The sequence below is a fragment of the Triticum urartu genome, chromosome 6 (assembly GCF_003073215.2).
Source record: "Triticum urartu cultivar G1812 chromosome 6, Tu2.1, whole genome shotgun sequence".
NCBI lineage: Eukaryota > Viridiplantae > Streptophyta > Magnoliopsida > Poales > Poaceae > Triticum > Triticum urartu.
The window spans coordinates 526,610,329-526,682,417 of NC_053027.1; the positions used below are offsets into that span (position 1 = coordinate 526,610,329).

The 72,089-nt window shown below is 43.8% G+C and overlaps 2 protein-coding genes and 1 long non-coding RNA gene across 5 annotated transcripts; 2 read left to right on the top strand and 1 right to left on the bottom strand.

Moving 5' to 3' along the window:
• The first annotated feature begins 17,035 nt into the window (after nt 1-17,035).
• LOC125516906 lies at nt 17,036-19,185 on the top strand. The gene is made up of 3 exons (XM_048682172.1): nt 17,036-17,151; nt 17,385-17,973; nt 18,626-19,185. Exons 1-3 carry the CDS (start codon nt 17,036-17,038, stop codon nt 18,755-18,757), a joined length of 837 nt encoding a protein of 278 aa, XP_048538129.1. The 3' UTR covers nt 18,758-19,185.
• Nucleotides 19,186-21,683: 2,498 nt separating this feature from the next.
• On the bottom strand, nt 21,684-26,983 carry LOC125512661. Of its 2 annotated transcripts, XR_007285478.1 has the most exons (5): nt 26,396-26,983; nt 26,171-26,231; nt 25,075-25,366; nt 22,442-22,521; nt 21,685-22,095 (listed from the first exon to the last, which is right to left on the bottom strand). XR_007285478.1 is itself a non-coding variant. In XM_048677758.1 (3 exons), the coding sequence occupies exons 1-3, from the start codon at nt 25,321-25,323 to the stop codon at nt 21,828-21,830; spliced, it is 597 nt and encodes a 198-aa protein (XP_048533715.1). In that variant the 5' UTR covers nt 25,324-25,500; the 3' UTR covers nt 21,684-21,827. The 2 variants fall into 2 exon arrangements, 1 of the variants encoding a protein (XP_048533715.1); XM_048677758.1 differs by lacking the exons at nt 26,171-26,231; nt 26,396-26,983 and having other exon boundaries at nt 21,684-22,095; nt 25,075-25,500.
• A 23,159-nt stretch (nt 26,984-50,142) lies between these two features.
• LOC125514884 lies at nt 50,143-54,575 on the top strand. 2 transcript variants are annotated; one of them, XR_007286648.1, is made up of 2 exons: nt 50,143-51,925; nt 52,617-54,575. It is a non-coding gene; the product is annotated as an uncharacterized LOC125514884 (long non-coding RNA). The 2 variants fall into 2 exon arrangements; XR_007286649.1 differs by having other exon boundaries at nt 52,620-54,575.
• The last annotated feature ends 17,514 nt before the right edge of the window (nt 54,576-72,089 follow it).

Genomic DNA, 72,089 nt, shown 5'->3' on the forward strand with positions numbered 1-72,089 from the left:
ACATGCTTAGAGAGAGGGGTGTCGATAAAAACAAAATACGGACATAGAAGCATCATGCATGTTATTATAAGAACAATAAACTTTATCGTAAAAATTTATCACATATATAACTTTTATCATATATCTTCTATCATATAACTTCTCATGATCAAGTAATAATTCATCACAACATTGAAGTATAAAGCATAAACTCTATTGGAAACCAACAAACTATGTTCTTAGTCAACTTGTAACTACAATTCATCATCTTTTCAGGAAGGGTCACCTATCGGAGCCTTTTGGCAAGTCCACATACTCAACCATCATATAGTTTTTCTATGATTGCTAACACTCACTGCATACACATGAGCAAAAAGTTTCAACCGGAAACATGGAAATATAGGGGCTTATAGTTTCACCTCCCAACGTATTCACCTCAAGGGTGATGTCAACAATAATAACTCATGCCCACCCATATCCAACTAGATATATGTGCCTAGATCTTTCCTCACCACGTGATGCTTGCAAAAGAGAAAATAAAAAGGAATGGAAAAGAATACTTTGACTCTTGCATAAATGAAGGAAATATGCCCTAGAGGCAATAATAAAGTTATTATTTATTTCCTTATTTCATGATAAATGTTTATTATTCATGCTAGAATTGTATTAACCGGAAACATAATACATGTGTGAATACATAGACAAACAGAGTGTCACTAGTATGCCTCTACTTGACTAGCTCGTTGATCAAAGATGGTTAAGTTTCCTAACCATAGACATGAGTTGTCATTTGATTAACGGGATCACATCATTAGGAGGATTATGTGATTGACTTGACTGATTCCGTTAGCTTATCACTTGATCATTTAGTTTGTTGCTATTGCTTTCTTCATGACTTATACATGTTCCTATGACTATGAGATTATGCAACTCCCGTTTATCGGAGGAACACTTTGTGTGCCACCAAACGTCACAACGTAACTAGGTGATTGTAAAGGTGCTCTACAGGTGTCTCCAAAGGTACTTGTTGGGTTGCCGTATTTCGAGATTAGGATTTGTCACTCCGATTGTCGGAGAGGTATCTTTGGGCCCACTCGGTAATGCACATCACTATAAGCCTTGCAAGCATTGCAACAAATGAGTTAGTTGTGGGATGATGTATTACGGAACGAGTAAAGAGACTTGCCGGTAATGAGATTGAACTAGGTATTGAGATACCAACAATCGAATATCGGACAAGTAACATACCGATGACAAAGGGAATAACGTATGTTGTTATGCGGTCTGACCGATAAAGATCTTCGTAGAATATGTAGGAGCCAATATGGGCATCCAGGTCCCGCTATTGGTTATTGACCAGAGAGGTGTCTCGATCATGTCTACATAGTTCTCAAACCCGTAGGGTCCGCACGCTTAACGTTCGTTGACGATATAGTACTATATGAGTTATGTATGTTGGTGACCGAATGTTGTTCGGAGTCCGGGATGAGATCACGGACATGACGAGGAACTCCGGAATGGTCCGGAGATAAAGTTTGATATATGGGATAATAGTGTTTGGTCACCGGAAGGGGTTCCGGATGTTTCCCGAAATGTTTGGGTACGAGAACACTTTATTTGGGCCAAAGGGGAAAGCCCACAAGGTTTTTGGAAAGCGCAAAAGGAAGTTTTTTGGAGTCCAGGGGCCAGACGCCAGGGTCCCTGGCGTCTGGGTCTAGACGCCGGGAACCCTAGCGTCTGGCCCTGGAGTCCGAGAAGGACTCTTGCCTTTCGGGTGAAATCGACTTTGTGGAGGCTTTCACTCCAAGTTTCGACCCAAGGCTCAACATATAAATAGAGGGGTACGGCTAGCACCCAAGACACATCAAGAAACACCAAGCCGTGTGCCGGCAACCCCGTCCCCTCTAGTTTATCCTCCATCCTAGATTTCGTAGTGCTTAGGCGAAGCCCTACGGAGATTGTTCTTCACCAAACACCGTCACCACGCCGTCGTGCTGCCGGAACTCATCTACTACTTCGCCCCTCTTGCTGGATCGAGAAGGCGAGGACGTCACCGAGCCGAACATGTGCAGAAATCGGAGGTGCCGTGCTTTCGGTACTTGGATCGGTCGGATCGTGAAGACGTACGACTACATCAACCGCGTTGATATAATGCCTCCGCAAACGGTCTATGAGGGTACGTAGACAACACTCTCCCCTCTCGTTGCTATGCATCACCATGATCTTGCGTGTGCGTAGGAAATTTTTGAAATTACTACGTTCCCCAATAGTGGTATCAGAGCCAGGTTTTATGCGTAGATGTCATATGCACGAGTAGAACACAAGTGAGTTGTGGGCAATATAAGTCATACTGCTTACCGGCATGTCATACTTTGGTTCGACGGTATTGTTGGATGAAGCGGCCCGGACCGACATTACGCGTACGCTTACGCGAGACTGGTTCTACCGACGTGCTTTGCACATAGGTGGCTGGCGGGTGTCAGTTTCTCCAACTTTAGTCGAACCGAGTGTGGCTACGCCCGGTCCTTGCGAAGGTTAAAACAGCACCAACTTGACAAACTATCGTTGTGGTTTTGATGCGTAGGAAAGAACGGTTTTTGCTAAGCCCTTAGCGGCCACGTAAAATTTGCAACAACAAAGTAGAGGACGTCTAACTTGTTTTTGCAGGGCATGTTGTGATGTGATATGGTCAAGACATGATGCTAAATTTTATTGTATGAGATGATCATGTTTTGTAACCGAGTTATCGGCAACTGGCAGGAGCCATATGGTTTTCTCTTTATTATATGCAATGCAATCGCCCTGTAATGCTTTACTTTATCACTAAGCGGTAGCGATAGTCGTGGAAGCATAAGATCGGCGAGACGACAACGATGCTACGATGGAGATCAAGGTGTCGTGTCGGTGACGATGGTGATCATGAAGGTGCTTCGGAGATGGAGATCACAAGCACAAGATGATGATGGCCATATCATATCACTTATATTGATGGCATGTGATGTTTATCTTTTATGCATCTTATCTTGCTTTGCTTGACGGTAGCATTATAAGATGATCCCTCACTAAATTATCGAAGTATAAGTGTTCTCCCTGAGTATGCACCGTTGCGAAAGTTCTTCGTGCTGAGACACCACGTGATGATCGGGTGTGATAGGCTCTATGTTCAAATACAACGGGTGAACAGTTGCATTTGCGGAATACTAGGGTTAAACTTGACGAGCCTAGCATATAACAGATATGGCCTCGGAACACGGAGACCGAAAGGTCGAGCGTGAATCATATAGTAGATATGATCAACATAGTGATGTTCACCGTTGATACTACTCCATCTCACGTGATGATCGGACATGGTTTAGTTGATATGGATCACGTGATCACTTAGAGGATTAGAGGGATGTCTATCTAAGTGGGAGTTCTTAAATAATATGATTAAATTGAACTTAAATTTATCATGAACTTAGTACCTGGTGGTATCTTCCTTGTCTATGTTGATTGTGGATAGATGGCCCATGCTGTTGTTCCGTTGAATTTTAATGCGTTCCTTGTGAAAGCAAAGTTGAAAGATGATGGTAGCAATTACACGGACTGGGTCCGTAACTTGAGGATTATCCTCATTGCTGCATAGAAGAATTACGCCCTGGAAGCACCGCTAAGTGCCACGCGTGCTGCAGGAGCAACACCAGATGTTATGAACGTCTGGCAGAGCAAAGCTGATGACTACTCGATAGTTAGAACCGGGTCTTCAACAACGTTTTGAACGTCATGGAGCATATGAGATGTTCCAGGAGTTGAAGTTAATATTTCAAGCAAATGCCCGGATTGAGAGATATGAAGTCTCTAATAAGTTCTATAGCTGCAAGATGGAGGAGAATAGTTCTGTCAGTGAACATATACTCAAAATGTCTGGGTATCATAATCACTTGACTCAACTGGGAGTTAATCTTCCTGTTGATAGTGTCATTGACAGAGTTCTTCAATCACTGCCACCAAGCTACAAAAGCTTCGTGATGAACTATAATATGCAAGGGATGAATAAGACAATTCCTGAGCTCTTCGCGATGCTAAAGGCCGCGGAGGTAGAAATCAAGAAGGAGCATCAAGTGTTGATGGTCAATAAGACCACCAGTTTCAAGAAAAAGGGCAAAGGGAAGAAGAAGGGGAACTTCAAGAAGAACAGCAAACAAGTTTCTGCTCAGGATAAGAAACCCAAGTCTGGACCTAAGCCTGAGACTGAGTGCTTCTACTGCAAGCAGACTGGTCACTGGAAGCGGAACTGCCCCAAGTATTTGGCGGATAAGAAGGATGGCAAAGTGAACACAGGTATATGTGATATACATGTTATTGATGTGCACCTTACTAATGCTCGCAGTAGCACCTAGGTATTTGATACTGGTTCTGTTGCTAACATTTGCAACTCGAAACAGGGGCTACGGATTAAGCGAAGATTAGCTAAGGACGAGGTGACGATGCGCGTGGGAAATGGTTCCAAAGTCGACGTGATCGCGGTAGGCACGCTACTCTACATCTACCTTCGGGATTAGTATTAGACCTAAATAATTGTTATTTGGTGCTAGCGTTGAGCATGAACATTATATCTGGATCTTGTTTGATGCGAGACGGTTATTCATTTAAATCAGAGAATAATGGTTGTTCTATTTATATGAGTAATATCTTTTATGGTCATGCACCCTTGAAGAGTGGTCTATTTTTACTATATCTCGATAGTGGTGATATACATATTCATAATATTGAAGCCAAAAGATGCAGAGTTGATAATGATAGTGCAACTTATTTGTGGCACTGCCGTTTAGGTCATATCGGAGTAAAGCGCATGAAGAAACTCCATACTGATGGACTTTTGGAACCACTTGATTATGAATCACTTGGTACTTGCGAACCGTGCCTCATGGGCAAGATGACTAAAACGCCGTTCTCCGGAACTATGGAGAGAGCAACAGATTTGTTGGAGATCATACATACAGATGTATGTGGTCCAATGAATGTTGAGGCTCGTGGCAGATATCGTTATTTTCTCACCTTCACAGATGATTTAAGCAGATATGGGTATATCTACTTAATGAAACATAAGTCTGAAACATTTGAAAAGTTCAAAGAATTTCAGAGTGAAGTTGAAAATCATCGTAACAAGAAAATAAAGTATCTACGATCTGATCATGGAGGAGAATATTTGAGTTATGAGTTTGGTCTTCATTTGAAACAATGCGGAATAGTTTCGCAACTCACGCCACCTGGAACACCACAGCGTAATGGTGTGTCCAAACATCGTAATCGTACTTTACTAGATATGGTGCGATCTATGATGTCTCTTACTGATTTACCACTATATATCGTTTTGGGGATATGCTTTAGAGACGGCCGCATTCACCTTAAATAGGGCACCATCGAAATCCGTTGAGACGATGCCTTATGAACTATGGTTTGGTAAGAAACCAAAGTTGTCGTTTCTGAAAGTTTGGGGCTGCGATGCTTATGTGAAAAAGCTTCAACCTGATAAGCTCGAACCCAAATCGGAGAAATGTGTCTTCATAGGATACCCAAAGGAGACTGTTGGGTACACCTTCTATCACAGATCCGAAGGCAAGACTTTTGTTGCTAAATTCGGAGTTTTTCTAGAGAAGGGGTTTCTCTCGAAAGAAGTGAGCGGGAGGAAAGTAGAACTTGATGAGGTAACTGTACCTGCTCCCTTATTGGAAAGTAGTTCATCACAGAAAATGGTTTCTGCGACACCTACACCAATTAGTGAGGAAGTTAATGATGATGATCATGAAACTTTAGATCAAGTTGTTACTGAACCTCGTAGGTCAACCAGAGTAAGATCCGCACCAGAGTGGTACGGTAATACTGTTCTGGAAATTATGTTACTAGACCATGACGAACCTACAAACTATGAAGAAGCGATGGTGAGTCCAGATTCTGCAAAATGGCTTGAGGCCATGAAATCTGAGATGGGATCCATGTATGAGAACAAAGTGTGGACTTTGGTTGACTTTCCCGTTGATCGGCAAGCAATTGAGAATAAATGGATATTCAAGAAGAAGAATGACGATGACGGTAATGTTACTGTCTATAAAGCTCGACTTGTTGCAAAAGGTTTTCGACAAGTTCAAGGGATTGACTACGATGAGACCTTCTCACCCGTAGCGATGCTTAAGTCTGTCCGAATCATGTTAGCAATTGCCGCATTTTATGATTATGAAATTTGGCACATGGATGTCAAAACTGCATTCCTGAATGGATTTTTGGAAGAAGATTTGTATATGATGCAACCAGAAGGTTTTGTCGATCCAAAGGGAGCTAACAAAGTGTGCACGCTCCAGCAATCCATTTATGGACTGGTGCAAGCCTCTCGGAGTTGGAATAAACGCTTTGATAGTGTGATCAAAGCATTTGGTTTTATACAAACTTTTGGAGAAGCCTGTATTTAAAAGAAAGTGAGTGGGAGCTCTGTAGCATTTCTGATATTATATGTGGATGCCATATTGCTGACTGGAAATGATATAGAATTTCTGGATAGCATAGAGGGATACTTGAATAAAAGTTTTTCTATGAAAGACCTCGGTGAAGCTGCTTATATATTGGGCATCAAGATCTATAGAGATAGATCAAGACGCTTAATTGGACTTTCACAAAGCACATACCTTGACAAAGTTTTGAAAAATTTCAAAATGGATCAAGCAAAGAAAGGGTTCTTGCCTGTGTTACAAGGTGTGAAGTTGAGTAAGACTCAATGCCCGACCACTCCAGAAGATAGAGAGAAGATGAAAGATGTTCCCTATGCTTCAGCCATAAGCTCTATCATGTATGCAATGCTGTGTACCAGACCTGATGTGTGCCTTGCTATAAGTCTAGTAGGGAGGTACCAAAGTAATCCAGGAGTGGATCACTGGACAACGGTCAAGAACATCCTGAAATACCTGAAAAGGACTAAGGATATGTTTCTTGTTTATGGAGGTGACAAAGATCTCATCGTAAATGGTTATGTTGACGCAAGCTTTGACACTGATCCGGACGATTCTAAATCGCAAACCGGATACGTGTTTATATTAAACGGTGGAGCTGTTAGTTGGTGCAGTTCTAAACAAAGAGTCGTGGCAGGATCTACGTGTGAAGCGGAGTACATAGCTGCTTCGGAAGCAGCAAATGGAGTCTGGATGAAGGAGTTCATATCCGATCTAGGTGTCATACCTAGTGCATCGGGTCCAATGAAAATCTTTTGTGACAATACTGGTGCAATTGCCTTGGCGAAGGAATCCAGATTTCACAAGAGAACCAAGCACATCAAGAGACGCTTCAATTCCATCCGGGATTTAGTCCAGGTGGGAGACATAGAAATTTGCAAGATACATACGGATCTGAATGTTGCAGACCCGTTGACTAAGCCTCTTCCACGAGCAAAACATGATCAACACCAAGGCTCCATGGGTGTTAGAATCATTACTGTGTAATCTATATTATTGACTCTAGTGCAAGTGGGAGACTGAAGGAAATATGCCCTAGAGGCAATAATAAAGTTATTATTTATTTCCTTATTTCATGATAAATGTTTATTATTCATGCTAGAATTGTATTAACCGGAAACATAATACATGTGTGAATACATAGACAAACAAAGTGTCACTAGTATGCCACTACTTGACTAGCTCATTGATCAAACATGGTTAAGTTTCCTAACCATAGACATGAGTTGTCATTTGATTAACGGGATCACATCATTAGGAGAATTATGTGATTGACTTGACCCATTCCGTTAGCTTAGCACTTGATTGTTTAGTTTGTTGCTATTGCTTTCTTCATGACTTATACATGTTCCTATGACTATGAGATTATGCAACTCCTGTTTACCGGAGGAACACTTTGTGTGCCACCAAACGTCACAACGTAACTGGGTGATTATAAAGATGCTCTACAGGTGTCTGCAAAGGTACTTGTTGGGTTGGCGTATTTCGAGATTAGGATTTGTCACTCCGATTGTCGGAGAGGTATCTCTGGACCCACTCGGTAATGCACATCACTATAAGCCTTGCAAGCATTGCAACTAATGAGTTAGTTGCGAGATGATGTATTACGGAACGAGTAAAGAGACTTGCCAGTAACGAGATTGAACTAGGTATTGAGATACCGATGATCGAATCTCGGGCACGTAACATACCGATGACAAAGGGAACAACATATGTTGTTATGCGGTCTGACGGATAAAGATCTTCGTAGAATATGTAGGAGCCAATATGGGCATCCAGGTCCCGCTATTGGTTATTGACCAGAGAGGTGTCTCGGTCATGTCTACATAGTTCTCGAACCCGTTGGGTCCGCACGCTTAACGTTCGTTGACGATATAGTACTATATGAGTTATGTATGTTGGTGACCGAATGTTGTTCGGAGTCCGGGATGAGATCACGGACATGACGAGGAACTCCGGAATGGTCCCGAGATAAAGTTTGATATATGGGATAATAGTGTTTGGTCACCGGAAGGGTTCCGAAATTCACCGGAAGGGGTTCCGGATGTTTCCCGAAATGTTTGGGTACGAGAACACTTTATTTGGGCCAAAGGGGAAAGCCCACAAAGTTTTTGGAAAGCGCAAAAGGAAGTTTTGCGGAGTCCAGGGGCCAGACGCTAGAGTCCCTGGCGTATGGGTCCAGACGTCGGGAACCCTGGCGTCTGGCCCTAGAGTCCGAGAAGGACTCTTGCCTTTCGGGTGAAACCGACTTTGTGGAGGCTTTTACTCCAAGTTTCGACCCCAAGGCTCAACATATAAATAGAGGGGTAGGGCTAGCACCCAAGACACATCAAGAAACACCAAGCCGTGTGCCGGCAACCCCGTCCCCTCTAGTTTATCCTCCGTCCTAGTTTTCGTAGTGCTTAGGCGAAGCCCTGCGGAGATTGTTCTTCACCAAACACCATCACCACGCCGTCGTGCTGCCGGAACTCATCTACTACTTCGCCCCTCTTGCTGGATCGAGAAGGCGAGGACGTCACCGAGCCGAACATGTGCAGAACTCGGAGGTGCTGTGCTTTCGGTACTTGGATCGGCCGAATCATGAAGACGTACGACTACATCAACCACGTTGATATAACGCTTCCGCGGACGGTCTACGAGGGTACATAGACAACACTCTCCCCTCTCGTTGCTATGCATCACCATGATCTTGTGTGTGCGTAGGAAATTTTTGAAATTACTACGTTCCCCAACAATAAAATTGTATACATGAAAGTAAAAGATAGGCCCTTCGTAGAGGGAAGCAGAGGTTTCCATGCGCTTTTTGGTTCTATGCTCAATCTCTTAGTGCAAAAGAACGTCACATTATATTGCCCCTTATGATAGCAACCTTTATTATGCAGTCTGTCGCTTTTATTATTTTGCCATCACAAGTTCGTATAATGCTCAACTTTCTCTTACACCAAATGATATAACACATTTAGAAGCAATTTTATTGCCTTTTTGCACCGATGACAACTTACTTGAAGGATCTTACTCAATCCATAGGTAGGTATGGTGGACTCTCAAAACAAGATTTGGGTTTAAGGGTTTTGGATGCACAAGTAGTATCTCTACTTAGTGCGGAATTTTTGGCTAGCAAAGATATTGGGCAAGAACCACATGTTAAAGGATCTATGAAAATATAACTTTTATGTGAATATGAACAAGCATAAATCATTACGTTGTCGTCCTTGTCCAGCGTCAACAATTTTGGCATATAATATTTTGATGGGGGCTCGCAATCATAAAAGATGTCCAAGATAGTGTATTTGCATGTTAATCCTCTCTTCCCTTATTAATTCTTTCATGAATTGCATCATTGACCAATGCTATGTTTGTCAATCTCCAATGAATTTTACCACATATACTTTTCCTTATGTGATGTCATTACTCACCATAAGATTAGCATATGATCTTTTTCATTTATTTCTCTTTCTTTTTATTGAAACATAAAAATAAAGAAAGTAATACATAAACTAAGCTTTATTATATATCTTGAACATGATTACATAGATATATCACAAAGCAAGCACTCAAAAGAAAGGACCGAACTAAACATTTTATTGAACTAAATCAAAAGATAACTAAAGATCGAGCTAAAATAGATAAAGGCAAAGATAATGGTGGTGATACGATACCGGTACACCTCCCCTAAGCTTGGCACAAGCCAGGGGGAGTTTCCATACCATGAACTCAAGTATCTTTTGGTGATGAAGAAGGTGGTGGTGATGATGTGGTTGCATGAGTGTTGTTCTTCCTCAGCTTATGCTTGAGGATGGAATTTTCCTCCCTCAATTCAGTGATCTCCTGCTCAAGATTCAGTATCTTTTTGCATAATTCCTGCTTATTTTCCCGCAAGAGATGAAAAGGGACAAATTGGATCTTAGGTTTCTTTGCTTTATTGGGGATACTCGATTTCTTGAATTCCACGTGCATGTCCCCAGGTTGGGGTAATGGAACTTCATCTTCATCTGAGCTTGTCTCTTCTTACCCTTTCGGATCATAGTCTTCTTCTTCCTCCATGGTCCAACCATAATGTTCCACATCTCCGTACACCTTGGGGTTTGCCATATAATCATCAAAATAGCTCTCACCCTTTGAGTCTTGAGATGATATATTTTCAGATCTGCCAGAAAACAGCAAGAAAGAAGAATAGGAGATTTCTCCACGATACGATGGTCAATGCTTTCGGGGGGTATATAAATATTTTTATCTTGGGAAACAAGCAAATAGGAGAAAAACGGAGTCCGGAAAGTTCCCGAGGTGGGCACAACCCACCTGGGCATGCCAGGGGCCTAGGCGTGCCCTGGTGTCTTGTGCCCCCCTCGAGTGCCTTCCTGGTTGTTTCTTATTTTCCTAATTTTTGAAATATTCAAAAACTGACAAAAAATATTTTTGTGGATTTTTTGGAGTCCTTTTACTTACCGTATCACATACCTCTTCTTTTTTTGGTTATTATGGAGTGTTCCGGAAGGTTTCTTTCATGTGATCCTCCGGTGTCATTGTTTGGATAATATTGCTTTCAACATTAATAGGCATACCTAATATATAGTGTTTAATTCTTTGCCCATTGACAACCGTCCGAGTTATTTATTTTGATGGCTACAGAATGATAAACCTCCTCGACGAAATATGGTCGTTCCCATTTAGAGAGGAGCTTTGCTGCAAAGAATCTGAAATGAGAGTTGTACAATAGGACATATTCACCAATTTTAAATTCCTGCATTTGTATTCTTTTGTCATGCCATCTTTTAACTTTTTCTTTAAATAACTTGGCATTAACATAGGCTTGGGTTCTCCATTCATTTAGTGTGCTAATATCAAATAACCTCTTTTCACCCGCAAGTTTGAAATCATAGTTGAGTTCCTTAATTGCGCAATAAGCTTTATGTTCTAACTCAAGAGGCAAATGACAGGCTTTTCCATAAACCATTTTCTAAGGAGACACACCCATAGGATTTTTATATGCTGTTCTATAGGCCCAAAGTGCACCATCCAATTTCTTAGACCAATTCTTTCGGGACCTATTAACAGTTTTTTGTAATATTAATTTTATTTCTCTATTGCTAAGTTCAACTTTACCACTAGGTTGAGGATGATAGGATGATGCAATTCTATGGTTAACATCATATTTAGCAAGCATTTTTCGGAAAGCACCATGAATAAAGTGTGAACCACCATCAGTCATTAAATATGTAGGGACTCCAAACCTTGGGAAAATAACTTCTTTAAGAATTTTAATGGAAGTGTTGTGATCAACACTACTAGTTGGAATAGCTTCTACCCATTTAATAACATAATCAACAGCAACCAAAATAGGTGTCTACCCATTAGAGGAATCACTACTACAGGATGCTACTAACGCGATACTACGATCAGATACCCTTCGACGAAACTGTGTGCGATGCAATAATCTCAAACAGTGGTGTAAAAAATGCGTCAAAAAGGTGCAAAACGTTTGCGATGGAGGATGCATCAAACACGGTTCAGATTTTAGTTGCGTGTGTGATGCAGGGCATACGATTCAGTTCAATGAACTGTTTGCGATGAGGAGGAACAAAAGAAATGGATAGCCAGATGAAGGTGTGTGCGATATACAGCATACGGTTCACTTGGATGAACTGTTTGTGATTCGGCAACACAAAATAAATGGTCAGCCAGATCAAGGTGTGCGTGATATACGGCATGCGGTTCACTCGGATGAACTATTTGTGTTGAGACAAGAGAATAGAAATGGTTCAATATAACAAGATGTGTGTGATACGCGGCAAACAAGTCTATAATCAGAAATGTGTGCGAAGACCTATAATAACACAGACGGTCGCTCCTAATAAGATGTGTGTGTTGTGCGATGGGATTGCATACAGAACAACAACATATATACACACACACTTATAAGGACATGGTTGCATAACCAAATTGAACATCCACTTACATAGGTGGCTACTACAACATGGCATTTGCACACACCAAAGTAAACTATTACATGCATAATTACATAGGTGGCTACTACACACATGACATTTCCACACACCAATAAAGTAAACTATATATTACATGCATGATTAACTAGCATAAACGATCATCTGATCATCATCTACTTCTTGTGACGCTTGCTCTGCTTGTGGCTCGATCCGGGCTCGTCGATTTGGGTAACAAGGCACTTCCACATGTCAACGGTCCGCCTGTGCATCTCATAGCATGTGTACACGATCTTGGCCGCGGAACTGAGGTGAGGTTCATCCAGTTGCCGCATCCAGGCCATGTGCTAGGATACGGGAATTTTTCTCTGGGCATCATGCTTCATCTTTTCGTAGTATGGGTTGATGATGGCCGAGGCAAGTTCAACCAGGGAGTCCTTCTTCATGCTGTCCCAGACCCTGTAGTGCTCACAGATTTCCATAATGTTCTAGCAGGCCAAGCCCATAACCCTGAGCGCTTTTACATCTTTGGTGGTTTCCACCATGGAAAACTTGTAGTCGATGCTGTTGACAAACCTGTTGAAATGGTCGCAAGGCTCTGTGGCCATGCAGTAGTGGTAGGTGAGGACATGATGGCGCATGCACAACTGGGCGACGGCAGCCTTCTGATATATGTCGGGACGGCCGGCGGTGTACTGGAGGTCGATGTCGACCACCTTGTACTTGTCTCGAGCAAGCGACTGCTCAACGCTGTTGATGTAGTCGTCCACCACGGCCGGGTTGATGGTGTACACTACTGAGAGATCTGTCTCCCTCGCGTGGGTCTCCACTTTATGCTTGACGAACTCCATTGGAGCACCGCTAGACATGCCCTCTCGATGTTTCATCGTGGGTGTGCTTGTTGTGTTGTGGGGCGCGATCGAAAGGATGAAGAGACTAAGGTTATAATGGCCGCGGGAATTAAAAGGGAAGCCGGATGGCTAGGAATATCGGCAGACCCTGATGGCAGTTCTAATTTGCAGCGTGTAACTCCATCGTGCCGCACGTAAATGCATCGCGTGGCAACGCGCGCGGTGCAACCGCATGCATATGGGGCCCCTGATGTGATCATGCGCATGCGCAACCGCTGGCAGAGCGCGTGCGGAGGGACGCGAGCAGAGCGCTCCGCGATCGCCTCAACGTCGAGCAACCATATATATATATCCCTAATAATAAAGCACGGATTGAGTCTCCGGGTTCATCGTCGCGCACTGTTTGCAGAAAAGCCCCTGTGATTTTATGCATTGAACCCGCAATCTATCATTAATCTGCGAAGAAAAAACGGTTCGCTGGAAAAAACACCCGTACGCTTCCGCCTCCCCCACGACTCTGGCCTTGCCGAGCCAAATCCCCTAGCCGCCGCGGCTGACCTCAACCCGCCCGCCGCCGCGGCCGCACCTCTACCCGCTCGCCGCTCCTGCCGTGCTCTCGACTGCAGCTTCTGGATCAGGTCAACGCGGCTGCTCGAGAGGCTGGGGACAACGCATCTGCTCGGTGCAGAACGGCGGCGGCGGGATCCAGCGGGCGCGGGAGAATGAGGGATCCGGCGCCGCGGGCGAAGTCCTTGCAGCTGGAGGTGGGCCTCCATGGCTGGCAGGGAGAGCTCCAAGGTCATGGCGGGGCTTTCATTTTTCTGGTAGAAAAGAGAGACAGGGGAGGATCCAGGGAGGAGGAGAGGTAGGAGAAGAAGGAAGGGTGCGACAGGGTGCAGCAGTGTGAGGGCATTGGTCTCCCGCGTCAGGAGCGCCTCTCCTCGGGAGGATCTGGAGGGAGTGAATGAAACTCAAATCCACTTCAGAGCAAGGTACTGTTGTAGAAGTACGAAGAAGCAAGCTAACCAGATGTACAAGTAGTAGCCGGCAACGACGATGAAGCAAGCCAACCAGATGTGCACGAAATGACCATACATCATGCCTGATTGATCCTCTGCTACGTGTTTCATTGGACAATAGCCCATGCTAGCTAGCTAGCAACCATAACCCTGAGCGCTTTTACATCTTTGGTGGTTTCCACCATGGCAAACTTGTAGTCGATGCTGTTGACAAACCTGTTGAAATGGTCGCAAGGCTCTGTGGCCATGCAGTAGTGGTAGGTGAGGACATGATGGCGCATGCACAACTGGGCGACGATAGCCTTCTGATCTATGTCGGGACGGCCGGCGGTGTACTGGAGGTCGATGTCGACCACCTTGTACTTGTCTCGAGCAAGCGACTGCTCAACGCTGTTGATGTAGTCGTCTACCACGACCGGGTTGATGGTGTACACCACTGAGAGATCTGTCTCCCTCGCGTGGGTCTCCACTTTATGCTCGCGAACTCCATTGGAGCACCGCTAGACATGCCCTCTCGATGTTTCATCGTGGGTGTGCTTGTTGTGTTGTGGGGCGCGATCGAAAGGATAAAGAGACTAAGGTTATAATGGCCGCGGGAATTAAAAGAGAAGCCGGACGGCTAGGAATATCGGCAGACCCTGATGGCAGTTCTAATTTGCAGCGCGTAACTCCATCGTGCCGCACGTAAATGCATCGCGTGGCAACGCGCGCGGCGCAACCGCATGCATATGGGGCCCCTGATGTGATCATGTGCATGTGCAACCACTGGCAGAGCGCCTGCGGAGGGACGCGAGCAGAGCGCTCCGCGATCGCCTCAACGTTGAGCAACCATATATATATATATATATATATATATATATATATATCCCTAATAATAAAGCACGGGTTGAGTCTCCGGGTTCACCATCACGCACTATTTGCAGAAAAGCCCTTGTGATTTTGTGCATTGAACCCGCAATCTATCGTTAATCTGCGAAGAAAAAACGATTCACTGGAAAAAAACACCCGTACGCTTCCGCCTCCCCCCACGACCCTGGCCTTACCGAGCCAAATCCCCTGGCCGCTGCGGCCGCACCTCGGCCCGCTCGCCGCTCCTGCCGTGCTCTCGACCACAACTTCTGGATCAGGTCAACGCGGCTGCTCGAGAGGCTGGGGACAACGCATCTGCTCGGTGCAGAACGGCGGCGGCGGGATCCAGCGGGCGCGGGAGAATGAGGGATCCGGCGCCGCGGGCGAAGTCCTTGCAGCTGGAGGTGGGCCTCCATGGCTGGAAGGGAGAGCTCCAAGGTCATGGCGGGGCTTTCATTTTTCTGGTAGAAAAGAGAGACAAGGGAGGATCCAGGGAGGAGGAGAGGTGGGAGAAGAAGGAAGGGTGCGGCAGGGTGCAGCGGTGCGAGGGCACTGGTCTCCCGCGTGAGGAGCGCCTCTCCTCAGGAGGATCTGGAGGGAGTGAATGAAATTCAAATCCACTTTAGAGCAAGGTACTGTTGTAGAAGTACGAAGAAACAAGCTGACCAGATGTACAAGTAGTAGCCGGCAACGACGATGAAGCAAGCCAACCAGATGTGCACGAAACGACCATACATCATGCCTGAATGATCCTCTGGTACGTGTTTCATTGGCCAATAGCCCATGCTAGCTAGCTAGCAACCATGTAAATTTCCCACGCTTGATTTATTCCTTTAGGACTTTATTAATTTTATATGTTCTTCCCATGATTATCTAGATAATACTAACTGTTGATGTTTCTTTCACGCATACATGGCTTTGCTAGGAGTTTTTCCACTGATGAGGTCTGAACTCTGAATACTATGAACTTAAGGATAAATCTTATAGCAGATCAAAATCATGGTCCACGCAAAAAAAGAGAGATCAGAATCATGGTTGTGCTGATTCCATAGGGGCCTCATGATGGTTTGTGTTGTTTTATTGAAATGAAAAAACCAAGATTATTATTGTAACTGTTACAGTTGTACTAGTAGGATTATCCTAGAAGTTGTGCCAATTTTTCATCAATTGATAACACAGTAAGGTAGTGAATCATCTTTGTAGACTTTACCATGCCTAGACTGGTTGACTTGGATCATGTGTATGTCTTAAACTTTTAAAAAATTCTCACTTGTTCAAGTCCAGTTTATGTAACATCTATATAATACCTAATATGATAGTTTGATGTGTAGATTAGAAGAAACCGCACACAATAGATGCAGTTAGTATTTTGAAAATAAAGGTAGAAGTCTTTTGTCATAAGCTTTCAAATGGTACCTATTTTGGTCAATCTGAATTCAATTTTAAAAGTACAGCCAGAACAGGATGTTGTCTGTCAGTTTTAACCATGCGCAGAGTTCTGTTTAGCATCGATATATCTATTTCGAGATAGAAATAATTTGGGGCTCATCATGTTTCCAGTATGAGATGTGGTTGGGCAATAAGTTGCATCCCCTATGCCAAGCCTACCGAGTTCACTAAAGCAACAAGCAGGGGATCACCTTGATGCATATCGCCATCACATTCAGACCCAAAGATCCGGGAGCTGCAGTATGGGCATGATTAACTGGGCAGTGCCAAAATCAAGCTTTTCGGATGGTGGCGACAACAATGGTGGCTGGAGGCGATGGGGCTAGCAGCGTGGCAAACAGTAGCGCGCAACGTTTCACGGTAGGGCGTGTGGCCAGTGCTTGCGGCGGTTGTGGATGATGAAGTACTGGACCTACGATGGACGACCATCCTCAAGATCTACATCATCATCTTTGGGTCAGTTCGCCATGAAGGCCATTCTGCGAACGAGGTTGTTCATGTCCCTCCTCATGTACAGTTGTACTTCTATTCTAGGATTTCAACTCTGCACTCCATTCCGCATCCTGAATATTCAGAGTCTCGAGTTTGCATGAGTCTCGATTTGATTAAATGAACAGGCCAGTAAGATAGATTTTTGGTCGAGGATAAATTTTTGATCGTGTGTGGGATGAGAGGGAATACTTATTGAGTTAGGGTCGTGACATTTTTTCTCCCGTTGCAACGCACGGGCATTTTTGCTAGTAATAATAAAGCATGGATTGACTCCGTAGGTTCACCGTCACAATATGCTTTTTCCCTGTGATTTTACGCTTTCAGTTTGAATCTAACCGAGGTGGTACTAAATTTAATCTGCGACGAAAAACGGTTCGCAGGACAAAAAAATACATGTACACATCCGCCTCCTCGCCTCGACCTGGCCAAGCCGAACCAAATCCCCCTAGCCGCCGCCGACCTCAACCCGCCCGCGGCCACGGCCGCACCTCTGCCCGCTCGCCTCCAGTACGATGGTGTCGGAGGCCTGGTCCGGGGGCGCGCGGCGGATTCCACTTTAGCCGAGGGACAGCAACGCGGCGGCCTCCCCGTCAGTCGCCATCGGCTTTGCCAAATTGAAGGCGTAGGCGTAGGCGCGGGCGGCTGCGTCTCCGCCATCGGCGAGGTCCTATGCCAGCCGTGCCGAGGCGGAGAGCACGGCGACGGCGGTGAGGGAGAAGGAGCTGTGCTGGCAGAGGAGCTAGAGAAGGCGCGGGAGCGGTGGGGCCGGCTGCGGGACGCGAGGCAGGTCACGGAGAGGGTGCTGGCGGAGGCGGACGAGGCGCCGCGGCGGGAGATGCGGGAGTGGGAGTGCAGGGCGGACGAGCAGCGCTGGGTCGTGGCAGAGCTGATGCGCCTCATCGGGATGCCGGAGGTACGGTTCCATTTGTTTCGATTCTGTTTGGTAGATGCTCTGGCGCTTGATTCTCAATGTCTGTGGGGTGCTGATCATGGCGGCGGCTGGTCTATATATGTTCCACTGGAATAGCTGAGTTCCCGGGAGGAAAGAAAGAGGAAACAGGGGACCGCGTCTTCAGATCCTCCGGTAAATGCTCTGCTCATCGGTTTTTGGCCTACAGGTTGGCAAAAATGTGTCTGGATCTCACGTTTTCTTCTCAAATTCATCGAGAAATCTGAACTCTGTACTTTGATTAGTCATTGGACGAAATGCTTGATTTTGATCTGTCCTTCATGTTTCAGGGTCCGGTCACACTGGCTTCAACACTACTAGAGGAAGAAGCTGGAGCATATCTCACCGATAAGGAATCGCTGGCGACACCGACAAGAGAAATCATGGCAGCAGCAATCGAAAGCAGCAGCTCTTGATCCTTTTCTTTGCCACATTGGCATGTTCCACACTTTTAGGCCTACGAATGAAATCTAATGGCTTCTTTGTTACCTGCTTGCGTCCATACATGATATGTGATGGTTTTGAATGTTCGCATAGACAACATATTTGAATCGCCGCGTCTACACATGATTTCCTTTTCTGTTTGGAAGAATTATTGTGTTTCTGCTCGATGCAGAACGGCGCCGGCGAGATCCAGCGGGCGTGGGAGAAGGAGGGATCCGGCGCGGCGACACGAAGGTGGAGGCGGGCCTCTGTGGCTAGCAGGGAGAGCTCCAAGGTCATGGCGGGGCTTCGATTTTTCTGGTAGAAAAGAGAGACAAAGGAGGAGGAGAGGTAGGAGAAGAAGGACGGGAAGAAGGAACGGTGCAACACGGGTGCAGCAGTGCGAGGACACTGGTCTTGCGCGTGAGGAGCTCCTCTCCTCGGGAGGATCGGGAGGGAGCGAGTGGAACTAAATCCACTTCAGAGCAAGGTACTGTTGTAGAACTACGAAGAAGCAAGCTGACGAGATGCACTGCCGTTTTGTCATGCGTTAAACTTCTCAATGGTTGACCATGGAAAATCTGTGTAGTTCTCATTTTCCACATATGTTTCTGGTCTCAAGGAGAATTCTTATTCCTTTTGGAATTACCATCTTTAAACATTGTAGATTCCAATCTCTTGCGTATTTACATCAAAGACTGTTTTTCGAATGCTTATCATGTACATACTAAACTCCCTGCCCCCTCCTTCTTCTGTCACATGTGTTGTTCCCTTGTCATTAGTGAGCTCCAGAAAACACAACTGCAAGGTACAGAATAGTTGCCACTTAGTTTGGATTTTAGTTAAAAGTGTAGACATGTTAGTAACACTATAGAGTTGGACAATAAATGAAGTCGACTACATCCGAACGAACTTATCTTGCTTCCAAGAAGAGTAAAATCATCTTTAATAATTTCCTGGTTTTTGCTTATATTCATGTTTCTTAACATGTTTGGAATGTCGTTTCCTCCAAAATGCAGCATTTACCTACCATTTGGAGTACAAGATGCATTTTTTATCAGTTGCTGACTGAAAAAACACTTTTATGATAAAAACGCTACCCTTCAGTTAGACTTAATTAATTGCCTTCTAGACAAACCTCCAATTATATACAAGTTCTCTGATAAGGTAGTCGTGGGAAGACCATATTTTTGGTTTACATTGTAAATGTTTTCAGGGACCACAAATTTGACTTCCTTTTTTGCTTACTTTGAGCATTTAGGTCCTAAATGAGAAGGTAAGGATGTATTTGAGCAGTATGAGAAGACCCAGTTCCATTATCTCAGAAGCCAGAAGTTTCACATCTAATATCTTTGATTCTAAAATTTGTTTAAGAAAATGGTCATTCTGCTATTAACACCACCATTATTTTATATGTTTGCTTCCTTCGTGGTTCATATTTATTCAAAAACAAAATATTTTCAAGATTGGTACGTTTGAGGATCAAACTTTGAACATGTGAATTGATGTGGCATCAAGCTAAGTCTATTGATACATTGTTATCCTTTTTCGCTTTGCATAATCAATCTTGTAACTGGAGATGTATGTTAATCCTCTAGCTTTGCTCATTTTGGCTTTTGATTTCATCATAGTTGATACAGTACTGCGCCATGCATTCACAAATACATGGTCATGTGGGTGGATTGTTTCTCCCGTTGCAACGCATGGGAATTTTTTGCTATACACACACACACACACACATATATCTGGGCTATTCTGTTACGCGTAACAAATACCCTATTTGAAATGATGAGTTCAGGCGATCGTACTGATGATTTTCATCTCGTTGAACTGTTCGTCTTTTCGTCGAAATGGGGCGTGTAACATATCGTTGGAAAGCTCTTGACGTCTACATTACAAATATATAGAATTTTTTTGCAAAATCATTATAGTTTAAGAGCAGTTTTGAAAAAATCATTTTTTTCAAAATCAAAAACGTGAATCGTATTTTGGACTTAATTTTCAAACTGTTTGTCGAAATTGAGCAAATAAGATGGCGTTGGAAAGCTGGTGAAAATCCGCATCTTCCATATATCTATTATTTTTTCTAATTCTATACGATTTAAAAGTAATTTGGAAAACGGTGAAATTCTGGGCGAAACGTATTTTCGCGATTTTTTGCAAACGGTTTGTCGGATTGATGCAAATGATACGGCATTGGAAAGCTATGGAAAATGCACAACGTTTTCGTATTGGAATGTTTTTCTAATTCCTTACGGTTTAAAAATGAATTCAAATACGGTCAAATTTAATTTTGAACGTGATTTTTTCTAAAAGTTTGTCAAAATGAGGCAAAAAATATACGGTTGGAAAGATATCCAAAATACGAAACTTAATCATGTTGAACGTTTTCTCAAATTTGCAACCGTTGAAGAGTAATTTGGATTACGATGAGACCCATCATGCTGTTTTTCCGTCAGAAAAAACAGAGTACTTGTACTGATCTACGTGTGTGTTTGTACTGATGTATACTTCAGAGAGTAATTTTGAAAGGTTCCGAAAAAAGTACTTGAGCTGATATTTGCATGGGTTTGTACTAAGCGTGTTTTCACTAAATAGACTTTGCTCTGTTTTGGGTAATTTTTTTGCTCGTAAGTTTTCAACGGTTTATTGTATCGTCGTCCCTGTATTTGCATGGTTTGTATCATCAAACTGAATGATAGTTTTTTGAACTAAACATTTTTTACAATGATGTTCCGGACTTCTCTTTTTTTACGACTTGTACTTTTCCCATGTGAATTGCATGGGGTATCTTTTTTGCTTGAACTTTAACAAGTTGAATTTCTGTCATTTCTTTTATTCCGAACGGACCATCATTTTTAACTTGTACTGATCAATATATTTAATTCAAACATTTTTTCCTTTGTAGAATGGACCACCGTTTTTGTTTGTACGGATCAGTTGTAGAACTTGGACGTCAACGTGACCGAATTACACTTTGAACGGATCACCTTCTCCCATCTGGACTGACCACAAAAGTTGCATCAGGAAACTCACAAAAACAAGGATGATTACAACGAGATGGACGAGAATGTATGAACCATACCATTTTAGCTCAATAAATACTATACACGGAACAAGCAGAACTTATTAAACAAGATGTTTTTGAAGTTTCTCACATTAGCACTTTTTATAATACAAAACCGAAGGGCTCACTTTTACCTCCTCTCTTTAAAGTATTACAAACTGACGAACTAAAATAAAATAGTGAGCATGGTGCATTTTTGTATCACAATTGGTAATAGGGGCACAATCCATGTGAATTGAATAAAAGGTAAGTACCGGTAAAAATGGATTGCTGGTGTTTTTATAGAGTTTGTAGTACCATCACAATCAAAGTTCTTACTGACATAAGTTCAGATCATGCTCCGGCCAGAAAAAGATACATAAGTACACTGCGGCCAAAGTATTACAAACTGACAACCATAATCAGCCACCTCGCCAGAAAAGAGCATCTCAGATGCCTCTACTCCTGTTGCTTTTCCTTGTGCAGGAGGTTGTTGACCGATCACGCAGTGATACAGGTGGCCATGGTAGCGACACGGGCAGTGACGCAGGTCTCTGAACTGATGGTCGCGACGAACTCGGCCACCCTGAAGCCACGTGGTTGGACTGAGCATGGCGCTGAAGTTGAGTAGAACATTTAGGAATTAGGATAAATAGGAAACAACAAACTGGTGAAGTAATCGTGAAGTGAAATGAGTTATAGAAGACAGTATGCATTTTTCTCACTAAAACAAACTTCGGTTTGTGTGCAACTTCTGTACTTGCATACATTTGGAGGGAGAAACACAGAAAATACAACCACATGGATCAACACATTTGGAGGGAGAAACTATAGACGTACATCCTGGGGTAGCAAATAGTATGAACTCCAGGCACAACATGTTTTAAACTTTTTTCTGTATCTCGCAAACTGAAAATAAGAAGAAAGCAAATTAGAACACAAAGTAAGAAGAAAGTAGAGCACCAGTGCTTGTGCGGCATGGATCCGTCAACCCTTTTGCATCCTAGTTCCAGCCAGCATGAGCTAGCACCTCCTGGATCGAGCTGTAGTAGTGCAACACAACGCATTAGAGAGATAAAAAGGTGAGTAGCAGCATGTATAGGAAGGGGAGAAAGCAACAATAGCACACGAGCATCCACAGGCAGACAGAGATGCAGCAACTTCTCTCCACTTGAGACTAAACTTATATAATTTTTATTGTTGAACTTTCAGATATCTTTACAAGAATTGCATGGTTTTAGTGTTTTGCTTTTACCTCGTTGCTTCTCTGAACTTACAAAATAAACTTTGTTACATGCGATCATTAACATAACCACACACACCTGTTGTGCTATAGAAATAGCATGGAAACACAAAGGAAACTGGACTTATGATTGGTAAGTAGATGTACTGAAAAGAATTCAAAAGATGAACTAAAAACAATTGAAGCTCTTCAAAAGCATCCAGGAGAGATAACAAAAAACTAAAACGAGCGGGCGACACAGTTACTAGAACCGGGCCATAAGGACTAGAACCAAAACTATCAATATAAGCTGATGTTTTTTTGTAGGTTTTTGGGAATGAGAATACTGTTTTTTTGCAATTATATAAAAGTTTTAAAATGCGTACTACTCCATAACAAATGTTTATACTGCACATGTCCGTAAATATTAGCTTTTTATTTGGCAACAAAGAAACATCAAAAAGGATATTTCATTTCTTGTAAGCATATCAACAAACAGCTTGATAGTAGCAGGAATAGAACTAGTTCTTAGTTCTTACCATTTGTACTGAAGCTTGATAGCAACAGGAATTGAACTGAACGACCCATTTTTCTTGTACTGAAGCTTGTTTTTAGAATTCGTATGAGTGGGTTATTAAACACATGCATCAATATTGAGGAACACTAGAAAAAAGGACACCGCTATACAGGAACTACAGTGGACAGATCCAGAGGAGAAATCCTCAAGCAAAAATCAAGAGAGGTCGCAATCTCCATGGAAGATGCCAACGAATTTGCCATGGAAGGGCCTCCCACTCCCCTGCTCTATCTCCTCCCGCTCCCTGCACACATAAATGCAGACTGGAGAGAGAGGATGAGAGGGAGATGACTGAGACGGATCGAGGGCGGACACGGGGTGGCCTGCACGCAGCTCTTCTCGCGACCGATAGCAGAGTGTGATGTTGTGCTGTCGAGGCAAAGTTCCTTGACCCAGCGGCTCCACCCGCAGCCGTTGAGCGCAGGCCATGGCACGGCAGCCGACGGTGGCGCACGGGAGTGAAGCTGCAGCCGTGGCGCGAGTGAGGGGTGCCGAGGATGGTGTGGGGGGAGTACAATAACTGAATATAGTGCAAATGTTGAACTTGCAGGTTCCATACACAAGCTAGCCATGAACGGGGCGGTGCGTGACCAGAGGCGGTAGTGGAGACACAGCGCAGCGCGCAAAGGCAGACGCGGCATAGGAAGGCGGCCGGTGGTGGCTCGCCGGAGGAAGGCGGCCGACGGTTGCTCGCCGGAGGAAGGCAGACGGCGAAGGCTCGCGCGAGGAAGGCGGCCGGCGGTTGCTCACCGGAGGAAGGTGGCCGGCGGTGGCTCGCGCGAGGACTGCATCTTCACCACCCTTTGGACTGATAATGTAGCAACACAGGAAACAATTCTATAGGTGTCATCACTATCATCCTTGCTGCCGCACAGGTAAACGCCATCTCCCAACGCATTGTTGTTGTTGTTAGGCTTGGGCATCGTCGCCGTTACCCAGGAGATGGAGCACGGAGCCTGCATGGTCATTCACAGCCACCCGGCCATTACGCAGGTCCTGAACGCCCTCTGCTCTAGTCCGGGGCCGTTCACAGCCACCACGCCCAGTTTGTTCAGGCTGCCAACCGAGGCAGTTTAACGAAATGACTGACCAATACTATACAGAGCCATCTTTAAAATCGGTACAAACTACACTGCTGCAAATCGGTATCGACTAGTACTTTCTAAGTTGTACTGATCATTACTGCTACTTTGTTGTACCGATGAGCACTAGTACTGATATAGCTAAAACAGAGAAATTTTCATCTAGTGGACTTTTAACATTATATTAGAAAAAGTGAGCTACAGAATAAACAACTATATTATAATAGAAGCATTGGCTTATATTAGAAACGATGAGCTATGAACTAAACAACCAGATGTGAATTTGTTTCAAGCCAGGTTTGCTATTTTCTGAATTTGATGCATGTTGCACTTATAGAACTGCTACTGGTTTGCATGTTGGACTTAGTACTTTTAAATTGTTTGCATAGTTTACTCCCGAAATCTCCACCACAAAAGAACACATATGCATTACCAATCGCATATAGCCAAACTGAACTTCCTACATCTATTGTTGTTTTTATAGAGTGGGCTTATGTTTTCTTATGTACTTGAATTGAAGATAACTGATGTTGTTTTGCAAGGTGGACTTTGACACTTTCAATTTTTGCATAGTTTATTTCAAACAACCTCAAACAGCACATCTTCATTATAAAATTGGTTAACCAATTGACAGTACGGTACTCATTCTCAAGCATAACCACAAGCAATTGTTTGTGCTACATGAAGATGGAAACACAAAGGAAATCGGACTCACCATTGGGAAGTAGATGTACTGAAAAGCATACAAAAGATGAACTTGTGCATCTTGTTTTTGTGGCAACCTACAAAAATGGTGGGGAGACGCCGCCTCACACCCCGCGCGCCACCATTTCTCAATGTGCGATGTAGGGTTACGCCTGCGGCGGCACGCTGTGGGGAAGCGGGGCGGCGCGCTGGATGGAGGCGGTGCTATGGGGAGGTGGCCACGACACGCTGGAAGGACAATCTTCTGACCTTTTGCCATAGTAAATTGCAGACAACTACAACTATGAATTTTGCCTCGGTACCTACAATTTACAACAGATATATCAGAGAAAGGACTTAAACAAAATTGAAATAATTACAAAGTAATTATACAAAGAGAAACCAAGATAGATATAGGATAGAAGATAGAACACCATCGACATGCCTTTTCCCTTCAGCTCTGGCCGAACGTGTCTTCTGAATCTCAACTTTTTATGTCTTAGTTATGAAGTAGAACGACATTGCAAATTATGTACTACTAGTGGCACTGGCAAATGCAAACGATGACTCACCAGTAACATGGAAAGAAAGGAGCCATGAGTTAAGGGGATCATACCACTGTACGACTAAGAAATTGAAGAACTACAGAACTTAGAACTATGAATGCAAGTCAGAACTCAGAGCTATCCACTCAAATAAAGTGGTTGCCCATCATGAAAGTAGATGGGATGACTTCTTTTCACGACATAATTTCAGCATGAACCAGAACATGCATGAATTCCAAACAGCAACTACACATCACGTGACTGAACAAGTCTGCATTTTTCTTACTATGGAGACTACACATACATTTATATTCATATATAGAAATCTAAAGCGTCGACATGTATGGGAGCAGAAGGCAGCTGCTCCATGCGGCACTTCTGCCTGATGCGGAGCTGAAGCAGGGTGCCGTACTCGAAGTTTCTACACCCATGCTCGCTGCAATTTTTGTAGTTGATGTAGTTACAGTATTCGCTTACAACTCAAGGCTAGCGTCGGCAAGCACCTAAAATGTGATTTTTTTTGGGGATTGATGAGCTTTTGCTGGCCTTCATAAAACTGGGATAGAAGAAATGCTATCTTACCGAGTGTTGTGCGCAGGTCCTGCAATTGTTGTCTACTTGTAGATGGATCAGCATGCAGGCACTGCGTAATAAGAATTTGAACAGAAACTATAACAAGGATTTGGACCGATCTAAATTTATCAATTGAACTGAACTGAAAAATGAATTTAGTATTTTTAGTAATTGAACTGCTGGTCTTCTTTTATGCGCACTGAAGAACTGCTGCAGGGCAGAAAGAAAATATACCAGACAAGCTTTAAAAACCTCCACCCCGCTTCTGTCACCAACGGCCAGCAGGGCCACCACGGCGAGGAGGGCGGCCCAGATCCCTAGCTTGTGGACCGATCGGTTGGGCGGCGGCGACGCAGCCGTGGGGCCTCGGGGAAAGGGGGAGGCGGCCGAACCTCGAGGAGAAAGGCGGATGGAGCGCGGTGACGAAGGCGACCGGACCACAGGAGCAAGGCGAATAGACCGAGGAGTGCGAGGAGGCGGGAGCGCGGGGAGGGAGGACGCTGGAGCGCGGGGAGGGAGGAGGCCGGAGCTCGGGAGAGGGAGGAGGCCGGAGCTCGGGAGAGGGAGGAGGCCGGAGCGCGGGAAGGGAGAGGGCCGGAGTGCTAGGAGAGAGAGGGCCGGAGCGCGGGAGAGAGAAGGCCGGAGCGCTGGGAGAGAGAAGGCCGGAGCGCTGGGAGAGAGAGAAGGCCGTTGTTGCAAGCCGGAGCACGGGGAGAAGGCGGCGGCCGGAGCGGAGGGAGAGGGCGTCGGTGTGCGATTGAGGGATGTGGTGGGGTTCGCGACGGAGGCGCGTGGGTAGGGTGGGGCGGTCGGACGGCAGCAGCAGCGCGTGGGTAGGGTGGGGCGGGCGGACGGCCGGCGGCAGCGTGTGGGTAGGAGGCGGGTTAGGTTGGGGCGGGCTAGGGAGTTTTGTGGTCTGCGCGTCACGACTTTATAGGGACCGATGGTAACAGAATATTATTCTATTGGTAACAGAATAACCCTGTCATATATATATATATATATTGTTGGAAATATGCCCTAGAGGCAATAATAAATTAGTTATTATTATATTTCCTTGTTCATGATAATCGTTTATTATCCATGCTAGAATTGTATTGATAGGAAACTCAGATACATGTGTGGATACATAGACAACACCATGTCCCTAGTAAGCCTCTAGTTGACTAGCTCGTTGATCAATAGATGGTTACGGTTTCCTGACCATGGACATTGGATGTCATTGATAACGGGATCACATCATTAGGAGAATGATGTGATGGACAAAGACCCAATCCTAAGCCTAGCACAAGATCATGTAGTTCGTATGCTAAAGCTTTTCTAATGTCAAGTATCATTTCCTTAGACTATGAGATTGTGCAACTCCCGGATATCGTAGGAGTGCTTTGGGTGTGCCAAACGTCACAACGTAACTGGGTGACTATAAAGGTGCACTACGGGTATCTCCGAAAGTGTCTGTTGGGTTGGCACGAATCGAGACTAGGATTTGTCACTCCGTGTAAACGGAGAGGTATCTTTGGGCCACTCGGTAGGACATCATCATAATGTGCACAATGTGATCAAGGAGTTGATCACGGGATGATGTGTTACGGAACGAGTAAAGAGACTTGCCGGTAACGAGATTGAACAAGGTATCGGGATACCGATGATCGAATCTCGGGCAAGTATCGTACCGATAGACAAAGGGAATTGTATACGGGATTGATTAAGCCCTTGACATCGTGGTTCATCCGATGAGATCATCGTGAAACATGTGGGAGCCAACATGGGTATTCAGATCCCGCTGTTGGTTATTGACCGGAGAGTCATCTCGGTCATGTCTGCATGTCTCCCGAACCCGTAGGGTCTACACACTTAAGGTTCGGTGACGCTAGGGTTATAGAGATATTAGTATGCGGTAACCCGAAAGTTGTTCGGAGTCCCGGATGAGATCCCGGACGTCACGAGGAGTTCCGGAATGGTCCGGAGGTAAAGAATTATATATAGGAAGTGCTATTTCGGTCATCGGGACAAGTTTCGGGGTCACCGGTATTGTACCGGGACCACCGGAAGGGTCCCGGTGGTCCATCGGGTGGGGCCACCTACCTCGGGGGGCCACATGGGCTGTAGGGGTGTGCGCCTTGGCCTGTATGGGCCAAGGGCACCAGCCCCAAGAGGCCCATGCGCCAAGAGATAAGGAAAGGAAGAGTCCTAAAGGGGGAAGACACCTCCGAGGTGCCTTGGGGAGGATGGACTCCTCCCTGGCCGCACCCTTCCTTGAAGGAAGGGCCAAGGCTGCGCCCCCCCCCTCTCCCTTGGCACTATATATAGTGGGGGGAAGGGAGGACAACCATACCTAAGCCCTGGCGCCTCCCTCTCCCTCCCATGACACATCTCCCTCCTCCCGCAGCGCTTGGCGAAGCCCTGTTGGAATCCCGCTACTTCCACCACCACGCCGTCGTGGTGCTGGATCTCCATCAATCTCTCCTCCCCCCTTGCTGGATCAAGAAGGAGGAGACGTCGCTGCTCCGTACGTGTGTTGAACGCGGAGGTGCCGTCCGTTCGGCGCTAGGATCATCGGTGATTTGGATCACGACGAGTACGACTCCATCAACCCCGTTCTCTTGAACGCTTCCGCGCGCGGTCTACAAGGGTATGTAGATCCACTCCTCCCTCGTTGCTAGATGACTCCATAGATAGATCTTGGTGACACGTAGGAAAATTTTGAATTTATGCTACGTTCCCCAACAGTGGCATCATGAGCTAGGTCTATGCGTAGTTTCTATGCACGAGTAGAACACAAAGTAGTTGTGGGCGTTGATTTTGTTCAATATGCTTACCGTTACTAGTCCAATCTTGATTCGGCGGCATTGTGGGATGAAGCGGCCCGGACCGACCTTACACGTACTCTTACGTGAGACTGGTTCCACCGACTGACATGCACTAGTTGCATAAGGTGGCTAGCGGGTGTCTGTCTCTCCCACTTTAGTCGGATCGGATTCGATGAAAAGGGTCCTTATGAAGGGTAAATAGCAATTGGCATATCACGTTGTGGTTTTGCGTAGGTAAGAAACGTTCTTGCTAGAAACCCATAGCAACCACGTAAAACATGCAAACAACAATTAGACGACGTCTAACTTGTTTTTGCAGGGTATGCCTTGTGATGTGATATGGCCAAAAGGATGTGATGAATGATATATGTGATGTATGAGATTGATCATGTTCTTGTAATAGGAATCATGACTTGCATGTCGATGAGTATGACAACCGGCAGGAGCCATAGGAGTTGTCTTAATTTATTTATGACCTGCGTGTCAACATAAACGTCATGTAATTACTTTACTTTATTGCTAACCGTTAGCTGTAGTAGTAGAAGTAATAGTTGGCGAGGCAATTTCAAGAAGACACGATGATGGAGATCATGGTGTCATGCCGGTGACAACGATGATCATGGAGCCCCGAAGATGCAGATCAAAAGGAGCAAAATGATATTGGCCATATCATGTCACTATTTGATTGCATGTGATGTTTATCATGTTTATGCATCCTGTTTACTTAGAACGACGGTAGTAAATAAGATGATCCCTCATAATAATTTCAAGAAAGTGTTCCCCCTAACTGTGCACCGTTGCGACAGTTCGTTGTTTCGAAGCACCACGTGATGATCGGGTGTTAGATTCTAACGTTCACATACAACGGGTGTAAGACAGATTTACACACGCGAAACACTTAGGTTGACTTGACGAGCCTAGCATGTACAGACATAGCCTCGGAACACAAGAGACCGAAAGGTCGAGCATGAGTCGTATGGTAGATACGATCAACATGAAGATGTTCACCGATGATGACTAGTCCGTCTCACGTGATGATCGGACACGGCCTAGTTGACTCGGATCATGTAATCACTTAGATGACTAGAGGGATGTCTATCTGAGTGGGAGTTCACAAGATGAACTTAATTATCCTGAACATAGTCAAAAGGTCTTCGCAAATTATGTCGTAGCTCGCGCTTCAGTTCTATTGTTTAGATATGTTCCTAGAGAAAATTTAGTTGAAAGTTGATAGTAGTAATTATGCGGACTAGGTCCATAAACTAAGGTTTGTCCTCATTGCTTCATAGAAGGCTTATGTCCTTAATGCACCGCTCAGTGTGCTGAACCTCGAACATCTGACATACACGTTTTGATGACTACATGATAGTTCAGTGCGTAATGCTAAATGGTTTAGAATTGAGGCATCAAAGACGTTTTTGAAACATCGCAGAACATATGAGATGTTCCAAGGATTGAAATTGGGATTTCAGGCTCGTGCCCACGTCAAGAGGTATAAGACCTTCGACGATTTTCTTAGCCTACAAACTAAGGGAGAAAAGCTCAATTGTTGAGCTTGTGCTCAGATTATCTGAGTACAACAATCATTTGAATCGAGTGGGAGTTGATCTTCCAGATGAGATAGTGATGTTTCTCCGAAGTCATTACCACCAAGCTGCTAGAGCTTCGTGATGAACTATAATATATCAGGGACATATATGATGATCCTTGAGATATTCGCGATGTTTGACACCACAAAAGTAGAAATCAAGAAGGAGCATCAGTTGTTGATGGTTGGTGAAACCACTAGTTTCAAGAAGGGCAAGGGCAAGAAGGGATACTTCATGAAACGGCAAATCAGCTGCTGCTCTAGTGAAGAAACCCAAGGTTGAACCCAAACCCGAGACTAAGTGCTTCTGTAATAAGGGGAACAGCCACTGGAGCAGAATTACCCTAGATACTTGGTAGATGAGAAGGCTGGCAAGGTCGATAGAAGTATATTGGATATACATTGTGTTAATGTGTACTTTACTAGTACTCCTAGTAGCACCAGGGTATTAGATACCGGTTCGGTTGCTAAGTGTTAGTAACTCGAAATAAAAGCTACGGAATAAACGGAGACTAGCTAAAGGTGAGATGACGATATGTGTTGGAAGTATTTCCAAGGTTGATCAGATATCGTACGCTCCCTCTACCATCGAGATTGGTGTTTGCGTTGAGCATAGACATGATTGGATTATGTCTATCGCAATACGGTTATTCATTTAAGGAGAATAACGGTTACTCTGTTTATTTGAATAATACCTTCAATGGTCTTGCACCTAAAATGAATGGTTCATTGAATTCGATCATAGTGATACACATGTTCATGCCAAAAGATAGTAATGATAGTACCACCTACTTGTGGCACTGCCACGTAAGTCATATCGGTATAAAACGCATGAAGAAGCTCCATGTTGATGGATCTTTGGGCTCACTTGTTTTGAAAGGTTTGAGACATGCGAACCATGTCTATTGGTGTATATGCATGAAGAAACTCCATGCAAATGGACCGTTTGGACTCACTTGATTTTGAATCACTTGAGACATGCAAATAATACCACATGGGCAAGATGACTGAAAGCCTCGTTTTCAGTAAAATGGTACTAGAAAGCAACTTGTTGGAAGTAATACATTTTGATGTGTGCAATCCAATGAGTGCTGAGGCATGTAGTGGATATCATTATGTTCTTACTTCACAGATGATTTGAGTAGATGTTGAGTATATTTACTTGATGAATCACGAGTCTGAATTATTGAAAGGTTCAAGTAATTTCAGGGTGAAGTTGAAAGATCGTCGTGACAGGACGATAAAATATCTATGATATGATCATAGAGATGAATATCTGAATTACGAGTTTGGCACAGAATTAAGACATTGTGGAAATTGTTTCACAACTAATACAGCCTGGAACACCATAGTGTGATGGTGTGTCCGAACATCATAACTGCACCCTATTGGATATGATGCATACCATGATGTCTCTTATCGAATTACCACGATAGTTTATGGGTTAGGCATTAGAGACAACCACATTCACTTTAAATAGGGCACCACGTAATTCCGATGAGATGACACCGTATGAACTATGGTTTAGAGAAACCTAAGCTATCATTTCTTAAAAGTTTGGGGCTGCGACGCTTATGTGAAAAAGTTTCAGGCTGATAAGCTCGAACCCAAAGCGGATAAATGCATCTTCATAGGACACCCAAAACAGTTGGGTATACCTCCTGTCTCAGATCCGAAAGCAATAAGGGATTGTTTCTAGAATCAGGGTCCTTTCTCGAGGAAAAGTTTCTCTCGAAAGAATTGAGTGGGAGGATGGTGGAGACTTGATGAGGTTATTGAACCGTCTCTTCAACTAGTGTGTGGCAGGGCACAGGAGTTGTTCCTGTGGCACCTACACCAATTGAAGTGGAAGCTTATGATGGTGATCATGAAACTTCAGATCAAGTCACTACCAAACCTCGTGGGATGACAAGGATGCGTACTACTTCAAAATGGTACGTAATCCTGTCTTGGAAGTCATGTTGCTAGAAAACAATGAACCTACGAGCTATGGAGAAGCGATGGTGGGCCTGGATTCCAAAATGGCTCGAGGCCATATAATCCGAGAGAGGATCCATATATGAAAACAAAGTGTAGACTTTGGAAGAGCTACTTGATGGTCGTAAGGCTGTTAGGTACATATGGATTTTTAAAAGGAAGACAGACAATGATGGTAGGTATCACCATTAAGAAAGCTCGACTTGTCGTTAAGATGTTCTCTGACAAGTTCAAGGAGTTGACTACGATGAGACTTTCTCACTCGTAGCGATGCTAAGAGTCTGTTGGAATTATATTAGCGATTACTGCATTATTTATGAAATCTTGCAGATAGGATGTCAAAACATTGTTTCCTCGACGATTTTCTTGAGGAAAGGTTGTATGTGATACAACTGGAAGGTTTTGTCAATCCTGAAAGATGCTAATAAGTATGCAAAGCTCCAGCAATCCTTCTAAGGACTGGAGTAAGCATCTCGGAGTTGGAATGTATGCTTTGATAAGATGATCAAAGTTTTGGGTTTATATAAAGTTTATGAGAAACTTGTATTTCCAAAGAAGTGAGTGGGAGCACTATAGAATTTCTGATAAATATATGTTGATATATTGCTGATCAGAAATGACGTAGAATTTCTGGAAAGCATATAGGGTTATTTGGAAAGTGTTTTTCAATGAAAATCTTGGATTAAGCTACTTGAATATTGAGCATCAAGATCTATAAGGATAGATCAAAACGCTTAATGGTGCTTTCAAATGAGCACATACCTTGACATGATCTTGAAGGTGTTCAAGATGGATCAGTCAAAGAAGGAGTTCTTGCCTGAGTTGTAAGGTATGAAGTTAAGACTTAAAGCTCGACCACGGCAGAATAGAGAGAAAGGACGAAGGTCGTCCCCTATGCTTAAGACATAGGCCCTACAGTATGCTATGCTGTGTACCGCACCTGAAATGTGCCTTGCCATGAGTCAGTCAAGGGGTACAAGAGTGATCCAAGAATGGATCACAAGACAGCGGTCAAAGTTATCCTTAGTAACTAGTGGACTAAGGAATTTTCTCGATTATGGAGGTGGTAAAAGAGTTCGTCATAAAGGGTTACGCCGATGCAAACTTTGACACTAATCCAGATTATTCTGAGTAGTAAACTGGATTCGTATAGTAGAACAGTTATTTGGAATAGCTCCAAATGTAGCGTAGTAGTTGCATCTACAAGATGACATAGAAATTTGCGAAGTACATACGGATCTGAAAGATTCAGACCCGTTAACTATAACATCTCTCACAAGCATAACATGATCAAACCCAGAACTCATCGAGTGTTAATCACATGGTAATGTGAACTACATTATTGACTCTAGTAAACTCTTTGGGTGTTAGTCACATGGGGATGTGACCTTGAGTGTTAATCACATATCGATATGAACTAGATTATTGACTCTAGTGCAAGTGGGAGACTGTTGGAAATATGCCCTAGAGGCAATAATAAATTAGTTATTATTATATTTCCTTGTTCATGATAATCGTTTATTATCCATGCTAGAATTATATTGATAGGAAACTCAGATACATGTGTGGATACATAGACACCACCATGTCCCTAGTAAGCCTCTAGTTGACTAGCTCGTTGATCAATAGATGGTTACGATTTCCTGACCATGGACATTGGATGTCATTGATAATGGGATCACATCATTAGGAGAATGATGTGATGGACAAAGACCCAATCCTAAGCCTAGCACAAGATCATGTAGTTCGCATGCTAAAGCTTTTCTAATGTCAAGTATCATTTCCTTAGACCATGAGATTGTGCAACTCCCGGATACCGTAGGAGTGCTTTGGGTGTGCCAAACGTCACAACGTAACTGGGTGACTATAAAGGTGCACTACGGGTATCTCCGAAAGTGTCTGTTGGGTTGGCACGAAACGTAGACTAGGATTTGTCACTCCGTGTAAACGGAGAGGTATCTTTGGGCCCACTCGGTAGGACATCATCATAATGTGCACAATGTGATCAAGGAGTTGATCATGGGATGATGTGTTACGGAACGAGTAAAGAGACTTGCCGGTAACGAGATTGAACAAGGTATCGGGATACCGACGATCGAATCTCGGACAAGTATCGTACCGATAGACAAAGGGAATTGTATACGGGATTGATTAAGTCCTTGACATCGTGGTTCATCCGATGAGATCATCGTGGAACATGTGGGAGCCAACATGGGTATCCAGATCCCGCTGTTGGTTATTGACCGGAGAGTCATCTCGGTCATGTCTGCATGTCTCCTGAACCCGTAGGGTCTACACACTTAAGGTTCGGTGGACGCTATGGTTATAGAGATATTAGTATGCGGTAACCCGAAAGTTGTTCGGAGTCTCGAATGAGATCCCAGACGTCACGAGGAGTTCCGAAATGGTCCGGAGGTAAAGAATTATATATAGAAAGTGCTATTTCGGTCATCGGGACAAGTTTCGGGGTCACCGGTATTGTACCGGGACCACCAGAAGGGTTCCGGTGGTCCACCGGGTGGGGCCACCTACCCCGGGGGGCCACATGGGCTGTAGGGGTGTGCGCCTTGGCCTGTATGGGCCAAGGGCACCAGCCCCAAGAGGCCCATGCGCCAAGAGATAAGGAAAGGAAGAGTCCTAAAGGGGGAAGGCACCTCCGAGGTGCCTTGGGGAGGATGGACTCCTCCCTGGCCGCACCCTTCCTTGGAGGAAGGGCCAAGGCTGCGCCCCCCCTCTCCCTTGGCCCTATATATAGTGGGGGGAAGGGAGGACAACCATACCTAAGCCTTGGCGCCTCCCTCTCCCTCCCATGACACATCTCCCTCCTCCCGCAGCGCTTGGCGAAGCCCTGTTGGAATCCCGCTACTTTCACCACCACGCCGTCGTGGTACTGGATCTCCATCAACCTCTCCTCCCCCCTTGCTGAATCAAGGAGGAGACGTCGCTACTCCGTACGTGTGTTGAACGCGGAGGTGCCGTCCGTTCGACGCTAGGATCATCAGTGATTTGGATCACGACGAGTACGACTCCATCAACCCCGTTCTCTTGAACGCTTCCGCGCGCGATCTACAAGGTATGTAGATCCACTCCTCCCTCGTTGCTAGATGACTTCATAGATAGATCTTGGTGACACGTAGGAAAATTTTAAATTTATGCTACGTTCCCTAATATATATATATATATATATGTATGTATATATATATATAGTAGCACTATTTTAATTCTGGGGTTAGAATAGTTATTTAGATCAGAGCGCCCCTATATAGTATAGAGGCAATCAGACGTTCCTGAGATAAAAACACCCGAATCAGATCCCACCCACTCCTCCCCCAACCTTCACACTTTTATTCCTCTCCACCGATTGAGCCGCTGCCATGAGCTCACCGCGCGCTGCCTCAACCCCTTCCCCGGCCACCGCGCCATGCCGCCCCCGGATCCAGCCGTCGCACCGCCCCCACCCCCGGATCTGTCCGGCACGCCGCGCCGCCTCGCCCCCACCCCATCTTCTGGCCATGCGTGCCACCACCACTAGCGGCGCAGCTCGCCTCCGCGTCCATATCGCACCTCCACCACCGTGCCGGCCATCACCGCCCTTCTACACACGCGCCTCCGCCAGGACCTCTTCTCCCCGGATGCTCCCCGCGCGCCGCCGCGAGGACCTGTCCTCCAGGGTTCCGGCCAACCACGCGCCACCGCTCGCGGATCCGGCCACCCCGGATCCCGCGCGTACGCATCCGGCCGCGGCTCATGGCCGCCATGGATCCTGCGTGCACGCATCCACCCTCTGTTGCCTCACGACCACGTGCCACCGACGAAACATCCCGATCCCACCACCTTCCCACGTCACGTTCGCGCTAGCGCCCGGTGCGGCCGACCTCCACGGCAGCAGCCGTTGTGGCTCCCTTCCTGGCAGCAGTCGTGCGTCTCCCCCGGCAATCCTCTGCACATTCGCTGCCATTGGTCTCCATGCGCCCCTACCTGACCTTCATGGGGTGCCTCCCCGACCTTCATCACGTGCGTTCGACCACAGGCAAAACTGCAGGGGACGACGGAGTGGTGCAGCCATCCGCTCCGTCGAGGTCGGCACCGCCTCCGCCACTCGTGTGCCGCCGCGGTCGCATGCTCCAGCCCACACTATTTTGGCCGCCCAATTTCCCGCTCTCCGACCGTCGTCGTCCATCTACGTGTAGCCACAGAGTCCCTGCACCCAACTAGCTATCGCGCGGCCGTGGTCCTCCGCCGAAGACACCGGCTTGGCCCAGCCCTGTCGTGCCTCTCCTCTTGTCACGGCAAGCTCACTCCACGCTGAAGTTCATGATGTTGTGCTCAAGTCGCTGAAGATCCATCTCCACGGAGGAATTGCAGCAGCACACCAAGAGAACGCAGCTCATCCCTACTCTGAAATGGCGGACACATCAGTTTGAGGGGGACTGAAGTTCAGACAGTATTGGGGTTAAGATTCAGATAGGTTATTCCTTGTTTTTTGGGTGTTGTTGCTACCACACAATGAGTTCAGAGGGGCGCATCGTGCAGGCAAAAGTGAAAGCTAGTGTAAACGACACCAGGAGCAGTACAAATGACAGTCTTCTTCTCCATGGATGTGGCAAGGTCACATGTGATGGTACAACTGGTGCGAGAGGTGCAATCAGCTGCTGATTGTGATGTAACTTGATTATGTTTGGTCTGTCCAAGAAAAAGAACATGCTACATATACACTTGTTTGCCTAGGTTCGTTCTTTCATCCTTACTAGTACCTCAACCTACAACCATCTTGAACTACGAGGCCATCAATTGGCCATATGTGACACAAATGAGAACCTCCTCAATCTCTTATGCTAGTTAGCTGCAGTTTTCCATTGCCGTATACACGTAGTTTATTGTTTTGCCCACCCCCTTATATGTGCATTCATGTTTCCAAGTTTTTGCCCGATTTTATTCTCCTAAGCTTTTGTTTTGGAACAGATGTGCATTTGAACGTGTCAAAGAAGTCTGTACAAAGAAGTTCATGTATTAGTTCCAGGAAGGTTCATGTATTACTAAGTGTGTGCACATATTATTTCTCTCTCCACATATGTGTGTATGTCTATTTGTGTGTGTTCTCCAAGATCAACTTTAGCATTGGCCAAGGTTTCACCAGCAAGGGAAACAACATTTCGGCACATACGATGCTTCACATTGCTATCTCTCCCCATTATTCAGTTAGTTATTTTGTCCTGTATGGCTCGAAAATATAATTGTGTTCATAAAACCAAAAAAACACATATCCAATAATGTTCGTAGGAAAAATTATGACAAGTTCAAATTGTTCAAAATATGGAAGCTAAAAAATATTAAAATAAATCCAAAATTTCCTACTACTTGCCTCCCACCTCTTTTCTAAAATAATAGAACCCCTCTCTTGAAAAGAAAAAGGAATTTCATGAACAAAAGTTATATGGAAAACCTAGATATATAAGAAAAAGAAAAAAAAATACATGTTCAACTTAAGAATAAACTCGCGAAATTCCTTATAGGGAAAACTATATCGGTTTTATTTCCCCCATTTCGAAAAATAAAATAAACAAAAGTTCAAAATAAAAAAGTTGAGAAGTTCATATAAAAATAAGAGAGTAGTTTGATGTTTAAAATAAATCCGAGTTTTTCTATTACTAAAATAATGAAAAGTGAGAAGTTCAAACAAAAAAATAGAGCACTTTAAAATTCATAAAAAAGATTTTCACAATTTTCTAAATAAAAAACTATACAAGTTCAAATATAAATAGTGGGCCGGTTCAAAATTCAATAAAGAAGGATTTTCACCATTTATAAATAAAAACTCTAGAAGTTCAAATTTAAATAACCAAGAAGTTTAGTTCGAAATAACCAAGAAGTTGTACGATGTTTATCACAAAACTAGGATTTTTTTGGTTTACAAATGAATAACAACAAGAAGTCCAAATTGAAAACACCGAGAAGTTCATAAAAAAGATTAAGAAATAAACCAGGAAATCCATATTAAAAAGATGGAGAAGTTCGGTGATTATAGAAAACTCAGGTTTTCCTTGTTATTAAAGACTGGAAACAAGAAGTTCAAAAATTAAATAACAAGAGGTTCAACTTTTAAAATAGAGCGCTTCAAAAATTGATAAAAAAAGATTGAGAAATAAAACCAGGAAGTCCATATTAAAAAGATGGAGAAGTTCGATGATTATAGAAAACTCAGATTTTCTTCATTATTAAAGAATGGAAACACGAATTTCAAAAATAAAATAACAAGAAGTTCAACTTTTAAAAATAGAGCGCTTCAAAATTTCATAAAAAAGGATTAAGAAAATCAGATTAATATTTATAAAAAAACTTAGATATTTTCACGTAACCGAGAGAAGTTCAGGTTGATTACTGCCAGAAGTTCACGTTCTACACGGTGTGCATTTTGTATTAAAAAAAATAAAAATGCAAAGGCTAAATTTGTTGTCGTTATAAGTTCAAGTACTCCGTCGGAGAAAGTTAAAAAAATTATTGTGAGAGAGGTTTGTACAACAAGAATATCATTTGTGTAACCCTAACGAATGGATAAGAAAATTACAAACGAAAATACGTCACAGAAGTTCAACGTAAAAATAGCATGAAGTTCAACTACTACGCTGAATAAATTTCAGATGAAAAACTTTTAAAATCATCGCGAGTATGAAAAAACGATCAACACGGGAAAGTTATGTGCTTACATCAGCTTTCCACTGGTATATAGCTTGCTCAATTCCGGTGAGTGGATGGAGAGTTACGAGCAGTGGATGGAGACCTACGAGCAAAAAAATCACGTGAAAAACAGAGAGAAGTTCAGGTACACGCGTCGAGAAGTTCAGATTCTTCACGCGGTGCATTTTCAAAAAATCTGTTTCGCGATAAAGGCAGAACGCATGATCCCGCCGTTTTCGAAATTACTTGAAAACGGCTAGGAATCAGACAAAACCATCAACATGAAATTTTTTCGTATTTTCCGTAGCTTTTCAGCGGTATATTATTTGCCCCATTCCGATAAAGTTCGTAGAAATTACGGCGAAAATACGTTTTTTGCCATTTTCGAAACTGAGTTAAACCGTAAAGAATTGGGAGAAACAATACATACCAAAAAGTTTCGCATTTGTTCAAGCTTTCCAACGCCATATCATTTCCTGCATCCGGACAAACGGTTAAAAAATTAGTTCGAAAATACGAACTCGGTAGGACTTGGACCATTATCTAAATTACTCTTAAACCATTCAAAATTAGAAAAAAACTTTCAAGATGAAAAAGTAGCGCATTTTCATAAGCTTTCCAACGCCGTATCATATACCTCCATTGAATTAGCCGTTTAGAAATGACATCGAAAAAGCGAACTCAACTGTTCGATTTACGAAATTTTATGTTTTTTCAAATTACTCTTTAACCATAGGGAATTTGAGAAAACTTTCAACATGTGAAAGGAGCGGTTTTGCAGCAGCTTTCCAACGTCATATTATATGCCTTATTCTGATAAACGGTTTAGAAATGCGATCGAAAATACGATTCACGTTTTTTGTACGAAGAAAAAACGGTTTTCAAAACTGCTCTTAAACCGCTTATATTTTGCCAAAAATTTAAGTTGGGTCATGATATTGGTGTCCATAGCTTTCCAACGGTATATCGCAAGCCCCATTAGGACAATGTTGGCGGAAGTTCAACCTAGTTCACACGAAAGTTCAACGTACTAGTAGCGAGGCAGGTCAGGTTGTGATCAGAATATTATTCTGATCCCGTGATCAGAATAGTGTTTATGTATATATAGGAAAAATCCTTCCTACCACATAGTGGTAGTTACCTCTACCTCATCCACAGTACATTATTCCAAGATGCGTGCAGCCTTTAATGGTTTTTCTGGTGCGTTGGAATTAGCGGGTTTAAAATATGAACACGACCTGCAATGGAGAACTACCGTTCCTATATTCTGGGGATATCTATCATTCTTTTCTCGCTTATGGCTAGTCGACTTTCTCTCTCTTGTTTCCTCGATCAGATCAGGAATTTCTCATGTGTCATATCCATAGATTGGATGCGATCTTGACCAAGGGCATCCAAAACTGATTGCCGGCGTCGTGACAGGTGGCACCATCCGTCCTCAATGCATGCGGCGACGTGGTTAGCCGACGGCAGGTTTGTGTGCATCCATAGGCTTATATACATGAAATTTGAACATCAGGTGCATGCTTCCATGATTCGTCCCTTGATCTTTCAACTCTCATCTCTATTGCTTCATGTGGATCAACAGGCTATGAGCACCGCATGGAGTAATGCGTTGAGGCGACGTGACATGCACAAGGTTGATCGATGTTCACCGGTGACCTGTGGGTGACTGTACGCGTGATGGAGACGACAACTAGTCGTGTACTTGAACATGCGACATCACTCACCGCCGTCGACGAGCCAAATCATGCGACGTTGCCGACTGCCGTAGCCGATGACAACCAGCCAAACCATGCAACGTTGTCGATCGCCGTCGACGATGACGACGTCCGCATACCTGACCCATGCTCAGGAACACGATACTCCAAGATCTAATAAAGGCAGTTGTAGCATGCGTGATATTCATTTGTACTTCACAGAAATATACGGTTAATTTCCTAGTAAAGAACAATGTATTTTTGGGTCTCTCATCCACATCCATCTAGGCAACATTTGAGCATCAATCACAGACTGGAGTTCATGAATTTATCAACGAACTACTTGTAACCATGACTGTGATACACACGATCCATGCTAATTCTTTTACATACTAATTGTGTGTGTATACTACATAAATTTTTAGGGACGTCTATACACTACATACTACTTTTGTGTATATACTAATTCATACCACTATCGTTTTTTATATACTAGTACATACTACTTCAAGTTGGCACGTAACGCATGCATTAAATTTATTTCGTCCTCGCCGGAGACCGCTCGGTGGCGTATATACGGTATTTATGATGTAATCAAAATAATTGCCGTGATTTTTGTACAAATTTGAACTGAAACCACGACACTTATTTTGGATCAGAGGGAGTACATCATTATTTATATTATACAATAGTTTTTCATGCTATATACTCTGTACTTCATCTAAAGGGAAATACTCCATAGTTTTTTGAAAATATATAACACACTATATACTCCATATGTTCTAAAAAAATTACTCCATTCTATATACTCCTCCTTTCAGCATGTACTATATGCTCCATACTTCCCAAAAATGGCACCATATTCGTTTTATAGCAATGCTACATTTTTTTCTTGATATATTGCGTGTCACTTTCTGGATATAGTATTTTTTGGAATGAATATACTAATCAATATTTTGGTTCAAAGAAAAGTTATATGATTTTTTCATAAGTGAAAAAATTATGTACTACCATTTCAAAAGAAAATACACACATACTCCATTCTAAGTTTTGTAATATACTCCATACTACAACTAAGAGTAGCATGGACACTTGCCTACTCCCTCCGTTCGAAAAAACTTGTCATCAAAATGGACAAAAAGGAGTGTATCTAAAACTAAAATACATCTAGATACATCCCATTTTATTCATTTTAATGACAAGTATTTCCGGACGGAGGGAGTACTAACGAGACTAGTATGTACACCCCCCCCCCTCCCAAAAAAAAGTAGCATGTAGACCCGTATACTTCTTAAAAAGAGGTATACTACATACACAATACTACGTTTTTGTGGTACTATTTTATACGCTAAGGTATTTCACGTAAAGGCCATACCATTACTCCAATAGTTATATGTTAATACTCCATACTACAAGTATACAGACTCCAAATGGTTTTAAAAGTATTATATACTGTTTACTATATTGTGTAGAAAATCCAAGAGATATAACGTTTGCACGCTACCTTTTTTTAACCAAAACTAATCTGACTAAAAAATTGCCCTCCACCTAACAAGAATAATCGGATCTCGTTTGCATCCTTATCTCATAGATAGACAAGTTGTTGCACACAAAATTGAGGAGGTTGTTGGACCAGCGCGTCATTAGCTTGCCGGATTATTTTAATCACAAAAACGAAGTCGCTGCCTATTGGATTACAACACCCGTTAACCATATCTCTCAACCCGGTAGACTTGATGCTACGTTTAAGGGAGAGGAAAGGGGACACGTGGAGGGCACCTAGATAGGTGGTTACTACCATTGGTGGTAGATAAAATTTGTCCTATATATATAGGGTGGGTCTATTATGATAACACCTTTTAAAAGTCTTATTCTAATAACAATCTGCTTATTCTGGTAACACTTCAGCATCGAAAAAGATCCAAAAACAAACTGCAGCGAAAACTTGCCCCATCCAACCCGCCTCCTTCTACCCGCAACCGCCCCCACAACCATTCCTTCCACCTTCTCCTCTACGCCAGCCCACCACAACACCACCATCCGCCGTCGCTCCCACCCCACAACCTTCATCCTTCTCTGATGTGCCACCCCTCCCACCCACCTTCTCCCCGTGCCCTACCCGCTCCGACGCACCGCCCAGCCACCCCAACCAACGCGCCATCCCGCCCCTGCATCCAGCTGGCGCCAGATCCGGCGAGAAGCGCTCCTCCTCCCCTCCCACACGAGCGGCCACGGCGAGCCACACTACTACCAAGCTCCTCGTCCGATACCTACTCCCTCTGTCCCCCACCTTCCCTCCTCAGACCACCTGCAACCCGCGTTGTTGGCCCCCAGATCCCGGCCGCAGCGCAATCCCGCACCCTCCCGGTGACGCCCTGCGCCGGATCCAGGTCGCGGCGCACCCCCGGCAATGCCCTGCGCCGGATCCAGGCCGTGGCGCACCCCTCCCCCCGCCTGGCTCAGCAAGAGCGGCCGCTGCCTACCGTCAGATCCGAGATGCCTTGACCTTCTCTCCACCGTACCCGCCACCCCTTGTCCCTCCTCTGTGACATCAACACCGGGACGTCCAACAAGGCGACAAAGGTGCCCGGGTAACGCCCTCCTGCCCTCCTCTGACGTGTGCAGTGCACACCTCGCCGCGCTGCAAAGTCATCCACCTGTTGCACCCATCATCCATTGTGTAGCCGGAGTTTGCCGCAGCCCACATCTCCAGCAGGGGTAGCTTGCAGCCCGCCGGCGTGCAGTTTCGGCAGCTGTTATTTGCGAGAATATTTCCCCGAGCTCGCATTTTTTTGGACCCATTTTCATCTACGTGCAGTTTGCATTGTCGACGTGCAGGTGAAGTTCTACCAGTCCAGCCTTGCAGTTTGCGGGCACGGCCACGGCACGAAGTTTGGTTAGATTGGGCAGGAGGTTTGGCCTGATCATGGGTGCAGTTCTCTTGTGATTTGCGAATGCATTTTTCAATGTATCCCCATGACGCGAATTATGTGTTTGCAATGCAAAAAGAAAAAATGAACTACGCTTGCCTTGCCTCGATGTCACAGAGGCACATTTATTTTGCATATGAGAGAGTGCACTCTGTTTTGTTCATGTGTTTCAAAACTTGGTCATGCAGTGCGTTTGGTCCTCGGATGTGGGTTACTTTTTAGAGTGTTGCTGTTCACTTGCACCTAACATGAAAAGTGTGAAAATTTAGCGAAACAACAAAGATGGTAATGCGGTTTACTTCGATATATGATGTGGTTCACTTGCCCTAGTCTCTGCGGTCTACTCTCGCTCATAAAAAAGTAAAAAGAAGACAACAAAAACTTGTATGAGAAAAATTGTGTCCGACAAAAGAAATTATGCAGCTCGCTTGCCCGTCTGATGCAGTGCAGTTTTCATTCTGAAGCAGTGCAGTCGGCCGTATGATGTTGTTCATCCCGTAAGTGCAAAAAAATTTGTTACGGAAGCGAAAAAAAGTAATGCGGTTCACTTCTTGATAGTGTTGTGGTTCATTTACAGCCGATGTGAAGTGCACTCAACTTTCTCATCCTTGAAAAAATTATGTTTGAATAAAATAAACCATGCCGTTCTCTAACATGTCTGATGCAGTGTGGTTTTTCATCCGATGCAGTGCGGTTTTCAGTTGGATGAAGTACCCACGTCGATTTGGGTGTCGCGAAAACAGAGTGTCCGCATTTCGGTAAATTTAAAACTGCTCTTAAACCGTAAGGAATTAGAGAGTGTTCTACATGAAAAAGTTGCGTCTCGTCGATATCTTTCCAACGGCATATCATTTGAATCATTTCGACAACCGGTTTGTAATTTTTTTGCAAAAAATGATCGCTGCCACTCTTTGTCCGCCGCACGATTTTCAAAATTAACTTAAAACTGTAAGGAACCTCAAAACCATTTCTACATATGAAAGTCACGCCTTGTCCATAGCTTTCCAACGACGTATTACACGCCTCGTTTCAACAAACGGTTCAAAAACTAGAGCAAAAACAGTACCGAAAATTGCAAAAATTTCAAAAAAACAGAATTCTGCGATTTAGTAAATTCGAAACTGCTCTTAAATCGTAACGAATTAGAGAAAATAATAGATATGAAAAAGATGCGCCTCGACGATATCCAATGGCGTATCATTTGCCTTATTCCAATGAGCGGTTTAGAAAAAATCATGAAAATACGCTCGCTGCCACTCGTCATCCGTCGCACCATTTTTGAAATTGCTCTTAAACCGAGAGGAATCTTGAAAAATGTTCAACATGGCGAAGTTGCGCCTAATCAATAGCTTTTCAATGATATGTTATACGCCTTGTTTCGATAATGATTAAAAAATTAGAGCGAAAACAGTACCGGAACAACACTGCGTGCAGTTTTTCCCGACGGGAAGTTCACTCGTGTGAGTACTGCAGCACACTTGGTTCAAACAATGACGTGCACTTGCATTGAGCGTGCAGTGCGGAAGTGTTATCAGAATAACTATTCTGATATAATATTATCAGAATAGAACACTATTCTGATCACGGGATCAGAATAATATTCTGATCACAACCTGACCTGCCTCGCTAGTAGTACGTTGAACTTCCGTGTGAACTAGGTTGAACTTCCGCCAACATTGCCCAAACGGGGCTTGCGATATACCGTTGGAAAGCTATGAACATCAGTATCATGACCCAAGTTAAATTTTTGGCAAAATATAAGCGGTTTAAGAGCAGTTTTGAAAACTGTTTTTTCTTCACAAAAAAATGTGAATCGTATTTTCGATCGCATTTCTAAACCGTTTATCGGAATGAGGCATATAATATGGCGTTGGAAAGCTACTGCAAAACCGCTCCTTCCACATGTTGAAAGTTTTCTCTAATTCCAAATGGTTAAAGAGTAATTTGAAAAAACGTATAATTTCGTAAACCGAACAGCTGAGTTAGTTTTTCCGATGTCATTTCTAAACGGCTAATCCAATGGAGGCATATGATATGGCGTTGGAAAGCTTCTGAAAATGCGCTACTTTTTCATCTTGGACGTTTTTTTCTAATTTTGAATGATTTAAGAGTAATTTAGAAAATGGTCCAAGTTCTACCGAGTTCGTATTTTCGAGCTAATTTTTTAATCGTGCATCCGAATGCAGCAAATGATATGGCGTTGGAATGCTTGAACAAATACGAAACTTTTTGGTATGTATTGCTTCTCCCAATTCTTTACGGTTTTAAGTCAGTTTCGAAAATGGTGAAAAATGTATTTTCACCGTAATTTCTACAAACTTTATCGAAATTGGGCAAATAATATACCATTGAAAAGCTACGGAAAATGCGAAACTTCTTCATGTTGATGGTTTTCTTTGATTCCTTTCCGTTTTCATGTAATTTCGAAAACGGCGGGATCGTTCGTTCTGCCTCTATCACGAAACAGATTCTTCGAAAATGCACCGCGTGAAGAACCTGAACTTCTCGGTGCGTGTTCCTGAACTTCACTCTGTTTTTCATGTGATTTTTTGCTAGTAGATCTTCATCCACTGCTCGTAGCTCTCCATCCACTCACGGGAATTGAGCGGGTGATATACCGATGGAAAGCTGTTGTAAACACGCAACTTTCCCGTATTAATCATTTTTTCATACTCGCGACGATTTTAAAAGTTTTTCATTTGAAATTCATTTTATGTAGTAGTTGAACTTCCTACTGTTTTCACGTTGAACTTCTATGACGTATTTTCGTTTGTAATTTTCTCATCCATTCGTCAATGTTACACAAATGATATTTCTTTTGTACAAACTCTCTCACAATATTTTTTTAACTTTCTCCGACCGAGGACTTGAATTTACACAAATAATATTCCTGCCGTTTAGTAAATTAGAAAATGGCGAGATCATGATTTTTGCGTTCATCGCGAACGGAAATGCGCTGCATGAAGTAGTTGAACTTCTGGGGCATGTCTGTTTGAACTTCACTTTGTTTCACTTTATTTGTATTTTTTCTTATATGAAACACACACCATGTAGTACGTGAACTTCCGGTTGTTATCACGTTGAACTTCTCTCTGCTTTGAGAGAGTTATTTTAAAACACAAAAAAACAACATATATTTTTTATATATTTTGGACATCTAAATACACGGTGAACCTCTCTCACAAGAATTTTTCGAACTTTTCCTCGTCGAGCACTTGAACTTCTAGCAACCATTTTTTCGTTTATGAGGTTGTTTTTAAAAGTGCAAAAAATGTCGTTGTGTTTTTTATTTTTTGAACGGGTAAATCCTAGGTTTTAATAAACTATGAACTTCTCTGTTGTTTCAATTTGAACTTCAACTTTATATATTTTTGAGTAAAGAATTGTATTTGATTTTTATGCGGAAAAAATCGAACATGGAAATACAAGATGAACTTCTCTCGTAAGAATTTTTGAACTTCCCCGGACAGAGCACTTGAACTTCTTTCAACAAACCTTTTAAGCTTTTAATTTTCTATACTTTTATTCTCATTTGAAATGCATTCTTTGCAGTAGTTGAACTTCCCGCTGTTTTCACCTTGAACTTCTATCACGTATTTTTGTTCAACCTCTCTCACAAGAAATTTTGAACTTTTTCGGGCCGAGCACTTGAGTTTCTAGCAGCAAAACTTTTAGCCTTTGTTTTTTATTCTTTTTAATACAAAAATGCACACCGTGTACTACGCGAACTTCTGGTGGTTATCAATCTAAACTTCTCTCGGTTACGTGAAAATATTTGAGCTTTTTATAGACATTGAACCGCTCTACCTTTCTTATTTGAACTTCATTCTCTCTTTTTAGAAATGTGAAAATTGGAGGGTGTTTTAGAAAATTCGAACTTCTTTGTTGTTTCAAATTGAACTTATTGGTTTATTCTTCAGTAACTAGAAAAATCCGATTTTTTCAAATAGATATCAAACTGCTCCGCTTTTTCCAATTGAAATTTTTAGTTTTTATTCTCTAGTAACGAGAAAACCTGAGTTTTTTTAAATACATTGAACTACTCCATTTCTTAAAATTGACCTTCTTGGTTTTAATCTTTAGTATTGGGGAAAAATGCCCAAAACAACATTATTTTTTGTTTTTGTTTTTTGACCTTCTAAATCCCATGTTTTGATATACTTTGAACTTCTATGTTATTTTTATTTGAACTTCACATTTTTTTGAGTAAATTTTTTGTTTTTGTTTTTTAACTAAACATAAATTTGACGACTTTTTTTATCTTCATGGTTGATTCTTTAATAATAGTTGATACCTGAGTTTTTTTAAAGAAGGTAAAATCCTAGTTTTTTTTAATAAATATTGAACCACTTCGTTATTTTATTTTTATACTCCTAGTTTTTTTTGAACATGAATTTGTTTTTGAAATTATAGTTTTTCCTTTTTTTTAATTTGTTCATTTTATTATTTAGTGACGAGAAAACATCTAAGTTTTTTTAACCTTCGTACTTCTCTCTTTTTATATTGAACTTCTTAGAAAAATATGGTTTTAAATAAGCCAACAATTTTCTAGGTTTTTAAATTTTAAATTCTTTGTTTTTTGGCCTTCTCGGTTATTTCAAATTGAACTTCTATGTTTTTTTTATCTTCTTGGTTATGTCAAATTTTCTAGATTTTTTTAAATCCATCTTTTTATAAACATTTTTTGAACTGCTCTGTATTTTGATCTGACCTTCTCTCTTGTTTTTTAGAAACGAGGAAAATCTAACTTTTAAAAAATTGGTTATTTTTTAGAAATAAGAAAAATCCAAAATTTTAATGAGCATTGGACTACTTTATTAGTTTAATTTGACCTTCATGGCTTTATTTTTTAGAAATAGGGAAAATCTATTTCTTTATTTTTACATCAAACTAATGTGTTATTTATAATTTTAACTTCTTAGTTTTGTATTTTATAAACAGAAAATTGAATTACTATTGAATTTACTTTTTCATGTTGTAAATATTGTTTCGTATGTTTCAACTAAAAATATCTAAGATTCTGCATTTAAATTAGTTATATGAGCAAACACCGAAAATAACACGATCATATTTTTTCCATGATGTGTGAACTTTACTGTTGTTTTATTTTCTATCTTTTTAGTACAAATTGAACTGCGCAAGTTTTAAATGGCAAACTTCTGTATTTTTAATAAACACGACAAATTGTTACAAATAACGTTTGTATACAAATACCCAACAGTTGAAGTAATTTTTCTCACAATACAAAATTCTCCTGTAACCAAAGATAGAGCATGCACCCAGCCAAGGTAAAATCTAAAAAAACACGTTTTTTTTTTAGCCATATACACAAACAACAGCATGGAGGAAGAGGGCAGCAATATCATGGAGGAAGATGCAATGAGTAGGCACCAGGAAGTTGTTCGGGGGAGGGAGGGTGGGGACGGGGCCGCGGAGGAGTAGGAGGGCATGCCGGAGGGAAGGGAAGGTCGCGGCAGCGTAGAAGGAAGGTCATGGCGGACGGGAGGGAAGTTCGCGCCGGAGAAGAGGAAAGTTCGCGCCGTAGGGGAAATTGGGGCGGGGCGGAGGGCGTGTGGCCGGTGAGTGGTGGCGACGGATCCGGGCAGGCGCTTGTGGTTGGCAGGGAGTTTGCCGACGCATGGTGGTAACGGATCCGGGCAGGCACCAGTGGTTGGGGCGGAGGGGTTGCCTGTTGTGGCGGGGCGGGGGCGGCGACGCCGATTGTGGGCAGTGTCGGGGCGGCGGCACGATTGGAGGTCGGGCCTCAGCGGCGGCGCGGTTGGAGGTCGGGCCTCGACGACGGCGCAGTTGGTTGCAGGGGCCGGCAGAGGCGCGGTTGGAGGCGGGATCCGGGGAGGGAAGGTGGCGGCGGCATGATCCATGGAGGGTGACGGGGCAGCGGCGCGATCCGGGGAGGGAAGCGGTGGCCGAATCTCAGGGAGGGGGCGGCGCGGCTGCTGTGCGGTGGCCGTATCCCGCGGCGGGCCGGCGCCGGCGATGGTGGGTAGCTGGATCGGGGAGGGACTGGGGGCGTGGGGATGGTTGCTGGATCGGGGAGGGAGTGGGGGCGTGGGGAGGTACAGGGGGATTTTTTCCTTTTTGTGTTCGGTGGCATTTTCAGATCTCAGGAACCTCCAGCGGGTCCTATATAGGGCTGGCTGTGATCCAAATAATTATTCTAATTCCGGGGTTAGAATAGTGTTGTCCTATATATATATATATATAGACGCGCATCCGTTTTTCCAGATCAGCTACTTAACCCGCCGGGTACTAGACAAAAAAACCCACCCCACCCATACGACTCACCCCTGGTCTCACCTTCTCCAGGCTCCTGGCGTGGCTCGCCCCCACCTTCTCCCCGCTCCCCACCTTCTCCATGCTCCCGGCGCCGCCCCCCCACCCCACCTCCTCCCGGATCCCGCCGTCGCCCCGCCCCCACCTCCTCCCGGATCCCGCCGCCGCCCCACCCCCACCTTCTCCCTGTCTCCAGCGCCGCCCCTCCCCCACCTCCTCCTGGATCCCAGCGCTGCCCCCGCCCCCACCTCCTCCCTCGCTCCCGGCGCCCCCCTGCTTCCACGCGCCACCGCCGCCCCCCTGCTTCCACGCGCCGCCGGCGGCCCCGCTGCTTCTAGCCGCCACTGTCGGGAGCCACCATAGTGCCACCAATCGCCATGACCAGTCGTCCCTGCCGCCGCCTTGGCGACCTACCCCCACTCCCTGCAGGGGGCCGTCGCTTCGTGTCACCGCATCCGGTGGCCACAGCATGCCGTCCAACTCGGCAGTCCAACTGCTTGCTCCACGGTCGGTCGCTCAAGTAGATGCGTGCAAGCAAACATCTCCACGGGCGACAAGTTCTTCTTTCACATCCTGTTGCTGCTGCTGCACCTTCTCCTTCGACCAGGCTAAGTAAATTGTTCAGGTACCTTGTGTGTATATTATGCACCTTAGTGTTCAGTAGAAATTTCATCGTGTTGGTGAGCTCACATACTACTATTCAATCAGTTAGAAAACGTAAACTTGGGAAGTTTGAAAAAAGAAAACATTCAAGGGGAGTTTGTTGGAGATAACAAGTCGAAGTTCAGGTGTCAAATGTGAAAAAAGAATTTCTTCTAATCTAGCATGCTCCCTCCAACATATTTTCATTTCTACTGTAGCTTACTATAAAGATGAAACTATATAAGTACACCGTGCAAAAATTCAGTGGTTCAAATGTGAAAAAAGAATTCTTCTAATCTAGTTCCCACCGTGCATTTTGTGTGTGTAGAATTTCATCTAATCTAGTTCGAATTTCATCTAACATCCGGCGACGCACCGCGCCCTCGCCTCCCACCTCCGCGACGGACCATGGATCTGCCTCCACAGGGGCGGCCGCCGGTGGGAAGGCGTAGCATCAGCAACAACCACCTCCGCCCCTTCCTGCTCCTCCCCCCGCGCGACGACCACCTCTGTCGCCTCGGGATCCCAGCTGCATGCATTTAGGAGCAAGAGAAAAGAGAGGTTAATTGTCCGTCCACACTACCGCTCCTCCCAAGTCCACACTAGTTTTATCACAAAAAGGAGAGGATGTCTATTTTATTTCCTGAAACACAAACTAGGTGTTCTTAGTTCAGTACGTGAGCTATCTCAAGTTCTTGGAAAACATATAAAACAGTACGGTGTTTGTGCAAAAAATCCAGACTGTTTTCTAATTATACAACAGTTTACTATATGGTAGAATTGTAGTTGTTCAGTAAAAAGGTTCACTACCCCAACTGGGGGATCTTCTATCCGTTTTGTCTTTCTTTTCCAACTGAAAGTAGTAGCAAAATGTGAATTGAAGCTGTTGTGGAGCAAATTAAGAATAGTTGCCTACTTTTTTGCCACTGCTACCTTGCCACCTACATTAATGCTACTACTATTACTACTTATCATGTTGCTAAACCTTGTGTTTTGGACAATTTGTGGGAAAGTGTGGAGGCGCAAGTTGCTCCGCAACTGAGGAAGGCGCACCCCGGTGCTTGTCATGGCTAAAGACGGCCTCCAACCATGGGGCCCAAAGCAGCCAGCCTTTGTTCACATGCGCGTCTCCTTCCTGCTTCACCTAGGTATGCGCCACCACCCGCCGCGCTCGATGCTCCGTACTCCCATAGCCGTCCTTAGTTCAACCCCATGCCATCGAGATGGTCGAGTTAGTCGCGAGCAGTAGTCCGCCGTACCTAGAAACTTGATTTTTATCTGCAAAAATCAGTTCACCGTACCTAGAACAATCAGTTCGATCCATCTCCTGATTCTGAAAATATGAGTTGTGTTTACTGCAAAAACTGATGCTCTATAGTTCACCATGTATATATATCATCAGTTCAAAAAAGACATACAGAAAAAGTTAAATTGTATGTGTTAAAACCTAGTTTGGTTTTATACTATATGTCATATTATTACAAAATACAATAAACGATTTTGCTCATGTGGCTGTAAGCTCTAACCATATGGCAACAAAGCGAGAATGAGTATGAAGTATTGTTGTTTCCGTATTGTCAAGTTCAGTATTCCGTTTTCAGTACATAAACAAGCACACATGATCTTTATAAAAGCAAAATTACAAAATGGAAATCTATAAGTTCAACTACATATTTTACAACAATTGAAAATACAAAAAATTACATCAGTTCGAAAAGTTTTCGACTCTTGAACTGATAGGTGAGAGATATGATATGTGTACTGTTGATAATCTCAAACATGTTTTACTCAACTTTAGAAAACATGTAATATTGTTGTGCTGCTTTGCAATGTCTCCAGCAGCCCTACTTCTCCATGACGTCACCATGTGTGCACGCTCCAACCTGTCCCCTATCGCAGCCCCACCACTTGTTGCTGATGCACTCCAACCCGAGGACCTCCATGATGGAGGTCGCCTCGTAGCCTAGTGACAAGGTAACTCATCTTCCTTGTGCGTCCTTCACCCACTGTGCGCCCTACTGCCCTCGACCTCCTTCCTCACATGCATGCTACCCCAACTTTTGTTTTGATTTTCAGTTCAACTTGTGTGTTCTTTTCAGTGCATTATGCTTTAAATGTGCAGAGTCCTGAGGCAAAATGATACATTTTAGTTTGCTTTGTCGCAAGGGCATTGCTGAAACTTAACTTCTGTCTAAACCTATAACCATCCATTTCGAAAATAGATGCTTTCGAAAATGGATGCTAGTTTACTTTGCATAGAGCTTGCAGCTTATGTTTGTCTAGTTTGAACTTAAGCTGGTCTCCCTTTCGTACTTCAATTTTTCAGTATTGGTCTAGTCAGTATGGTGAAGATGAAGCTCCTTTTTGAACTTCTCCGGTTAATATACATGCACTTGGTTATCTTTTTTACATGTACTAACATCATCTCATTCGGAGTTGTTCGTGTGCTTGTAACACAAATCAGTTCAAATCTCAAGAGAAGTAAGCTCAAAAAAATACAGAAGTTCGAAGCCGAGATGTTTGCATATGTTTTGTTGAATTGAGTTCCTTCCTAAAAAAAAGCACTAAATATGTTTGCACATCTTTTCATTACAAACTTTTAAAAAAGTTTCTTTCTGAACTTCTCAAAATTAATATACATGAACTTGATTATCTTTTTAACATGTATTGATATCAGCTTCGTTGGATTTTTGTGCGTGTGCTTGTAACACAATCAGTTCAAATCTCGAGAGACCATAAGTTCAAGTTCACTAGTATTTATAAATGTTGGTTGCAGCACTAGTATTTACAAATTTCTTATAATCTCCACAGGTCGGAGGCCGTACATATTTCTTATTCCTATTGCTATAAGATCAAGTGATCAAATGCTATAAGCTCGCATGTTATTGTCCAATTAGTTCAACTGATAATTGTTTTATTTTATTGTGTATATGTCTAAGAGTAGACTTTGTGACCTAAACTTTCTACTTACTGCTTAGAGAAGGTCCCTTTTGTGGCATGAACTCTCTTCTTATTGCTTAGAGAAGGTCCCTTGGAAAAGATGACTACCTTTCCAAGTTGGATTATCCTCAAACAATTTATATTTTGATGTGGAATAGGAAAATAGGTTTGCTTTGGAGTGTGTTTTACAATTATAACCTTTCAGACTTCATATTCTTTGAGTATGCAAAAAAAACAGAGGAGAAAAGCTGGCTACATGCGTATAGTTTTTATAATTTCCATGGGAAACTAATATTCATGCACCTCTTTGGTGGATGTTTTGATATATTTCCTTCACGAATTGTAGTTGTCGAATGGTGTTACACAATTACTATTCTAGCATCATTGTTTATATTGTATTCTTTTAGCATTCTTGCAACCCTATTAACAACATCTTTTTGTGTACTGTTTGTCGGGTTTTTTATTTATGGACATCTTGGGCTTGCTGGGTGCAGAATCAAAGAAGGCCAGTGAGAGGTACTAGTAGAAGAGGAAGAAGTAATGTGAAAAATGAGATAAATGTGAGAAGACCAAGTACAAAAGCGTGAGAGGGATTCAGATTTTTTTTCAGATTCTTGCTGTACACATACCTTTGGTATGTAGATGCACTGTAATGTATCTAGAAAGTATGAATGGTTAATACCTCAATGGTGCACTATGCATCTTTGGCAGTTTTTATGCATTTTAGTCGTTGTGCAGCAATTTAATGGTGCGCTATGTACTGAAGTATGTGTTCTCAAATCCGGGAAGTTCATATGTACTTTTACATTGGCTCATCAAGGTTGTGTGCGTACCATATAGAAATCTGGAGCAATTTGGCAAAAAGTATTTACATCCATTCAAACTCGAGGATACGACAAGTTCAGAGATTTTTTTTCACAAAAGTTTGGGGTTGACAATTATTTCAAATGATCATTGTTTTCTTCATTGAAGAAAATAAAAAGAAGTACAAAATATTTATTACAAAAATCATGAAAATTGTTCAAGTCATATACAAAAGGAAGTACATACCTTCGTTGCAAAAAATGTTCGAGTTTGAACAAAAGAGAAAGAAAACATCCATCAGTTCAACTAGTGAAACCATGCAAACTCAGAGTTGATGGTGTCGTCAGTTTGGACGAGAAAAAAAATCTAAAATTGTAATCCCAAAAAGGTTCAGTTATATAAGTCCATGTCTCCACGGGAGGCCGTTCAAAACATCCGGAGATATAAGTCCACTGTTTTATTATGCAAGTTAAAAAAAGACGTCCCATCTGTGAACATGCTCAGTACAAACACATACATAGATCACTTCAACTACTCTGTTTTCGAACAAAAAAACAGAATGCACGGTACAAACACAAAACTGCGCTCACTACTAGTACTCTGTTTAAAAAAAAACCATTTTGAAAAAATATCATTCAGTACAATAATATAAACCATGCAAGTTCGACGACTATGATACCATAAACCATTGGAAAATTACGAGGAAAAGCCATACCAAAAAATGAGAGTAAAGTCTAGTCGAAAGCACGCTCAGTACTTCCTTTCCATCAGTGACAATGCCCCTAAACTTGGCGTAGACTGGTAGAACTTACCGGCCCTCCACACTTGCACTGAAGACATTTAAACGAACATGAAATGAACCTCCTAGCATTTATTTTGTAAACTTTTCTCAAGGTACACATGTTTCCCTAAATTTGCAAGTGGATTTTCTTCTTTCTTTTATCAGATAACTTGCACATATAGATCTTCTTTACAAAATTATACAAATCATGGCAGCATTATCATGCTGAGATGAGTTATAATAGATCATGACAACATTATCATGTATTTATGAGACTACAATATCTAACCATCAAGCCTGAGCATTATCATGCTACTGCCCTGCACAGCTACTCAACTGCTTCATGCTACTGTCCCGCTGCTCACCAATACACTTGTCGCCTACTCGTTGTCGTTGGATGTACCCTGCACACACACAACAACCATCAATTAGCACACACAAGTTCATGTAAAAAGAACAACAAGTTCATGTGTATTAACATCACAAGTTCACAACGAAACCTAAAAAGTTATGTACTTTAAAATACTTCATTTATACAAAATGAACTGCTAAAAATTTGTATATTGAACTTATTATAGAAATTCATCACATACACAAAAGATTATGTATTAGTACCATCGCTGATTTGTTGACAAAGGAAAAAAAATCTGTACTTACCCCAAGCGTCTGCCATGTGAATTTGCCAAGGTATTTTTTGGGTAAACCTTTTTACCTAGTTGTTCCTACTTCATATGAACTTCCCAGCATTTTTTGTGCAATGAACTTGCTATCCCGGACTACTCTCTTCCCCTACCAACCTAATAAAACATTGATATTTTGGTCGAGTGCTCTAGTACTGAACGAGTCTCTTCCCACTTTGTCAAAACTCTCTTCCAGCTCTGTCAAAACTCGGTACTTTTCTCGACTCTTGTATTTGAACTACTCAGAATATATTAATTGAACTCTTTTAAAACCATTAAAACCAAACGATTATGTGGCAGCTAGGAACGGAAACAAAAACAAAGAGAGCTAGTGAAAACGCCCTTCACCGTTTGCTTTGGCGATGGAGCTAGGCAAACATGGCAGAGGCTGGTGGTAGTTTAGAATAGAGCGGATGGCTGCTTTGGCGAAGATTGTAGAAGGGACTCAACTTGGATGGCAGCCATCACTCTATTTGGACTGAAAAGGATGTCGCGGCTGTGCCTGGGAGGAAGAAAAGGGGTTTGCCTGGGCAGAAGGTCGACCGCGGTCCCATTTACTAGAAACATAATCTGCTACTTCCCACCATTTCCATTTTTGATCATATCATGGTCAAAATGGGTTTGATCCCATTGTTCACCGAAATACTACAGTGGTTCGTCATCTAAAAGTTGGCAACTATGCATCAGACGTTATAATAGAGGTCTTTAACATTTTCCAGTGCTTGAATTGTTCGAGAACCTTCTGAGCGACCTACAATGAGAGAAGTTGTGAAAATGCTTATTAACATTGATTCTACTTCCGTATTTGAGGGGCAAAAAACAAGAATAATAAGTAAAAGCAGGTTACCTTTCCTTTGTAAGATGCCACCATCAACAAAATGAGGACCTTTACACACAGAGTAGCAACAACACTCTGAAGTAGCCGATTAGGAACCTTAGAATGTGTTACTAGTGAGTTGGAAGCAATTAAGTAGCAGGCTGTTTATAATCTGGAGGTGTAGTAGCCTCTGGAATCCTCATAGGTCATGTATCTGCAGCACTTTCTGTATAAATTCTGTATATAGCTTGTAGTTCCTGTAAAAATGTTAGATCATGATTTACTGTACTGCACTGTAAGATAACGATGCACTGCACTTGATAACAATGTATGCACTGTTAGATAACGATGAAACATAGCATACTAGTCCAATTTTGACTACTTTTAATGGGCTCGATTTTATCAACGAGGACCATGTACTGGTTTAAACATTAATTCCTATTTTTCACATGTTAGTCATTCTTGCAAGTTTATTTAGAGAGGTAGTAAAACAGGCGAATGTGCCAGTACAACCGAACCAGCTAAGCTGTTTAGCTCCAAATATTTATGGAACTGATCAGATATCATATCTCGATACATGGACTTCAGAGAAAAATGATACTCAGGACCTTTAGCTGGCAGAGGCCTTGACCTACAACCAGTGGAGTACGTGATATGTGGCGTCTAGCATAGAACAAAGACAGTAGAGGGCCTTTTTTCAAGTGGGGAAAGATGGCGCAGAAACGACTCTAACAACAATGAAGCATCCGGCTTCACGCTTGGAGAACTGGGAATGCTTGCGCGCCTTCTTGAGACCTGCCTTCTTCCTTTCGACAACACGGGTGTCTCTCGTCAGCAAGCCTTCTGACCTCAAAGGGACTCTGTTAGCGGGGCTGATCTTCAGCAACGCATGCGACACGCCGAGGCAGATCGCCTGGGCCCGTCCAGAACTGAGCTCTGCCGGCCACCCGGCCACGGGCTCGGAGTCGGGAATCGGGGCCGGCCGCGCCACTTGCTTAGGAGAGGCGAGGAGGAGGGGGCTGATCTTCAGCAGCGCACGCAACACGCCGAGGAAGATCGCCTGGGCCCGGCCAGAATGGAGCTCCGCCGACCACCCGGCCACGGGCTCGGAGTCAGGAATTGGGGCCGACCGCACCACTCGCTCAGGAGAGGCGAGGAGCAGGAGGAGGAGGGGGAGGGGGCAGACGAGCAAGAAGTCATTGGAGTAGCAGTCGGGGATCTTGGGCGCGTCGTCATCCTGGATCTTGTGAGCGTCTCCAGCACAAGCAGCAGCGCCGCCGTTATCGCCCGCGCGCCCCGACGTCCATCGTCGCGCCTAGGGTGGGGCCTGGGTTGCCAGGAGGGAGGCGGGCGGCTGGGAGGGATCGGCCGCGAGTAGCTTGGTCGACGGCGGAAGTGGCCGGCGGAACGGGGCTCTTATTTACTCTTTTAATAAAAATGATCAGTGCAATGAAAATAAAAGCATCAGTACAACTGCTAGAATTCATCAGTTCAACAAAGGTAACAGTATAATATTCTGTTACGCGTAATAGAATAGAATAGCCCAGATGTGTATATATATAGGGTGGGTCTATTATGATAATTAAGAGTCTTATCACTACAAAAAAGATACATCCATGACATTTTGGGCCGAATGAATTTTTTTCTGTCATACTTATGACACTTCTATGATGATAATTGTGAAAAAATCCGGTATCATCATAGATGTGGTGGGCTCCTACTTCTATGACAAAAAACATGACAGAAAATGGGCTTTTCGTCCTGGGCGGGCCAGAGACGCAGCTGCATGACATTCTTTGGGCCGTCCATGACAGAAAAAACCATGGTAGAAGCGAGGGCGAGAAAATATCGGGGTGTTCCCGGTTACGGTGGGTAGTCGGGGCCGAGCGATGCTGAAAGTGCGTTATATCGACTAGAGGGGGGGGGGTGAATAGGCGATTTTTATGAAAGTCTTCAGAACATAGAAGTTTTGAAGACAAACGATAAAATTAAACCTATTACCATGCAGCGGAAGGTAGACTACACTAGGCAAACCATAGTCAAGTATTCAATGAAGTGAAAGCACAAAGACTAATAGCAGCCAGGTAGTAAGGATCAGGTAGGAAGATATTGTGAAGCCAAACAGAACACGCAGTCACTCAGTGAAGACAAATAATAGTGCAAACATACAATGACTTCACAAGGAGTAACAGTAAGTAAAGGGAAGTGAAGATGAAACCAGTGACTCGTTGAAGACAATGATTTGTTGGACCAGTTCCAGTTGCTGTGACAACTGTACGTCTGGTTGGAGCGGCTAGGTATTTAAACCTTAGGACACACAGTCCCGGACACCCAGTCCTGAACACGCAGCTCAGGACACCCAGTCCTCACCGTATTCTCCTTGAGCTAAGGTCACATAGACCTCGCCCAATCACTCTGGTAAGTATTCAAGGTAGATTCCCAAACCTTCACAGACTTCGTTCACCGGCAATCCACAATGTCTCTTGGATGCTCAGAACGCGACGCCTAACCGGCTGGAGGATGCACAGTCCTCAAGTGTAATAAGTCTTCAGATCACGCAGACAAGAAGACTTAAGTGATGCCCAATTCTCTCTAGCTCTGGTGGTTAGGGCTTTATCCTCGCAAGGAATTCTCTCTCAAAGGCTTCGAGGTGGGTTGCTCTCAAACGACAAAAGCCGTGCTTTCAATCTAAGCAGCCAACCGTTTATGGTTGTAGGGGGTGGGATATTTATAGCCACTTGGCAACCCGACCTAATTTGTCCGAAATGACCCTGGGTCACTAAGAACTGACACGTGTTCCAATGGTCAGATTTCAAACTCACACGACAACTTTACTTGGGCTACAAGCAAAGCTGACTTGTCTGACTCTGGACAAGATTCGCTCTCATAGTCTTCACTCGAAGACATAGGTTTTTTGGTTTAGGCATCACTTCAGTCATTCTGACTGGTTCTCTTGGACCCCACTTAACAGTACGGTGGTTCCTATGACTCAACACAAAAGAAAAAGAACTACGAAAAATCTAAGTCTTCGAGCTCCATAGGCTTCATATAGTGTCTTCTCTTGTCATAGTCTTCAATGTGAATATCTTCATATACCACCTTTGACATCAATGTCTTCATACATTTTTAGGGGTCATCTCTGGTAGTAAAACCGAATCAATGAGGGACTTCTACCTGTGTTATCCTGCAATTCTCACAGACACATTAGTCCCTCAACTAGGTTTGTCGTCAATACTCCAAAACCAACTAGGGGTGGCACTAGATGCACTTACAATCTCCCCCTTTTTGGTGATTGATGACAAACTAGTTGAAGTTTTCAACGGGGAATATAATCTGTGAAATTGTAAAGAATAAGGAATTGTCTTCATAAGTTGCAAGGGCTCCCCCTGAAGATGTGCATATGAGTTAATTTGCTTTTGGAATGCAAATGCACATGGCAGGTTGTACTCGTGGAGATCCACTTCAACTTATGATGACAATCCACTATGCATGTGAAAGTATATGAAGATAATGACATGCATAATGGAAAATGGACGTCTGCAGAATGAGCTAAGTGCGGAATTTATCGTCGCACATGCGGAATTTATCTTCGCAAAACAAGGTGGCAAATAAGTAGCAGACGACCATCTAGTTTAAGTGTTACAACTCATAAGAACCAAATGTAGCAAAAACGAGAGTTGTAAGCACGAAGCAAAATATAGAGCACCCACCCATATGGACCCGCTTGAAGACTATCAACTCATATGCTTCTCCCCCTTTTGTCAGTAATGAACAAAAAGGTTTGAAGACATAGAGCCTCTACTCGTTCCCATGAGGAGTAGGTGAAGTAGCAGGGTTGTTGGTGTTGTTTGGCGGTGCAAAAGAGCTTGGAGGTGCTGAAGGAGGTGGCGATGAAGTAGCATCGTCTTCTTCCTCAATAATTCTGGCAGTCACTGTGGCAGCAGAGGAAGAGAACTCAGAGTCTTCAAGGGATGGAGTTCCTAGCAGCACAGCCCTTCGAGGAGGTGTGGAGTCAAACTTGAATCTCTCAGTGAAGCCATCCTCTTGAAGATCAGCTTCAGAACACATCATCGAGAGCCCTTTCCATGTGCGGCGACAGGTTTCATGGGCAACGAAAGCATTCTTGGTGGCAAGATTTTGAGTGCGATTAACATCCACCAAGAGGCTTTTCATCTGACGCTTCAGCCAGTCATGATGCCTATCCTGTTTCTGATGTAGAGCCACAAGAAGCTCTCGGTCGTTGAGAACACGAGTACGCTTCTTGGGTCTTGGAGCAGTGGCACTGTCAGTGGCTTCAGTGGAAGCAGGATGTGGTGCACGTGTAGTGCTAGCCAAAGGATACACCCGAGAAACTGCTTCAACTCCTTCAACGTTCTGAGTAAAACTCTGATGTTCTGCATTCTGAAGACTTAGAGGTTGCTTGGCAGGCTCAGAATATATGGCTTCAGTAGACATGTCCACGTCAGGCAAGAAGATCCGATGGTTGCGGGCTGAGGGCTGATACGAGATGGCGGAGTGTAACTTGATCAGCCGCATGACCCAAGGGGCATAGAACTTCCAACCAAACAGATCAATGCCTGATGCAGCAAGTTGGCGTATGAAGAAGTCCTGTGCATTGAAGCATTTGCCATGAAGTATATAAAAGACCAAAGTCTTCATTGCACCCTGAAGCTTGGCATTTGGAGAGTGCCCTTTGATAGGCCAGAGAGTTTGCCTGATGATGTGATAGATGGTTCTTGGCAGGTACTCAAGGTCTTCAACGAAGAACTCTGTGGGATAAGCAGCATCTGGGGGCAATGGCTTCATCATGCTGAGCATCTGACTCATATCAGGTTCTGGCCGCTGAAATATGCTCTCAATAGCTTCAGCATGCACCTGACAGCCTTGCTCGAAGAGATCGCCAGGAGTGGGCAAGCCAGTGAGCTCAATGATGTCAAATGCATTGGCTTCGTGGTGAACGTTGCCAGTCATCCACTCTAGGACCCAAGTCTTCGGATCTCTGCTGTACCCTTTGATGTGAAGTGTGGCATAGAATTGTAGCAGCAGCTCTTCATTCCAATGCTCTTCATCAGTAACAAACTGCAGCAGACCCACTTGCTTGAAGCAATCCAACGCTTCTTCTAGACAGGGCAGACCAGCTATAGCTTCAACGTCAAGGCGCTTGTGTGGGAAGATGCGACCTTGGTTGTAAAGAATGCAAGAGTAATAGCTTCGCTGAGGATAGCTCCAGAACCGATCAGATGATATCCTTTCCCTTGAGTAGGGGTTCCTGGAGCTATTGAAGAACGTGTTGTCTGCCCTGAAGCCATTGATGTTGAAGGAGCCAGGTGCTGATGCAGGACCTAGAAACCTTGGTAGTCTTGGGATTGGCTTCTGGACCTGAGGCCTGTGCTCAACATGATAGTTGAATTGGGGACCGGCAGCAGACTCAGGAACAGAAGTGGCGGGATCAGTGGCTTCGCTGTCTTCTGAAGCTTTTGCTGGGGAGGGCTCCACATTAGCTTCATTGTTGGTTGTGGCAGCCTCAAGATTTTCATCCTCCACTTGACTAGCTGGAGGGTCGGTCACAGGCACGTTCTCCTGGAGAACTGCTTCTTGGTGGAACAGGGGAGTGGGATCTTTTGGTACTTCTTCTTCTGCGGCTAATGCAGCCGGAATGTCTTCAGTAGAGACTTGAGGCCTTGGACCTTTGCGAAGCCTGCGGAACACAGACAACGCCTGTGGAGTTGGAGTGGGCTGGGCCTCATAGTCTTCTTCCTCTTGTGGGCGATCCACCCATGAAGCATCCTGTGCAATTGGCGTCAGTGGACGACCAATGCTGATGAGTTTGCTGTTTTCAAACTGAGGAAGGACTGCATCATCTTCTACATTGTCATGATGACCAATGTCTTCAGCAGCGATGGTATCAGCTGCTGGAATGTCTTCAGCTTCAGGAGCCTCTGTGGAAGCAGGCTCATGAACTGTCAGTTGACGTTCTGCGTCAGGATGAACCATAGAAATGGGTTTAACTATCAAGGGCTCTGTGGGAGCAGCCCGAGCTTTCTTGATCTTTCTCTTTTTCTTGGTGGGGGCAGTAGGAGAGGTTTCAGAGTGTTTCCTCTTCCTGGCTTCAGCCTCAGCAGTTCTTGTCTTCTTGAGCTCTGAAGCTGTTGACCGGCTTTTTGGCTTCGAGCCAGTCAGTCTAGTTGGGAAGACAATCGGAACTGCTTCTTGCCGTGGTGCATCAGGTTCAGCCGTAGCAGGCTTCTTCTTCTTCTTCTTCTTTGCGGCCATCCTGGGGTCGATGCCAGGACGCCCAAGTGCCTTGCGCTTCTCAGCCTCATTATAGGCTTGCACACATCTGTCAGCCAGAGTCTTCATGCGCTCACGCGAACCCTGAGCTTCTGCACGCTTCTTCAGAAAGGCTTCCTTGAGCTCGTGCATCATTGTCTTAAAGTTCTTCACTTCTTGCACGCTGAGCTTGGCCATATGCTTCTTGAACTGAGCCTTTTCATAGTCAATCTTCTGCTTCAGTTCAACAATGCACTGGGCAATAGCAAGTTCTAAAGCAATGGCGCCTTGGAAGGCGACACTTAGGCCAATGGGTAGCTGCAGATCTTCAAAGCTGATGTTTGGCGTGTCAAACCACTCGTCAATGAAGTTGTGGATGATGGTGACATCAAAGAGAGGCAGATCATTGAAGATTTCTGCTTCTTCTTTGCTCTTGATGAGTTGCTCAAGAGCGTCATCTGCAAGATCTTCATCACTTGACAGATCAATGTCGTCATTGCGCAGAATGGCAGCAGCTGTTAGCTCTTTGCCAGTGTGAGACAGAGGCATCTTGGCCTTCAGGGGCTTGGAGACGCGTGATAAGTCTTCAGACTGCACACTGTCTTCAGGAGGTGCAGTTGCCAATGGCTTCGCCCTTGAGATTTTTGGTGAAGGGGCCGGCTTTGATGCTTTTGGCTTCTTCAACTGCTTTGGCTTCGGAACTGCAGGCGCGTCATCAGACTCAGTGTCAGCTGCAGGCTCATTCACTGCAGTCCCTTGAACCAAGATGTAGGTGATGAGGCCTTCAAGGTTGGCGAAAGGACCAATGACATTGGGTTCTGCATGTCGTGTGCCATCTGCCCTTGGAGATGAGGGACCAGGGTTGAAGTCTAACCCAAAAGTCTTCTTGTTCTGCTTCGCAGAGTTTTGAGCAAACTGGAAGTTGCGCTTGAACAGATTGTCGTCACGACACCATAGAAGTGACGACAAGTGTGCATCAGCAGGCTGAGGTCCATGGACCATGCACGGATAGAAGCCTTGAGCAATGGCTTCATCTCTGGACCTGGGTAGAAGATTCTTGAATAGGATGTCTCCCCACAGTCTCTTGATGGCGTTTTTCTCAGCATACTCCTGGGTCACAAATCTGTATTTGAACCATTGTTCTGCCCAATATCTTTGAATCCATTGGATTCGGGTCTTGCGCTGACTGTAATCCTCTTCAGGATCTGTCTTGTACATTTCTGAGAGTTCATCTGGCAGATCTCTGGAGGTCTCACCACGACGCTTTCTGCCACCCTTCCTTTCTGCTTTCTCTGAAGCCATAAAATTTAACTTGAAAGGCTTCAAGACGTTCAAAGGCTTCAAAGGTTTTCGTTTGCTGGACCAACAGGAACTGGCTTCGGGAGAATTTATGTGATGCTGTAAGAATTCTGCAAATGAATGCAGACTATGAGAACCAAAGGATTCTCCCACGGACATGTACCTGTGACAGCATTAAGGTGCGAGGGAAGGGGAAGAGGTCATATGCATTCTCAGAAGATTTTGAAGATAAATCAGTTTAGAAGACATCGAGCTCATCGTGCGAAGACATTCACTCATAGATAAGAAGTTGGTTCCAGATTTGTACGAATCCACAGATCAGTACAAGTGAGGAATCTAACTACTTTGTGAAGCACAAGTGAATATACTAGGCATGTTATGAGATGCAGTATGAGAGAGATATAGCTTGTGTGAACAGAAACTGCTTGTGGTAGAAAGTGACAGATCAATAGGATCAACGGTGCTGTAAAAAGAGAGTTTTATTTACCACACTGAGAACTGCTAGACGGAGTGGGAGATGAGGCCGAGCAGTTCACTCTTCCGTGCCCTAACTTGGCGACGGAGGACACCTACGGCGACGGCGGAGAGGACGATGTCCGCGGTCGGCGTGAAGACGGCGTCGGAGAGGTTGTGGCAGCGAAGTGCTTCGTCGCCGGCGTCGTCGAGGGCTAGTGGTGGCGCTAGGGTTCGTGCGAGGGTGGAAGAAGAGATAATGACCGATGTGAGTGTGTATTTATAGGTACAGGGGCGGCACTATGCTATTACTCAGGTGCCCCTGGCGATTCACATCTGAGGAACACGTGGCCATTATGCGGAATTTTTGGGTTTGTTCCACGTCCCACGCACGCCTGGATTGTCGGGTGGTCGTTCCTACTTCTCCGGATTTCATGTGGAGGAATGAGCATTGAAAACGGATTTAATGGTTGTCTCTGTATCTTCTGCTGACAAGGACGCAGAGAAGACATTCGACAGTTTCAATAGAATGCATATGACTTGGAGAGATAGAGTTTGAGATAGAAAGCATAGAGAGGTTAGGGTCCGATCACATTCACTTAGTTCAAAAGATTCAACACGAAGACATAGCTATAAGTGAATGTTGTAGAGGACAGAACACTAGTATATATATATCTATAATCAACATAGTGAAGATAATCATGAAAATATGTTGAGATCGAAGCCAAACCAAATGTGAAGACATCGCAAGGTAACGCCATGAGTGAAACACTTCAAAATAGAACGTTTGGTGGTGGCGTTACCCACCGTATAGGAAGTATTAGACCCAGACACGGCGCACAATTATCATGGCGCTCCGAAGTCAAATTCCACATTAATGTATTCACACTTAGAATGTATGTCTTCATTGATTGAAGATATACTTCACTTCGTGTGTTGCACATCTAAGTCATCAATATGCATAAGGGTTAGGATGTGTGCCTGATCACAGGACATTTGAGGATTCCAGGATATTTAGCTCACATCGTAACTTGCAAAACCTCTTCTCATCCAAGGGCTTGGTGAAGATATCTGCCAATTGCTCTTCAGTGTTGACGTGTATGATATGAATGTCTTCCTTCACAACATGATCTCTGAGAAAGTGATGACGAATTTCAATGTGCTTTGTCTTCGAGTGCTGAACTGGGTTGTTGGCAATCTTGATGGCGCTTTCGTTGTCGCAGTAAAGTGGCACTTGCTTCAGATGAATGCCATAGTCCTTGAGTGTTTGTTTCATCCACAGAAGCTGAGCGCAGCAAGATCTAGCAGCAATGTATTCAGATTCAGCAGTGGAGAGAGATACACAGTTCTGCTTCTTTGAAGACCAACATACAAGTGATCGTCCCAGAAAGTGACATGTTCCTGATGTAGACTTGCGATCAACTTTGTCACCAGCATAATTAGCATCCGAGAATCCAACCAGATCAAACTCTGAGCCCTTTGGATACCATAATCCTAGAGTTGGGGTGTGAGCCAAATATCAAAGAATTTGCTTCACAGCTAAGTGATGCGACTCCTTTGGTGCCGCTTGAAATCGAGCACACATGCAAACACTAAGCATAATATCTGGCCTAGATGCACATAAATAAAGTAAAGAACCAATCATGGAGCGGTATACCTTTTGATCGAACTCTTTACCATTGTCGTCAGGACCCAGATGATGTTTGGCTGGCATTGGTGTTGTGAAGCCTTTGCAGTCTTGCATACCGAACTTCTTCAGGCAATCTTTGAGATACTTCTCTTAAGATATGAAGATGCCATTGCGTTGTTGTCGTATTTGAAGACCGAGAAAGAACTTCAGCTCCCCCATCATGGACATCTGATATTGCTCTTGCATCATATATCCAAACTCTTCACTGTACTTCTGATTGGTGCAGCCGAAGATAATGTCATCCACATATATTTGGCACACAAATAGTTCACCATCATATGTCTTCGTGAAAAGAGTGGGATCTAGGGAACCAGGTATGAATCCTTTGCTCTTTAGGAAGTATTTGAGTGTGTCATACCAGGCCCGAGGGGCTTGTTTGAGGCCATACAGTGCCTTGTTGAGCTTGTATACCATGTCAGGATGTTTTGGATCTTCAAAGCCAGGCGGTTGTGCAACATACACTTCTTCTTCAATCTTGCCATTGAGAAAGGCACTCTTCACATCCATTTGATATAGAAGTATGTTATGATGATTTGCATAGGCCAGCAGTATGCGTATGGCTTCAAGTCTAGCCACAGGAGCAAATGTTTCATCGAAGTCAATGCCTTCCACTTGAGTATATCCTTGAGCAACGAGACGAGCTTTGTTTCTGACAACTTGACCATGCTCATCTTGCTTGTTGCGGTATATCCATTTGGTGCCTATTATATTGTGCTTCCGTGGATCAGGACTCTTAACTAGTTCCCATACATTATTCAGCTCAAACTGTTGAAGCTCTTCTTGCATAGCTTGAATCCATTCAGGTTCCATGAAGGCTTCTTCAACTTTCTTGGGTTCTGCTATTGAGACGAATGCGAAGTGCCCACAGAAATTTGCTAGCTGAGTTGCCCTTGAACGAGTGAGTGGACCAGGTGCATTGATGCTATCAATTATTCTTTCAATCTGCACTTCATTGGCAACGTGAGGATGTACAGGGCGAAGACTTTGCTCTTGCTGTTCATTGTCGTTGTTGGAAGGAATGTCTTCAGGCTGAGCATTGTCTTCATGTTGATCAGGTGCTGAGATGATAAGTTCTTCTTCAGGATGAGCTTCAGAAGGTATAATTTCTCCAGTTCCCATTAGCTTGATTGATTCACTGGATGGAACTTCATCTAGCACATTTGGCAGTTGCTCTCTTTGTGAATCGTTGGTCTCATCGAACCGCACATCCACTGTTTCAACCACTTTGTAATGAAAGAGATTGAAGACTCTGTAGGAGTGTGAATCCTTTCCATATCCAAGAATAAAACCCTCATGTGCTTTTGGTGCAAACTTTGAGGTGTGATGTGGGTCCTTGATCCAGCACCTTGCGCCAAATACTCTGAAGTAACTGACATTTGGCTTCTTGCCAGTAAGGAGCTCATAAGATGTCTTGTTCAGTAGCTTGTGAAGATAAACACGATTGTTTGTATGGCATGCAGTATCAATGGATTCAGGCCAGACTTTTCTTGGGGTCTTGTATTCATCTAGCATCGTTCTGGCCATCTCAATTAGTGTTCTGTTCTTGCGTTCGACGACGCCATTCTACTGTGGCGTGTACGGGGCTGAGAATTCATGTGTGATGCCCAAGGTATCAAGATATGTATCAAGGCCAGTGTTCTTGAATTCAGTGCCATTGTCACTTCTGATGTGCTTTATCTTGGCGCCAAAATTGTTCATAGCTTGATTGGCGAAGTGTCTGAAGACATCCTGCACTTCAGTCTTGTAAAGGATTATGTGCACCCAAGTATATCTAGAATAATCATCAACAATAACGAAGCCATAGAGGCAAGCAGTAGTAGTTAGAGTTGAGTAATGAGTGGGACCGAAAAGATCCATGTGAAGCAGTTCGAAGGGTCGAGTAGTAGTCATGATTGTCTTCGAGGGATGTTTGGCCCTCGTCATCTTCCCTGCTTCACAGGCACCACATAAGTGGTCTTTCTTGAACTTGACGCCCTCGATGCCTATGACATGCTTCTTCTTCGCAAGGGTGTGGAGGTTCCTCATGCCAGCATGTCCAAGCCTCCGATGCCAGAGCCAGCATTCTGAAGCCTTTGCTAGAAGACATACTGCAAGCTGTGGCCCTGCTGAGAAATCTACCACGTACAAATCATCTTTTCGATACCCTTTAAACACTAGAGACTTGTCAGATTCCATTAGTACAAGGCAACGATATTTTCCAAACATTACGATCATGTTCAAATCGCAAAGCATTGAGACAGACATTAAGTTGAAGCCAAGGGATTCAACAAGCATGACTTTATCCATGTGTTGATCCCTTGAGATTGCAACTCTACCTAGACCCAATACCTTACTTTTACCAGTGTCAGCAAATGTGATGTGGCTCTTGTCGGATGGACATAAGGTTGAGTCCATAAGAAGACTTCTTTTGCCAGTCATGTGATTTGTACACCCACTGTCAATAATCCATTCTGAAGACGCTGGTGTCGTACCCTACAGTGCAGTTAGGGGGATAGGCTTCACCAAGAGCATTGTGAAGCAAAAACATTTGACGAACCAGTGGGTTATGAAAGCTTAGATCCAGGTTAGGACTAATAGGGAGAGTAGCAAGCGATTCAGGTATGAAGTACATAGTAAGACCATTTGGGCATTTGATCTTGCGCCCTACAAGATGTTTAAGGTCCCCAGCAATAGCGTCAGACGATTTTGGTTTTCTGCTGGAGACCTTTCCCTGCAAAAGAGAGTTAAGCCTTCTTAACCACCCACATCAAGTGTGGCTTAGAAGCAATAAGTCTAAGTGCAGCATCTGAGAATTTTGGCTTTGAAGCCTTAGCAAACAGTCTTGCAGGCGGACAATAGTACTCATAAGAATAAGCAGAATAGTTCTTGGTCTTATGAACATGGCGGTTTGATGAACCGCTCTCATATTCATATGCCTGAGTATGATTTCCCTACAAAACATTTGCGTTAGTGCGACTCAGGTGAGTCCTCTGTCTGTATGAAGCCTTTGGACCGTATGAAGCCTTTGGTCTGAGGTTTGTCTTCTTCACGTGAGGTGTCATGATGACATTCACAGGAAGACTCTCCAGACACCTTTTCGGAACCCAGATCTTCTTCATAGGCGGTCCATTCCTGCAGTTAGTACCAATGTACCTGGCAAACACTTCACCATTCTGATTCTTTAACAGTATATAGTTTGCATCAAAGGATTCATCAATGATAATGGGGTTAGCACAAGTGAAGCCAGATAGATTGGATGGATCTGCTGAAGGTTCCTTTGCAGCAACCCACATGGTTTTGGGGTACTGCTCAGGTTTCCAGTAACAGCCATCTGCATTCATTTTCCTTACGAACCCTACACCCTCTTTCCTAGGGTTTCGGTTCAGAATCTGCTTTTTCAGGACACCACATAGCGTCTGATGCCCTTTAAGACTTTTGTACATCCCTGTTTCAAGCAATGTCTTCAACCTAGCATTCTGATCAGCAATAGTGGTGGTATCCTCAGCAGAGGGGTTAGTTACCGCATCAACAGTTGAAGATATTGCAACAGCAGTAGCAGTAGAACATTCAACAACAGAAGTAGCATTATCACGCTCAATGCATTTAAGACATGGTGGTTCAAATCCTTCCTGAGCGGGACTGATCTGTTTGGCGCGAAGTGACTCGTTTTCCGTTTGAAGATCTTCATGAACCGCTCTCAATTTCTCAAGATCTTGCTTCCTTTGAAGATAATCATAGGAAAGCTTTTTATGAGTTGTTGAGAGAGTTTCATGACGACTTTCAAGTTCCTGATACTTAACGTGAAGATTTTTTATGTCTTCAATTAAGGATTCAGATCGAGTCATTTCAGCACCTAACAGATCATCGCTTCTGTCTAACAGTTTTTGAATATGTTCCATAGCTTTCTGTTGTTCAGTTGCAATTTTAGCAAGTGTTTTGTAGCTAGGTTTTGAACCACAATTAGAGTCATCGTCACTAGATGTTTGATAGTGAGTAGTGCATGTGTTTACCTTGGCACCGCGTGCCATGAAGCAGTAGGTAGAAGCGGAGTAGTCCTTGTCATTTGCATCGGTGTCGGTGATGAAGTCATTGTCTTCAGTGTTGAAGATGGACTTGGCAACGTATGCTGTAGCCAGACTTGCGACGCCTGAGTCGGATTCCTCCTCAGACTCCACCTCCGCCTCCTCAGAAGCAAACTCCTCCTCTGAATCCATTTCCTTGCCAAAAACGCACGTGCCTTGCCAGATGAGCTCTTCTTGTGTGATGAAGACTTTGAGGAAGACTTGGAAGAAGACTTTGAGTATTTCTTCTTCTTCTTCTTGTCGTCAGAGTCATATTCCTTGCTCTTCTTCTTCTTTTTGTTCTCATTGTCCCACTATGGACACTCAGAGATGAAGTGGCCAAGTTTCTTGCACTTGTGACATGTTTTCTTCTTGTAGTCATGAGCAGGAGCTTCATCATTCCTTGAACTTGATCGGGAAGACTTTCTGAAGCCTTTCTTCTTGGTGAATTTTTGGAACTTCTTGACAAGCATAGCAAGTTCCCTTCCAATGTCTTCAGGATCATCAGAACTGCTGTCAGATTCTTCTTCAGATGAGGAGACAGCTTTTGCCTTCAAGGCACGAGTTCGCCCATAGTTTGGACCGTAGATATCTCTTTTCTTCGAAAGCTGAAACTCATGTGTGTTGAGCCTCTCAAGTATGTCAGACGGACGTTCTTGAATCATCAGGGCCAGGATGTCAAATGAACTATCAAGTGATCTCAGCAGCGTCTTGACGACTTCGTGTTTGGTAATCTCAGTGGCGCCGAGGGCTTGAAGCTCATTTGTGATGTCAGTGAGTCGGTCAAATGTGTGCTGGACATTCTCATTGTCATTTCGCTTGAAGCGGTTGAAGAGGTTGCGAAGGACACTGATTCTCTGACCTCTCTGGGTTGAGATGCCTTCATTGACCTTGGAGAGCCAGTCCCAGACCAGCTTGGATGTCTTCAAAGAACTCACACGGCCATACTGTCCTTTGGTCAGATGACCACAGATGATATTCTTGGCAGTAGAGTCCAATTGAACGAATTTCTTGACATCAGCAGCAGTAAGACCTTCTCCAGCCTTGGGAACGCCGTCCTCGACGACATACCATAGGTCAACGTCAATGGCTTCAAGATGCATGCGCATCTTATTCTTCCAGTAGGGATATTCAGTTCCATCAAAGACGGGGCACACAGCGGAGACTTTAATTATCCCTGCAGTCGACATAGCTAAAACTCCAGGTGGTTAAACCGAATCACACAGAACAAGGGAGCACCTGGCTCTGATACCAATTGAAAGTACGTTATATCGACTAGAGGGGGGGTGAATAGAAGATTTTTATGAAAGTCTTCAGAACATAGAAGTTTTGAAGACAAACGATAAAATTAAACCTATTATCATGCAGCGGAAGGTAGACTACACTAGGCAAACCATAGTCAAGTATTCAATGAAGTGAAAGCACAAAGACTAATAGCAGCCAGGTAGTAAGGATCAGGTAGGAAGATATTGTGAAGCCAAACAGAACACGCAGTCACTCAGTGAAGACAAATGATAGTGCAAACATACAATGACTTC

What these genes read in the sequence shown, in the direction of transcription:
- LOC125512661 (XM_048677758.1), bottom strand. Translation starts at nt 25,323, where the DNA reads ATGGCAAAAGGTCAGAAGATTGTCCTTCCAGCGTGTCGTGGCCACCTC. An exon ending in AGTACATCTACTTCCCAATG is followed by an intron (nt 22,522 to 25,074) that starts GTGAGTCCGATT and finishes GCACTACTACAG; the next exon opens with CTCGATCCAGGAGGTGCTAG. An exon ending in TCCATGCCGCACAAGCACTG is followed by an intron (nt 22,096 to 22,441) that starts GTGCTCTACTTT and finishes ACTCAACTTCAG; the next exon opens with CGCCATGCTCAGTCCAACCA.
- LOC125516906 (XM_048682172.1), top strand. Translation starts at nt 17,036, where the DNA reads ATGAAGGCCATTCTGCGAACGAGGTTGTTCATGTCCCTCCTCATGTAC. An exon ending in CTGAATATTCAGAGTCTCGA is followed by an intron (nt 17,152 to 17,384) that starts GTTTGCATGAGT and finishes TTACGCTTTCAG; the next exon opens with TTTGAATCTAACCGAGGTGG. An exon ending in GCCTCATCGGGATGCCGGAG is followed by an intron (nt 17,974 to 18,625) that starts GTACGGTTCCAT and finishes TGCTCGATGCAG; the next exon opens with AACGGCGCCGGCGAGATCCA.